The 72,089-nt window shown below is 33.4% G+C and overlaps 7 protein-coding genes across 8 annotated transcripts; 5 read left to right on the plus strand and 2 right to left on the minus strand.

The window, feature by feature from the left end:
• Window positions 1–5,433: 5,433 nt before the first annotated feature.
• On the plus strand, window positions 5,434–6,791 carry LOC133034365 (uncharacterized). Its single transcript, XM_061109435.1, has 2 exons — window positions 5,434–5,867; window positions 6,330–6,791. Exons 1-2 carry the CDS (start codon window positions 5,841–5,843, stop codon window positions 6,789–6,791), a joined length of 489 nt encoding a protein of 162 aa, XP_060965418.1. The 5' UTR covers window positions 5,434–5,840.
• A 117-nt stretch (window positions 6,792–6,908) lies between these two features.
• LOC115696384 (uncharacterized) lies at window positions 6,909–8,556 on the plus strand. Its single transcript, XM_061108877.1, has 3 exons — window positions 6,909–7,504; window positions 7,622–8,192; window positions 8,326–8,556. Exons 1-3 carry the CDS (start codon window positions 6,931–6,933, stop codon window positions 8,549–8,551), a joined length of 1,371 nt encoding a protein of 456 aa, XP_060964860.1. The 5' UTR covers window positions 6,909–6,930; the 3' UTR covers window positions 8,552–8,556.
• Window positions 8,557–8,629: 73 nt separating this feature from the next.
• On the plus strand, window positions 8,630–9,061 carry LOC133034366 (uncharacterized). Its single transcript, XM_061109436.1, has one exon. It carries the CDS (start codon window positions 8,630–8,632, stop codon window positions 9,059–9,061), a length of 432 nt encoding a protein of 143 aa, XP_060965419.1.
• A 58-nt stretch (window positions 9,062–9,119) lies between these two features.
• LOC133033853 (uncharacterized) lies at window positions 9,120–11,299 on the minus strand. Its single transcript, XM_061108878.1, has 3 exons — window positions 10,712–11,299; window positions 10,484–10,616; window positions 9,120–10,340 (listed from the first exon to the last, which is right to left on the minus strand). Exons 1-3 carry the CDS (start codon window positions 11,008–11,010, stop codon window positions 9,846–9,848), a joined length of 927 nt encoding a protein of 308 aa, XP_060964861.1. The 5' UTR covers window positions 11,011–11,299; the 3' UTR covers window positions 9,120–9,845.
• A 53-nt stretch (window positions 11,300–11,352) lies between these two features.
• On the minus strand, window positions 11,353–12,659 carry LOC115718173 (uncharacterized). Its single transcript, XM_061110609.1, has 3 exons — window positions 12,500–12,659; window positions 12,054–12,392; window positions 11,353–11,974 (listed from the first exon to the last, which is right to left on the minus strand). The coding sequence occupies exons 1-3, from the start codon at window positions 12,620–12,622 to the stop codon at window positions 11,786–11,788; spliced, it is 651 nt and encodes a 216-aa protein (XP_060966592.1). The 5' UTR covers window positions 12,623–12,659; the 3' UTR covers window positions 11,353–11,785.
• Window positions 12,660–42,581: 29,922 nt separating this feature from the next.
• Window positions 42,582–44,000, plus strand: LOC115720929 (uncharacterized). Its single transcript, XM_030650140.2, has one exon. It carries the CDS (start codon window positions 42,673–42,675, stop codon window positions 43,522–43,524), a length of 852 nt encoding a protein of 283 aa, XP_030506000.2. The 5' UTR covers window positions 42,582–42,672; the 3' UTR covers window positions 43,525–44,000.
• A 10,876-nt stretch (window positions 44,001–54,876) lies between these two features.
• LOC115720704 (LOB domain-containing protein 13) lies at window positions 54,877–56,577 on the plus strand. Of its 2 annotated transcripts, none has more exons than XM_061108879.1 (3): window positions 54,877–55,234; window positions 55,348–55,696; window positions 55,764–56,577. In XM_061108879.1, exons 1-3 carry the CDS (start codon window positions 55,227–55,229, stop codon window positions 56,436–56,438), a joined length of 1,032 nt encoding a protein of 343 aa, XP_060964862.1. In that variant the 5' UTR covers window positions 54,877–55,226; the 3' UTR covers window positions 56,439–56,577. The 2 variants fall into 2 exon arrangements, with proteins under 2 accessions (XP_060964862.1, XP_030505733.2); XM_030649873.2 differs by having other exon boundaries at window positions 54,879–55,234; window positions 55,345–55,696.
• Window positions 56,578–72,089: the final 15,512 nt, after the last annotated feature.

Consider the following 72,089-nt stretch of genomic DNA (forward strand, 5'->3'; position numbering starts at 1 on the left):
CCGATTCCTCATTTAATCAAAAGCATAATATTAAACATGAGCGCCACCGCGCTTAACTCTATGTGCTAACTACTGTCTTACCTGGTGTTCTAAATATATAGAGATTCCAAATCCCAAGGTGCTCCTGAACAAGTGCCAATAATTCTAGTCATAATCTTTGGGATTTTACAAATAGGGTTAATCCCAAAATTCACTTTCACATAATCATATAATTGGCATTTCAATCACAAATAAGCATATAGAACTCGAAACGAGCTTTCCAACGATATTCGAAACGTCCCAAACGGAGTTCAGATTCAAAAATTATAAACAAAATAAGTTAAACACCCAATCTGCCCAGAAAACACCAGGCTGGCCACGACACTCACAAGCCATGCTGTGACATCTGGGTAACAAACCCAGAAATTCCAACCTAGCGGGCCGCGACATGCAAAACCTATGCCGCGACTAGGGGTGCACACGGGTCAGATTTTTGGGTTTTCGGATGGTCGGGTTCGGGTTTTCGGATTTCGGATATTAAAAATATGCAACCGATCGAACCCGATTTTCGAGCGGTCGGGTTCGGCGGTTCTCGGGTCGGGTATGCCGGGTTTGCTGTAGTAGGATTCTGATTAACACCCGAATCAATACTTGCATAAAAGAATTGTGCAATGTACAATTTAATTTATTTCTGGAGCACTGTAAAAGAAAATAAAGCAAATAGTTCTCTGCATATTTTACTGTGATATAAAAAGTACAACTAATAATATTTTTTTATTCTTATTTTGATGAAACTAAAATAAAAAAAATAAAAAGTAAAACAAAATAGCTTTGTTTGTATTTGAATAGGATTATATTTTTTTTGGGAGAGAGAGAGAGAGAGAGAGAGAGAGAGAGAGAGAGAGAGAGAGAGAGAGAGAGAGAGAGAGAGAGAGAGAGAGAGAGAGAGAGAGAGAGAGAGAGAGAGAGAGAGAGAGAGAGAGAGAGAGAGAGAGAGAGTGATAGTCATGGCATTGGCAAGTGATATGAACAGGTAGATGGGATATAAATGCCCACGTGGTATGATATTTATTAGGTGAGAAAACTGAAAAGACAGCCACATCTCTCACACTTTTCAATTTTAAAATAAATAAAAAGTATATGTCTTTTGACTTTCCTACAGCTAGCACGAAAATTTGTGCTTAATTTTTGGGTTTCGGATTTACACCCAAAATTATATTTGTCTTACTTTAAAATCCGAACCCGACACCCGTGTGGAGCACTTTTGGGTTAGATCCGACCCGACCATACGGGTTTTTAATTTTTTGGTTTTTTTTGGCAGCGGGTCGAGGCGGGTGGGCGGATTTTCGAGTTTGCGGGTCTAAATGTTCAGCCCTAGCCGCGACATTTGGGTTAAAAACCTAGAAATACCAATTCCAACCTACTCGAAATTATACCCAAAAACATCATACCAGTCACATCAAAGCATGCTCAAAACCAATTCATATTTCACCAACAACAACCATCAACAACAATGAATCAAAGCATAGTACCAAGCTCTACACATCACTAAAATATGCAATTTAACCAAGCTTTGAATTCAACACTCCAAGGCTCCAATCCTTCAAATTAAACTAAAAAATTCATGCTCAAAACTCAAATATTCTAAACTAAAACTTCAAGCTCAGAAATTAAAGTGAAACCTAAAATTACACATTCTAAAATCATCCAAAACTTGCCATCAACAATTAAGAAGCACACCTTACAATCCTACCCACACAATCATACATAGAGCCACACAAGTCATCCAATTCTCATACACATGCATTCAAAAACTTAAACAACAACAACAAGAACATGTTTTTCAAGCTTAATTATCAGAACTTAAACTCAACAAAAGAAATATTAGAAGCTTACCACAAATTCCAAAAGCTTCAAGCCACAAATTACACAAATTCAAGCTTTGATTTCAAGATTATAGAAAATGAAAAGCAAGTAGAGAGGGAGAGTAAAGGGGGGGGGGGTCGGTTAGGGCTGAAAGAAACCAGAAATGAAGTTCTAATTTCCTCAATTTTGTAAAAAATCATTTTGTTGCAAATATGTTTAAGTGGTTAAATAACAAAAATGCCCCTAGGGCCAATAAACCACATATGCCTACTATAAGGGAAAAATTATCATAAATCACACAAACAATAATTTTAAGATTATTCATTTAGCAAATAAATGCCAACATAAAATCTCAAAAATATATTTCGGGCCCCGAACCCGGTTCGGCCCAAAACACCCGATGTGACTATATCGCGCCGACTTGTCAGAAAATACCTGCAGATAGATAGAATAAACATACTATATAATAATATAGTCCATAAGCACGATATATCATTTAAATTACGATTTTACCCTTCTCGAGTCAAAATTACGAAAATGCCCCTGATAGAGTAACAGGGTCGTAAAATGCAATTTATCAGTATAATTCCATATATAATAATATAATTTTGCATTAATACATAATCAATCTAGTTAGGGTTTCTAATCCAGTTTCTTAATCTTAGGGTATTACAATATAACTCATATATTAATATAAAATGTAATCTCTTATGCTAAACATCAAAAATTGTAAAGTTATTGGAATTGTGATTACATCTTGTACATTTATTAAGAGGGATAGATTCACTTGAACTAGATTGGGTAGACACCACAAAAGTGTTGACAGGAGGCTGATGAACACTAGACTGAGAGCATTGTGGTTGAGGCTGGGTAGATGGATGAAGTTGGAGATCATCAGAATCAAACAAATACATGCCATTCTTGTGCTTTCCCATAAGAAGAATAGCATGTGTCACCTGATCTTTCACAAGACAATGATTAGGATGGAACTGAAAATAAACACCACTATCTTCAGAAAACTTAGAGACACTGACAAGATTTTTTGTAATAGCAGGGATAAATTTTTGAGAAGTAAGGGATGAGATTGACAAGAATTTTGAGTATTGAAAGTATGACCAGCATGCTTAATGGACAGACCTCTACCATCACCAACATACATGCGTTCAGGTCCAGTATAATCACTGTTGTTCATGACATTATGAGCATCTAGTGTGGAATGATTGGTTGCTCTTGAGTCAAGGACCAATTGTTGTCTAGACCTTGATTGGTGGGTGTAAGATTCGCTTGAGCAGGTGATCCTGCTGCTGATGAACTTGAGCCTTGACTAGTGGAGTGTGAAAAACTTTTTGTCGAATTTGTAGTAATAGTCTTGAGCAATATGACCAATTCTGAAGCGAATTTGGCACTGTGGTTTGTTGACTGGTGGATTGAACCTTCCTCCTCTTGAAAGGTTGGATCCTCCTCTTGGAAAATTAACCATTAAAAGTACGATCATTAGTAGAGAAAGAGATATTCGAAAAGATGTTTGGACTGTTACCTTGTGTATGTGTGCTCCTATTAAGGTTTCCACTGAAATTTCCTCTTCAAGGATGAAACTGATTGTAGTTGCCTTGCTGAGACTGTTTGAAGTTTTTATTGTTCGTGTAGTTTGCCTCAGGATGAAGCTCAGTTTCACTTGTCATCATATTAGCACTGAGATCCAGCTCAGTATTAGTTTTCTCAATTCAAGATTCAGATGTAAGTAAAAGGGCTTCGATTTCTATAACAGAGTAGCCTTCGATTCTGCCATTAGCAGAAACGACAAATGTGTCATACTCACTGGGCAAACCTTTGAAGATAGCTCCAATGTGATCACGATCTGACATAACTTCACCAATAGACGCCAGTAGATCTACATGTTGTTTAATTCGAAGCAAGTACTATTTGAGTCCAAGATTACCTCTCTTGAGATTTTGAAGCTTTGTTCTGAACTCGAGAATATTGGCATTAACTTGAAGCGTGAAGTACTTTTCCAAGGTGCGCCATATGTGACCAGCTGATTCACATCCAACAATTCGAGTCAGTAAGCTTTCTGACATTGAAGAGAGGAGCCAGAACACGAGTAACTGGTCTTGAACATCCTAGTCGACATAGGTTGGATTCAGAATATTCGAAGCTTGATCTGCATCTGAGAGAAATTTAAGAGGAGGAGCAGCACTGAAAGGGAGAAGTCTGTTACCTCTGATTGCAGCCATAACTTATTGCTTCCAAAGCAAGATGTTATAATCATTTACCTTAACAGAAAGATTGTGATTGAAGAAGACAGTGGGCGATTCACTTGCTTCCTTGCCCCTGTTGCTAATAGAACCAGGACCAGCTACAATATGATGATTGCCTTGATCACTTGTAGCAATATTTTCCATTAGTGGAGGAAAGTGCTCTGATACCATGTTGAAGTTTTTCTTGAGATGATGAAAGAAATGAAAGAAAAACAAAGAAAAAGATAGAAGAAACTGAGAAAGAAAGAATTAGAAAAGACGTGATTGATTACTAAAACTGAGCTCAAGGAGCTTAATTATATACAAGGCAATCAAGAGAGTGAGTTAGTTAGTTATTGTAACAAACTAACAGCTCACTCAAGCTCATAATAGAAAAATAACAACTTGAACAACAACCACTTAAAGACAGCTAAGCTAACTAACTAAACTGAATAAAGCTAACTAACTTTAACTGTCTTAACAGTATGGCTTCAGCATTTTTTTTGCACACGATGCAATTAAATTTCTGCTGAAAAGAAGCTCCAGTCAATTATCTGCACATGCTACAAATCATATAAATCGAAATATGTCAATAATAAAATTAAGTCAACATTATGATAATATATCTAAAGTGAGTATAAGAGCAATTATTTTAAAAGAACAACTATTTAAAAGAAAATATAGTTGAAAGAGGAAATATTATAATTAAATTAAAGGGTAAACATCGGCATAAGTATCCAAAGTTTTATGTTTGTAAGCGGCATAAACCCAATGTTTATTTTTAGCGACATAAGTACCCAATGTTTGTAAAACTGTAATTTTCTTCCAATTTTGTCAGTACAGACTTTGTTTTGAATTTATTAAAAGAACATTTGGAAGTAACTGATACTATATATTTCTATCTAGACCCGATGATCAAAAATTTAGGCTTTATATGTGCCCTGTGTAAGACAATATCAGAGTTTGTACCGACAAAATTTTACAGTTTTACAAACATTCGGTATTTATGCCGCTAAAAATAAATATTGGCCGCTTACAAATATAAAACTTTGGGTACTTATGCCACTATGTACCTTAAATTAAAATATTGAGCCATTAAAAAAAGAAGAAACCTATGTTGGTAGATGAGAAACCTAAATTTTTTTAAATAAGAAGAACATAAAGCTATATATATATAATATATTTACGAGAATAGAAAATATTTAAGCATTGTCGTCTGATGAAATGAGAACTTGTGCAAAGTTTTCAATGTGTGGTTGTTTTTATAAGAGTCATATTACTTGCAAGTTAAGACACTAATCAAGAAAAAGAAACTTAAAAAAATAAGAGATTTTTTCTATTATAAACTAAAAATGTAATAAATTTACATTTATGACCCTAAAAAAAGGAAATAAACAAAAATAGAAACTAGAAAGTTGTTAATTACAAAAATGCCGGCCAAGCAAAACGGAAACTCCATCTTCTTCGTGACCCAGCCGCAAGCTTGTTCGTGACCCAGCGATCCAACCCCAACAACCCAATCTCAACCATCTTTCTTCCAAAACCAGCAAAATCAAAATCTAAAAAAATGTAGAACTCATAGGAAACAAGCTGAATCCCGAAAATCCAAAATCAAAAACGGAAAGGAAAAAAAAAAAACCAGGAAACCTCCATTGATGTACAAAAAAAACTCAAAAACAACAATCATTGAACAAAGAAATCGCGATCAGAGGAGAAGAACCGAGTAGAAGGAGAGCTGGAAATCAAAGAAACTCACCCATGATTGAATCAGAAGGAGAATTGAAGGTAAACAAATTTTTTCGTGAACGTAAAGACATCTTTTAGTGTAGATTAATAGAAATTTGATATTAATTGATGAAAACTGGATTAAATTGAAATAATAATGAAATATTGATGAAGCTGAGAAAAAAACAACAACGGTTTGCATGAAAATAAACATTAACGCATATAAATAGTTGCTACAGTGTTTTATTCTGAAAACTGTTGTTTACAAGTTGTTTTACAGTGGAATAATAGTTGTTTGGGATCTACAAACTAGAAAATATGAATCTATTGTTATTAATTACTGATTGCTTTTAAAATAGTTGTTTGATAGTTGATTTAACCTATATAAATAGTCGGCCAGATGAAAGTGTTAGATGCATAAGTTATTGCTGGAAAGAGTTGTTTATTGGTTGTTTTGACAGATTAAAATAGTTGTTTGCAACTACAAAAACTGAACCAAGTAAATAATTTACATTATTTCAGGATACGGAACCATTACAAATATTGGTGCAGAGCAATGGGCATTGGGATGACCACAAAAACTATGTTGATTATGAATCAAGTGGAGAATTAATTTCGACCAAGTGCACTTTTGAGGAACTAATGAGAATAATGATGGAAGAACTCCAATGCAACCCTGAATCAACACAACTACAACTGAAATATCAACTGAAGGAAGGAGGCCAACCACTACAAATCAAGGATGACAAAAGTCTGTTGTTCTACATAAAGCTATTAACGAAGGAGGTTGATTTCACAAGGTACCCATTGTGTGTGAACAAAACCAGTAACACGGCACCACCTAACCAAACAATGGTGTGGAACAATATGATCATGGAATCGTATGACAACAACGCAAAGACAGAAGACTTGCGGCAACACGGAAACAACACGGCAACAACTTCCAAGCAACAACTATCTCAAGAGACGATGGGATCTCGGTGAAGTTGATACATTTTTCCTAGAAACAGGAACGAGTGTCATCGAATCAACCATACAACAACCAGAAAATAACGAGAGAAAAACTACAAGAAGAGATGAAGATTTCGACTTCACCGACTATGCAAAGCTTGTGGCTGCAGAAATGGTACAACAACTCGAAAACAACCAGGAAGAAGAAGAGGAAGTGGACAACACAGAAATGATTATCATCAATGACAAACGACATGAAACAATAGAGAAGGGGCAAATTTACAAGGACAAAGAAACATTGATAAGTACACTATGCTACTTTGCAATCAAGAAGACATTTCAATACAAAGTAGTGAAATCTTGCACAAAAGAATACAACATAGTGTGTTTGGACACAAACTGCAAATGGAGTTTAAAGGCTACAAAAAATGGAAACACAGAAACATTCATAATAAGGAGCTACGAAGAAGAACACACATGTGCAGTTACAATAAGATTTGGAGATCAACGACAAGCTACATCAAAGTTGATAGCAGATTTTGTAAAACCAAAATTCTTGAACCTGAAAACAAAGTGCAGCCCGGCAGACATAAAGACAGAAATGAAAGACAAATACGGAATAAAGATGAATTACATGAAAGCATGGCGTAGTAAAGAGCGAGCACAAACCCAGCTACATGGAAATGCTAAAGAGTCGTACAATCTCTTGCCAAGATACCTGTACATGCTACAGAAAACAAATCCAGGTAAAAAAAATTTAAAAATTTTACTTTGAAAATATTTGTGAAAAAAAACGTTGTTTTTGCGTTGTTATTTCGTTGCGTACATGTAGTTTGACAAAATCCTGTTTGATTAAAATTCAGGAACATTAATAGACATAGAGAAAGAGGATGATGACAGTTTCAAATATGCATTTGTTGCATTGAATGCTGCTATAAAAGGTTGGCCAAACTGCAAACCAATCATCGTGGTGGACGGTACATTCCTAAAGGCCGCGTATGGAGGCACGTTGCTCACTGCCAACACACAAGATGCAGAATCGAAAATTTTTCCACTAGCATACTGCATAGTTGATTCTGAGAACGATAAATCGTGGGAGTGGTTCTTAAAAAAAATAAAAGAAGCATTCGGGGTTCAAGAATATCAATGCCTAATATCAGACAGACATGAAAGCATCATCAAAGCAACTAGGAAAATGTTCCCTGAAATAACACATGGCTACTGCATCTTCCACCTCTTGTCGAACCTCAAAACAAAATTCAAAAAAAATGCAAAGCATTTCAGAGTGTCATTCTTTGCAGCTGCAAAAGCTTACACAGAAATGGAGTTTGAATTCCATATGAGGGAGCTAGACAACTTGGATAAGCGCATAAGACCGTACCTGGAAAAAATTGGCCATGAAAAATGGTCAAGGTATCATTCAGAAAACAACAGGTGAAAACAAATAAAAAGGATAAAATTAATGACATATTCAGATATTTAAAGCGTTGTATTTGCGTTGTTTTTGCGTTGCGTTTGAGTTTTTTTTTCAAAAGTAGAACTATGATAGAAACTGTCCAAATTATAGGTACTCTACCATGACATCAAACATAGCTGAGGCACTGAACTCAGCAAATTTAGCAGCAAGGGAAACACCAGTCACAACATTAATGGAGTGCTTGAGGGCACAAATGCAAGAGTGGACATACAATAATAGAAAGGAGGCACAAAAATGCACACCAAGGCTGACACCATCATCTGAGAAAAAACTCATAGGGAACTATGTACAGTCATTGCGACTAACAGTAAGTTGAGATTATCGTTCGCATAAAGTAAAATGAAAAAAGTTGTTTTTGCATAGTTTTTTGGTTGTTTTAAAGTTGGTTTAAAACATGCAGGTGAAACCAGCAAACCAAAACCTGTTTGAGGTGATAGATGAAGACAGAACAAGAATAGTAAACTTGAAGGAGAAGACGTGCACATGCAATAGATTTCAAAAAGATGAAATGCCATGTAACCATGTAGTCGCCGTCATGAAGGACTTGAACATAAACACATACAACTACTGTGCACAATACTACACATCAAAAGCATGGCTGCAAACATATGAAGAAACAGTATACCCAGTTGGAAACGTAAGAGAATGGGAACTTCCAGAATTTTTTGAAGACATCATAGTGTTGCCTCCAAAGGAAAGAATCAAGTCTGGAAGGCCGAGGAAAAGAACAATGGCAGCAGCTTGGGAAACAAAGAAACAAAACAAGTGTGACAAGTGTGGACAAAAGGGACATAACAAAAAGACCTGCAGAAGAATTACAGCATAGAAGTAGAAACAACTACACATCAACCAAAAAACAACTATATTAAAACATTTAGAAAAACATACTGCATATTACGATTGGTTGTTACATATATTTTTTTATTGTGAATTTTTATGTGGAGAGATATTGATAATAGGGAATTGGTATTATTATCATTAATATACAAAAAAACATCAAATATTATAGTTAAATAATTAAATGAGTGGAAGAAGGTTGAAATTAATAAGAAGGAAAAAAAACTACATAAAGTGATTAAAATGCAATTTAGTTGTTTGTAAGATGGTTGTAATAAGGTTGTTAATAGTATGCTGTCATGAGTTAAACTAAATATAAAAATTAAAAATTCAAAAATATGAACAAATAAAAAACCAATTTCAATAAAAAAAAAACATTATAGAAACAACAACTTGTCTATGATTATGAACATAATCTGGTAATAGAAAAAACAAAAGCTAAATAAAAAAAGTACTATTTCCAACAACAACCAATAGATAACTAAGACAAATTCTTCTTTGGACCCTTTGGAGGAGCCTCATCTTCACTATCAATAAAATCCACTTTTTTCATGCGAGCATACTTATAGAACAACACAGCAAGCCTATCACGGTGTTTCTCAACATCAAATATGGGAGGAATCGGTTTCATATCAATGAAGTATTCGGCAAACGATGCAACGAAACAACCACAATCACTGGAAAACAACCAAAAAACAACAGCAGAAAAACTTAAAAAATGAAAATAACATACAAAATTAAAAAAACATTTGAAAATAAAAACTAAAAACAACTTACTTCGAGGTTTGTTGAGGCAAACCATCAACCTTAACAACTTCGAAAGGGTCTAAACAAACCGGTTTGTTTTCCTTTTTGAACTCATCAAACAAAGCAAAAAAGTGGGGCAACAACACCGCAAATGGCTGACAAGCTTTGATAGCAGCACTATCTTTCATAGCAGTCGACAAGGAGTTGTACATGTACATACGCCTTTCCTCAATATTCAATCGACCAAGAATCCAATGTGATTCAGTCTCCATATGGATGATAAACAAAACATGATCGCACAAATGCCAAGGGGAACCACATAACATTTTTCTACCTCTGATATAATCAGCAATGGCATGCTGGGCAGTTATCAAAGAAAGATTTTTTTTCTGTGCAATAAATTTTTCATACAAAGCATGAATGGTTTTGAAGAATAAGCAATCGGTGGTTGTGAACTTAACCTTTGGCTCCTTTGCATACTTTCCTTTTTTACGTAGATAGTAAAAAATGATGTCCAGATGCTAAACAATAAAAAATGAGAAATGTTCGAAAATCAGAAAATGAATTATATTTCAACAACTAAAAAACAACCAACAAACAACATGAAGAAAACTATAGACTGAAATTTTTGAAAAAAATCAAAAGAAAAAATAAATTAACTTACAGAATTAGTTAAACATTGGCCAGGATATGCAAGCTTGTGGAACCACATCTTGGTTGCAACATCTTCCACGCCAAAACGAAAAGGGGGAACAATCTTATCCTTACCCTTCAAGTAAACCTTGTCCTTGTCATGCCTAACATAAAAAAAAAATACAATTGAAACATAAATAGTAAAGTAAAAAACAAAAAATACAAAAACACAACAAAAATGCTGAAAATAAACACTTACGGATCTTTCTTCGATCGCCGTCCTTCACCAAGCCACAAGTCAAAATCATTCTCGTCTTTATGTTCTACATCTTCACCAATCTTATCATCGAGAGGACACAACCCAGCCACATACTTAACAACTCCATAACCAGAACCATCTTTAGAACTAGAAATGGAAGAGTCATACTCCATAAACGGAGACGTCAGCGCTATGGGTTTCTTAGATTTCCTCTTGTCAACAAGAGGAGTTTCTTCAACGGGAATCAGGTCATCTTCAAGTTCAATGTTAGAATCAACATTGAGACCTGTTGCACCCATCTAATATATTTTTTCCATAAAAATGAAAGAAAAAAGACAGTGTTAAACACAAAAAGTATGAAGAAACTAAAAAACAACCATAAAAAAAATATACCTCAAAACAAACAAGACGACGATCCGTAACCTCAACATTTTCAGAAACTGAAATCTGTTTACAAGAATCACCACCAATTCCATCTGAAGACATCTGTTTATATATGGTATTAAAAAGTAATTAGAGCATGGTTAAAAAATAACAACCTTTACACAACCAAAAAACAACACAAAAGCAACATTACCATAATTTCAACTGCTTTTACACCTGACCGAACAAATAGCCTCAACATCTATTTGAGTAGGCCCGTCATTGAAATCAACGAAATTCTTGATACAGAAAATAAAGGAAAAAGAAAATGGAAAAAAAAGTGAAGTTATTTTTTGTGAAAGACTTCAACAACTAAAAAAAAACTACATAACAACTTAAAAACAAAATAAAAACAACAAGTAAAATAAGAAGACCAACAATAAATTGCGAACAACATAATCTATAAACACAGCCATATAAATAACATAATAAATACAAATAAATAGTTTGAAAAATAGTTGCAAATTTTTTTCAAAAAAAAAAAAATAAATAAAACATAAGAAGAGACATAACAAGAACATAGAATTACAAGACCACTACCTAAAACGGACTTACAACAAAATAAACCACACAAAGTAACTAAAACCTAGTTACATTGTCTACTTATCTACCTTCTCCTCACTATCAGTGCATTCATCATCACTGCCCTTATCATTTTTTTTTTGACTCAGAATCTTCATCAGCTTGACCATCCTTCTCTTCACCTTCACTACCCTCACCTTCTTCATCACCCATAACATTCTCTTCTTCATTGTCATCAGTTTCTTCAGATTCATCTAAATCAAAATCTTCTTCATTACCACTTCCACCATCATCATTGGAAGAGTCACTGCCTTTGTCCTATATTGAAATTACAATTTAAATTAGTATAAAACAACTTAAAAAAAACTGAAAAACAACTATTGAAAAACTAACATACCTTGGCATAGGAATCGGCAAAAACAGTAGAAAACTGTGTCTGCATTGAAGCCATCTGAGCACCAAAAGAAACAAACTGTGCAGACACAAACTCTTTCAACTCAACCAAATCAGATGAAATCTTCTGTTGGGAAGTATGCAACAAATCGATCTTCACCTCCAACCCATCAAATTTCTCAGAAAAAGCATCAAGCTTGACAGAAATGTCACTCTGAGCAACAGACGGCTCTTCAGGAACAGGAAGACTCTTGTAAGAGTTGTAGTCAGTGTCAAACTTGAAACTGCTCAGTTTCAAAGCTTTGAACTCACCAGCCGTGAGCCTCATATTTGATAGTTGCAGCTGATCAAAAAACAACAAAATGAAAATTTCAATAATGAAGATTATTAATAATGAAAAACAACATAAAAACAACTACTGAAAAACCAAATTACAACAAACAAATATACCTTATCTTTGGAAACATCAAAAATAGTAGTCTTCAAAACTTTGAAAGTAGGCTGACTATTGCATGTCCATTGAGTGATCCTTGGAATACGAGAGTTTTCCTTTTGGCAGTACTTACCTTTCATGTACTTACAACACTCATAGAACCAAATTTGAAGAACATGAGGACAACCAATCAAAGTGTAAAAAACACTCGGCCTCTTTCCCGAACTCCTTGCCTTCCTAACACCCTCAACTTAACTGTCAAGCTTACCCTTCAATGAGGAAATAGTCAATTCAAAAGAACTCCGGCCCCAAGCAAATTCATTGTACCTCCCACTATCTACAACATCTAAAATAGACTTAGGTACATTTTTATGCTTAGTGCCACTAAGCAAGAACCATTCCACAAAATACAAAACTGCCAACTTCACAGCATCCTCATCAGAATCACCCCACCTCTTGGTGGTAAAACATTCCCTAATAGATTCCTTAGTGATAGAGGACGAAGTTGGCCAATATTTTTCACAAAGACTATTAACGTCTTGCTTAAAATCTAAAACACTACAGTCACCTTCACAGTCTAACCCAGTAATCAAAGCAAACTCCTCAATGCTAAACCAAAGCCTAACACCGCGTATCATTACCCACAACTCAGCATCATTAAGTGGCTGAACCTCCCGGAGCAACAACCCATGAAACACTTGCGGTTGAACTTTAAAATCAGGAAGGTTAAGGAAATGTCCAAAACAGGTTTTGGAAAACATTTCAAGCTGTACATCTGAAAGACAAGACTTAATGTTCTCTATCACCTGGAAAGTAGCAGTCGAAAAGGCTTTCGCAATGAAGAGATTCTTCTGGTCATAAATATAATCCCATTCCTGTATCAATTGAAACAAAATAAATCAGGACAAAAACAAAAAAGCTAAAACAGAAACAGAAAACAAATAATAAAAATAATTTTTTTTTAAAAAAAAGGACACCTTAGGGGGATTTTTCTTTGGTAAGTCAAATCCTTCAACCTTCTCTGAGGTCCTAGCATGGACCTGCAAAAAAAAAAAAAGAAATACAAAGTAAAACATAAGCAACAAATCTTAGATACAAGAACAATGAAGATATAAAAATGTAGTAACCAAAATACAACCAATAAAAAACCTAAAAACAACGTTTATGAAACCCTTACAGTATGATAAATGTAAGAGATAAACAACTTTCAAAAAATACAGTAACAACACTGTCACAACTTATAAAAAAAAAACAAATACTAACAATAAACAGATAAAACAACTAAACTATTAACAACACTGTACAAGCTCGTTGTTATGAAATTTCGAAAATGGTAGTCGATAATAATAGTGTGACAAACAACCGAGAAAAAACTCACAATAAATATATACAAAACTAAAGAATAAACAACACTGAAAGATCTTGTTGCGATTGAAATTAGTAAAATGCTTCTCAATACTAATAGTGTGTAAAACAACCGAAAACAAATTCACAATAAACATATAAACAACCAATGGGGAAAAGCAATTCAAAACTGTAACACAATACGAATTGAACTGGGTAATTTTTAAACAACCAAACAACAACTGAATAAAAACAACAAAACAACATCAACCACAATACATGACAGAAATACATAAAGAACAACAAAAAAACATAAAAATATCCTAATAAACACCTAAATCAGTGACCTAAAAAGCTGATGTAAAAATTAACTCAATAAAATGAAACCAAGCAATTTAAAATTACCTTCGATTTAACTTTAGGCTTTTGGTCCTCAGCATGCACTTCATCCTCAAAATCAGAATCTGAGGAAACCTAGAACAAAAAATGGGAAAAACTTTAAATCATCAAATGTAACACCACAAAAAGAACAACCAGAAAAAAACTAAAGAAAAATTTAAAAACAACAAAGAGAAACTTACATCGCGTGCAGACTTGGAAATTTTTGCTCTCTTAGGCTTAGGAGCATCGGCCTTAACTGGAAGGGCTCTTTTCTTAGTGCCCGATGTCTCTGGAACATCACCCACTAAATTTTTAGCAATTTTTTTAACCCCATCTTAGCTTCGACTTTGGAAGTAACAGTTGGAGGCTTCTTCGATTTTTTAGAATGTTTCTTCGCCGGAGATGGTGATTTCGAACCACTTCTAGTGGTTGCCATTTATATAGAAAAAAAATAGTGGAGGATGACAATGTAGGTTGAGGAAAACGTGGGTGAGGGCTTGGAGAAGGTGATCGTGGGAAGAAGAAATGGGTTAGGGCTTGAGAATGGTGATCGTGGGAAGCTACGGTTTGAAGAGTGGAAGAATCAGAGAAATGAAAAATTCAAAAAAAATAAATAAAAAAGGAGTTATGAGGTGGCGTGCGTGTACGTGTGTAAGGAAGGAAGGGAGAAGGTAATTTTGTAATTATGAAACTTTTTGAAAAGTAAAATTGAAAAATGTAAAAGTTAAAAAAGTTTAAAAAACCGTGTATTGACAAAAATGTAAAAAAGATGTCAATTTTGACATGAGGTGTAAAAATCTCAAAAAATAATGCATTGACACTTGGATATAGGTGGAGGTTCCACTATTATTGTTACACGTGACACTTACACATAGCATTTTTCAATCTAATATTTTTTGTATGTAAGTAAATGACATCAAATAAAGTGTTACATGTATCCCTTTAACATTAATTTTTTATTTATTTATTTTTTTTAAAACAAGTAGGTAAAAAGGAGGATATTGAGACTTATATAATTTATTTATTTATATATATATATACTAGCAAAAAACTACGTGCGAGGCACGTATACTAAATTTATGCTAGTTTTTTTCTATGTTATTTGAAAGTGATACAATTAAAAATTAAAGAAAAAATATTATTAATTATTAGGTGAGATTATTATTATGTGTATCTAAATATTATATTTTATAATGTTGTCAATTAAAAGTGAATACCGAATGCAATATATTAGTGTTTAAGAAAGTTTGATGATTTAAATATGTTTTTAAGTTAATCCAAAAATAAATTAAAAATTGAATGTTCCAATACTTAAAGAAACATTACTTAAATGGGTATAAGATAAAAAGAAAATTAAAAATCAATCTCTAAATTATTGATAATTGAAGATAGCATTTGTCTAAAAATTGTAGATAAGAAAACTAATGATAGTCATTGGTGGATTTCAATCTTCATTTGCTTCGATAGAGACAATAGTGTATTTTTTGTATTTTGCACTTTTCATTCTAGCCGGGTCCGTATATATCTGGATTATCCATTTTTTCATTGATAAATTGAATATGGTAGTGTCAACAAAAAGTAAAAACCGTGTGTTAACAAAAAGTGATAGTATTCTATAACAAAACACTATTAAATTATTTTAAAATACTATATTTTATTAAAAGAAAACTCTATGCGATTAAAATTTCATATTTATCTTTACTCGAAAAGATAAAAAAAAAATAGATAAAAAAAAGAAAAAAAAATGAAAAAGTTTCTATTATTATCTCCACTGCCTTTCTAGATGTAAATAATGGTCTCTTCTTTCTTCCACATTCTTCTTTATTTTTTGTATATTGTGTTTGCAACATAAATGTAAATTATTACGTCACTTTAAAAAACTTTGCTCCTGGAAACTAATGCATATGCCGAGCACTTAGAATCATTTATTAGCTGTAAACTTTGTTGGGTTTTTTTCGCCATTGATGCTTGGTTTTGTGAACTTTGATAAAAGTCACGCTTATTTTTTTATTATTATTACTTATATATTTTGTTATTAAGTTGTGAAGAAGAAAAAAGAGAAGTGCGGATTGGAATATTATGTGTGATCCCATGTGAATGTCCAAATTGTAATAGGAAAAGGAATACAATAAATGATTAAAGAAAACCTAATCGTAGATGTACAACAGAAAAAACCCAATCGTATTTTTTTGGATTTAATATGATTTATTTTATTACATATAAATGAAAAGTGACCCATGAATTTCTCATAAACCATTTTATTTTTAATAATAAACTATTTTATTTTTAATATAAATAAAAAGTAAATACCGAATGCAGTATATTAGTGTAACGTCCCCGCTTCAAGCCTCTATTGGGTCCTTACACCCACGGAATGAATGACTCTTATACACGAGTACGCCACTCTGGCTGCTTCCTGGATTGATGACTGGCCCTACAGACCAACACGAGTGTTTCCAGCGTGCTTTGTCCTCACTCGCACGCTTCTTGGGAAAACTTCCCAGGAGGTCACCCATCCTTAAATTACTCCAGGCCAAGCACGCTTAACTGTGGAGTTCTTTCGTGATGGGCTACCGAAAACAAGATGCACCTTGTTGATATAGGTAGTACCAATCAATCCATTTAAGCCCTCTTAAATTGTGTAGTCCCATACCTACATAGTCTCAGAATCATCCCACTTGACCTTCCCTAGGCGGTGTGGGATTGCACAGCTTACCCAGTGTTTCCCCTTACGGATCACGGGACTACTAACTGTCACAATCACCCCCCTTACGGGGTCTGACGTCCTCGTTGACCACACTTCCGGCTGGGTCAAGGCTCTGATACCATTTGTAACGTCCCCGCTTCAAGCCTCCATTGGGTCCTTACACCCACGGAATGAATGACTCTTATACACGAGTACGCCACTCTGGCTGCTTCCTGGATTGATGACTGGCCCTACAGACCAACACGAGTGTTTCCAGCGTGCTTTGTCCTCACTCGCACGCTTCCTGGGAAAACTTCCCAGGAGGTCACCCATCCTGAAATTGCTCCAAGCCAAGCACGCTTAACTGTGGAGTTCTTTCGTGATGGGCTACCGAAAAACAAGATGCACCTTGTTTATATAGGTAGTACCAATCAATCCATTTAAGCCCTCTTCAACTGTGTAGTCCCATACCTACACAGTCTCAGAATCATCCCACTTGACCTTCCCCAGGCGGTGTGGGATTGTACAGCTTACCCGGTGTTTCCCCTTACGGATCACAGGAATACTGACTGTCACAATCACCCCCCCTTACCGGGTCCGACGTCCTCGTCGACCACACTTCCGGCTGGGTCAAGGCTCTGATACCATTTGTAACGTCCCCGCTTCAAGCCTCTATTGGGCCCTTACACCCACGGACTAAATGGCTCTTATACACGAGTACGTCACTCTGGCTGCTTCCTGGATTGATGACTGACCCTACAGACCAACACGAGTGTTTCCAGCGTGCTTTGTCCTCACTCACACGCATCCTGGGAAAACTTCCCAGGAGGTCACCCATCCTAAAATTGCTCCAGGTCAAGCACACTTAACTGTGGAGTTCTTTCGTGATGGGCTACCGAAAACAAGATGCACCTTGTTGATATAGGTAGTACCAATCAATCCATTTAAGCCCTCTTCAACTGTGTAGTCCCATACCTACATAGTCTCAGAATCATCCCACTTGACCTTCCCCAGGCGGTGTGGGATTGCACATCTTACCCGGTGTTTCCCCTTACGGATCACGGGACTACTAACTGTCACAATCACCCCCCCTTACGGGGTCCGACATCCTCGTTGACCACACTTCCGGCTGGGTCAAGGCTCTGATACCATTTGTAACGTCCCCGCTTCAAGCCTCCATTGGGTCCTTACACCCACGGAATGAATGACTCTTATACAAGAGTACGCCACTCTGGCTGCTTCCTGGATTGATGACTGGCCCTACAGACCAACACGAGTGTTTCCAGCGTGCTTTGTCCTCACTCGCACGCTTCCTGGGAAAACTTCCCAGGAGGTCACCCATCCTTAAATTACTCCAGGCCAAGCACGCTTAACTGTGGAGTTCTTTCGTGGTGGGCTACCGAAAACAAGATGCACCTTGTTGATATAGGTAGTACCAATCAATCCATTTAAGCCCTCTTCAACTGTGTAGTCCCATACCTACACAGTCTCAGAATCATCCCACTTGACCTTCCCCAGGCGGTGTGGGATTGCACAGCTTACCCGGTGTTTCCCCTTACAGATCACGGGACTACTAACTGTCACAATTAGTGTTTAAAAAAGCTCGATAATTTAAATATGTTCTTAAGTTAATCCAAAAATAAACTAAAAATTGATGTTCAAATACTTAAGGAAACACAATGTGTGTAAGATAAAAAGAAAATTAAAAATTAATCTCTAAATTGTTGATAATTGAAGATAACATTTTCTTCGACAAAGACAATAGTATAATTTTTTATTTTACACTTTTCATTCTTACCGAGTCTACATATAACTGGATTGTCCATTTTTTTGTGTATAAATCGAATATGGTAGTGTCGACAAAGCGGCGGTGTTCCTGCAAATAGTTATTTATTTTCATTTAAGATGATTAGATATGGTGTGCATAATTAATTTACTTAAAAAAATTTACTTATGAAAGACAAGTAAAGTTATTTTATTTCTTTAAAACTACACCTCTGCACTATAATCCATTAATTGGACACCAGTACACGAAAATATTTTTTCCTGTGAAAAAAAAAATAATTAGAAAATTAATTTTCTTTTTTCTTAAGATAAAACGAAATTAGGGTAAGTAATTTTTTTTGTTTTGATATTATTTTTATAATATTTTTTAAGATCATCAAAAAAAATTTTAAAAAATATCAGTGTATATTTTTGTAAAGGATAATCTTATGATTTTTTTGACTCATGTGGACCCAACGCGCATGGATGATTCAATTTTTTTTTTGTTATTTCATATTAGAGAGAGTGAAAAAAAGCTATATATTATTTCAAAAACAAAAAGCTATATATTATATTTATTAACTATCCTTTCGAAAATAGAAAAGAAAAAGAAGGACTGTATATGAATATATTGCATAGTAAAACACATTAAGCTAATTAAACGTATTCTTCATAAGATCAAATTTTGAACATAATCCAAATTTAGAATATAACAACATGTTTTTTGATGTGAAGGTTAAAATAACAAATGTCATAGTTTAGTCTCCGTATAACACAACAACGATGTGAGCTCATTAATTTTGATAGAAACAATGCACATTTGAAAAGATTCAATAAGGAGACAAAAATCCCAAAATGTTAGAAAATGAAAAATTAATCTTAAAAATTGGGGGATAATTTACGAATAAAAAGAAGACCCAATTGGATCAGAACCTAAAATTGGGGGACGATTATTTTGAATTTCTCACAGCGAATTTGCGTCAGATCCTCCATTTTTCGCAGGTTCACTCATCCATTTAGACGGCAATAAGAATTTGCTTGCTCTGTTCATTGAATAGTGGGAGTGGACTGCGATTGAAAAAAATATATAAATGAAGATAAATAGAGGAAACCTAAACGGTTTGGTAAAAAAAAATTCCATATATAATTCGTTCTTTTCCTGATCTCTCAACAATATTGTATATGCGGTTTAATGTTCAATTTATTTTATATATATAATTTTAATTTCTAGAGTTATAGTTGTGATTATATATAGAGTTGAAATATGCTAAATATCAGTTCAAATATTAATAGGATTTATTTTATTATTATTTTATAAATAATATTTTATTATTTTATTAAATAAAAATAAAAAGTCACCCATGAATTTCTCATAAACCAAGAATTTCAGTTATATAGGCACACTTTATATAGAATAGATATATATATATATACTAGGTGATTGTTACGTGCCAAGCCACGTAGTGTTAGTTTTATTTAATATTTTAGTTTTTTTTATTTTAATTAAAATAGTATAATTATTTGAACGATTTGTTTTATAGAAATAAAATATGTGTCAGTATATTTAGTAAGTAAAACATAGTTATGTTATAATAATGTATGTTATTAATAGTAAAATGTACATTAATCTTCCAATTGAAAAAAGTTCTATTATCTCATTTCGTATCTAATAATAGCTACACAACTATATATTTATAGACTTTCACATTCTTTACAAATTACTAATAAGCACCAATAATATTTTCATATTCTAATATTTTTTTACCTTCTCCTCTTGGTGGTAAAATTAAAAATAAAACTAAAAATAAGCACAAACATATAAGGTAAATATTAATTACAGCCCATTTCATCTTCTTTTTATTTTTTTTAAGCCCAAGCCCAAAAATCTCTAAGCCAACACAATTAATCTTCTTCTTCCCCAATAGCAATGAATTGCCCCTTCTGTAATTATTTATATTATTTTTTTTTGAATTATAAATTCTCTTACATATACAGTCTCACATATATATGTATATTTATCTATACATTTTATCTTTTCCAGGTAATTACAGAAGAGACAACTCATATACAGTCTCACATTTATATTATTTTTTCTAGACATTTTATCTATATTTTTCTTTTTAAAAAAATAAATAAAAAAATTATTAATATTCTCTCAAGATAGGTTTGTTAGAGAGAGATGTGGGTAAGATGATTTTTTAATTTAAAAAGAGATTATTAATATTTAAAAGATTGTTTAATTTTTTAGGTTTAATTATTGAGTTTATTTGTTAACGGGAGATCAAACGTAATCGTTAAATTTAACAGAATATTTTAAGTATATTCTATTAAACCAAGAAATGCCGTTAGATAGACACTTTTAATATATAAAGAATCTTTATATTAAAAGTGTCTATTTAACGACATTTCTTGGTTTAACAGAATATACTTTAAAAATAAAAGAATATTCTGTTAAATTTAACGATGTGAGTAGGTTTAAACCCAAAAAATTAAACAATCTTTTTTTAAACGTTTAAACCCAATAATTAAACAAAAAAAAATATTAATATTAATATTGTTACACGATTAGCTTAAGGCTTACACGATTTTTTTTTTAAACCCAAAAAATTAAACAATCTTTTTTTAAACGTTTAAACCCAATAATTAAACCCAAAATATTAATATTAATATTGTTACACGATTAGATTAAGGCTTACATGATTTTTTTTTAAACCCAAAAAATTAAACAATCTTTTTTTTTTTAAATTAAAAAAAACTACACCGATACCCACCCTAAATAATAATTATCAATATAAAATTTAAACTCTATAAAAAAAAATCGTTTATAACCGTTAACTTTCAAAAATATATAAATAATTAAACCTAAAAAATTAAACAAAATATTAATATTAATATTGTTACATTTAACAGATTAGGCTTACACGATTTTTTTTTTGTTTTTAAACCCAAAAAATTAAACAATCTTTATTTAAACATTTAAACCCAATAATTAAACCTAAAAAATTAAACAATCTATTTTTTTTTTTAAAATTAAAAAAAACTACACCGATACCCACCTTAAATAACAATCATCAATATAAAATTTAAACTCTATATAAAAAAAATTATTTATAACATAAAATATTTGAATAACAATGTGTATATTATAGGTTTATATACACAATTATGACATTTTTAACAATTAGTTTTATAAAACATATCGTTTATAATATAATTTATAATTAGTCACTAAATTCTTAAACAAAAACCACAAGAACTTAAAAAAAAAACTAATATTTACGTGGCTTGCCACGTAACTCGAATCTAGTATATATTTATATAAATTCACTTTAGTTGTTGTACATATAAAGTTATAAATCAAAATCAAAATTTAACGGCAAATGCATGTCACTTTTAGTAGTATATATTTTTTGTTAGACTTAATAAAGTGTTATTTTTTTTTAAAAAAAGTTCTTGGAAAAAAGGAAAATGATTGAGAGAAAGAAAATAGAGAATGGGATAAACAAATTAAGAAACAAAAAAAAGTAGATATCCAGAAATAAGCCTGTCAATCTTTGATTAAGGTAGGTTTGAAAATGTACAAAATAAAAATATATTATAACGACGTAGCAGCAACTAAAATTAACGAATTACTAAAATATATACTTATTATTTTGTCTATTACTTTGTTCTTTTGCTCAACTAAACAACCACAATGGGATTATATACCATATATTAATCATGCTATATGCATATGGTATTATTAATTAATATTCATGAAGACTTAAAATTAATATTACACTCATTGGTTTGGTAACAACATTAACTAATCAATTACAAATATAAAAGTTTAATATGTTTGACCATATTATATTTATAGCATATGCATAGTATTAATTACTCATCAATATATTTTGCTTGGCGTTTAATTACAAAAACTAATACAAGAAATCAATCATGATCAATATTAGGTTTAGCTGAGTGATCATTACCACCTACCTTTGCACTTTCAAGGCATGAAATGAAGGAAAATTAATCATCAAATTCACACTAGCTAGTAAGAACAATTGAAAAAATAATATTGAAAATAATGGAATACAGAAATCAAAAGTTAACATATATACTAATTTCTTTCTCTTCTTCTGGTCATGGATTGGATATACTAGGTAGGCTCATAGTCATATATATTATCATAGATATTATATATATATATATTTATATATATAGCTTCATATGCATGAGGCACATGCATCAAGCAGGAGAAGCATGTTCATGCCCAGAATAAGCTCCAATTAATATGACCATCTGCTCTACCGTAAATTAAGCACTTAATTTATTCAAAATAAAATATGATCATGATACACACAAATACATATATAGAAGACAAAGAATGTAGTAAAAACATGAGTAGTTTTGGTTTCTATTAATTAGTAAAAAGGATTATTCATCTTATTTTTGTAAATTTGTTTTTTAATCAAATATATAAACTGAAAAAACATCTTTAATATTAGGTTTTCAATACAATTTACTAAAACATCTTTTTATTTTTTATTCTCTCTCTTAATTTTTTTTTCTTTGAAATCCACGATCTCTACACTCAAATCAGTCATTTTCCTTATAAACATCATTTTTTAATTACAACTGTTAATTTTTAATTAAGAATAGTCGGGACACAGATACTTAAGCTCATGCATGCAGTGGCCAAACCAATAAAAGACAAGGTAGAGCTCTTGTTTATGTTCATTTTTTTTTTCTTTTCTTAATGTATACAAAAAAATTAAAATAAAAGTTAATTATATGAAACAAAATATGTGTCCGAACTGTGAGCATTGGATTGCACCTGTGTTAAATAAGATTAAAGTTAATGTTGATGAGGCTTTATTTGAACAAGAGGGTCGGTTTGGATTGGGCTGTGTAGCTCGGGATCATCATGGAACCTTGGTAGAAGCTTTCAAAAAGAGTAAGGTTGGGTATGTCCAACCTGAAATTGCTGAGATCATAGGCATCAAATTAGAAGCGTTGAGTTAGATTGCGACTCATCCTTGGAATAGTGTGGTGTTAGAAACAGACAGTCTGGTATGTGTCCAAGCAGTCCAAAGTAAAGTTTTTATGACCTATCAGTTTAGTCTTATTGTTCAAGATATTAGGAATTTACTTTTGGCTTTATCTTTTCACTACAAGAAATGTCACTTTTGCCAACACATTTTTGTGCTGGCAAAAGTTGGTATTGCGCTGGTAAAATAGAATTTACTTGTGATATGTTGGCAAAAGGGGGTTGGCAAATCAATGTTGGTATTAGAACTTTTGCCAGCATAAAAAGCGCTGGCAAAACTGACTTTTCCTAACGCGTAAATGCATTGGTAAAAGTTAGATTTTAGCCACTGCAAATGTACGCTGGTAAAACTTTGACCTCTTTGCCAGTGCAGTTTACCAGCGCAGTAGCGAACTGTGCTAGTAAAAGTGACATTTCTTGTAGTGTTTGTTAAGTTATGTTTTGTTAAACGATCTGCAAACAAGTTGACTCATTGCTTGACAAGAGACTCTTGTTTCTCTACAGATTGTATGCTTCAGTTGAAGGATTGTTCTTCTGAAGTGCGCGTTCTATTGTTTTGTTTTGAGCGAGTTTATTATTTATAATAAATCTTCTGATTAATTCAAAAAAAATAATTTATTCCGCCCCCATTAATTGAATGAAATCTTAAGTCCGTCAATGCATGTATGTGTTGCACTTATACTTGGCGTTTAACTTTTATTACAAACAATAATAGTTAGGTTTTCAATTAGTTTTATGCTTCAAAGATTAAAGATTAGGTATTGAATACAATAATTACATAAACTCATGTACTATCAAAAATGCTACGTTTAATTATTTTTTTTTAATTACAATATAAATTTTTTGTGATTATATACTACTTTTAATTAGTCACAATAAAAATTACTTATCACTATAAAAGGTAGTATTTGAATACAAGTTGTCACTAATTTAGTTGTAGTCACAAGTGTTATGGCTAAAAAATACATTTAGTGACAACAAATTATAATTTTTGTGACTAATACTTTTAGTTACAAAATTTTTAATTTAGTCATAATTTTTGTGATAACATAAGAATAATGATTTATATTTAGTCACATTTTTTTTTTTTTAAATTTTAGCTATTGATGCTAAAAGTATATCTCTAATTAAAATTTTTACAGTTGCAACAAAAATTAAATTTAAATATTTATACCATGCATCAAAATTAAAATTAGATACATAAGTGCAACAATTACATAATTAAATTTAGATGTTTATGGTTCTAATATCCTCAAATATATTTAAACAGACAAACAAAAAAAATCTTAAAATTTTTGATTTCTTATTAATCAATCACCTTATTTTAGATAATTAATGTTTTTAATTAGTTCGCTTTATTAGGAAGAGAAAAAATTGTTAGAAAAATTGTTGTTTAAAATTATGAAGATCTTGACGAAAATTTATGTTGATAAATATATATTTATAAAAATTTGTATTTTATATAACAAAATATATATTGGCAAATTTTATTATAGATTTATTATTACTTTTTTCATATAGTAAATAATTTGAGATATTGGATTAAAACATTGGTTGTAAAAAGAAGATTTCTGCTTGTTTGAAAGGAAAATAAAAATTTCTATTAATAGACAAATCAAACATAATCCATTCCATGAAGATATTGCTTATTGAGTAGAATAGTAATAAAAAATAGACTAATTAAGTTGTTTACAATAATTCAAAAGAAAACCCTAAAAACTCCTTCATTTAAATAAAGACCCATAAGCCCTACTGTTGTGAAGTAGCAAAACTAACCATCCCAATTACAAACCTAATGAAAGATCGATCCATAAAACATGAGTCAGGATAATAATAATCTAGAAGTCTCCCAAATTTGACCACTGAGCAAAGAAACATCTCAAAATAAAGACTATTACTCCCATTAATACAATGTGATGCTATAAAATTACCATTATTGAATCATAAAACAATAAAAAAGACAACCATTGATCAAAATTAAAATGTGAAAGTAGAAAAAAGGAATAATAGGAGAACCAAACACCAAACCAGGACACAACAATCATTAAGGTCGACTCTACCACCACGTGCAGTAGCACCCCAGACCTATGGGTATTCTTCTGTTGGAATTTATTTCACCAGGATCTTAGATCTACTCACAAGTATGTTGTTTAACACCCAAAATATGAACTTTCTAAAACGATAAATAAACACATATAAAGTTAAGAAAACCTTACATTGGTTGCAGCGGAATAATGTCTCCTTCCACTCAGATCTCTAACCCTCGTATCCTTTCTGTCGCAGAGTATTATCAAGATCTGAGCCCGAATGTCCTTCTCTTTGTGTGTGATCCTTCACAGTCTTCCAATCTATGATTGAGGTACCACTTGCTGTGTGTGGGCACTACTCTATCACTGAGGGTTTCGAAATTATGAAGAGGAAAAGAGAGAGGTATAGGGTCGCCTATAGAGAGAGAAGTGGAAGGCTCAGTTTTTCTGAAAAAGTAATTTTCTGAGAGAAGGCCTGAAAACTTGTTGAAAAGAACTTGTTATTTGACTGAGCCATCACTTTCTATTTATAGGCAACTACTAGGTTTAGGTTAGTAATTATTTGGCATTAAAATAATGAAAATATCAATTTAAAAAACCTGCTTAAGTGGCCAGCCAAGGTGTTTATTGGGCCTCACTTGCTTTTTGCAGTTTTCACAATTTTTATTTCTATTTTTTCAAAAACGCAAATTTTCTAATTCTAAACTTTTAAATGCCAAAACTAATTATTTAATTACTAAAATAGATTATTAAATAATATTGTCATTTAATTTAATTATTAATTAGACATATAAAGTCTATTAATTAATAAATAAACCTAGAATCTCTTTTCTTTACAATTTCACCCCTGCTTAGTGAAAATTCACAAATTAGACATAGTCTAACTTTAGAATTATAATTGATTAATCACAAATCAATTATTGAGTCTTACAGGCAGTATAGTCTCAACTAGAATGGAGACCATGGATCTATATGCTGAGCTTCCAATAAGTGAACCGAATTTACTAAGTAAATCCCTACTTATTAATTCCTCGTTGAATCCACTCTTAGAACTTAGAATTGCACTCTCAGACTTATATAGAGCATATTATATGTTCCACGATATAGATATGCTATCTCATTTAACCATTGTTATAATCTTATTGTGATCAAAGATCCTCTATATAGATGATTTACATCGAGATGGGATAATTTTACCGTTCTCACCCCTCAACGTATTTTGCCCCTTAAAACACTTAGCTACCTGTAAATGATGTTTAGTGATCTAAAAATTAGTCACTTAAACAAGAGCTCATCCATTTACTTCTATTTAGCTAAGCTCGAAGGGAATCATCACTTGACTTCTATACACCAGTAGAAGCTATAGATTCCATATTTATGTTCAGCACTCCCACTCAATCATACTATCATGTTCCCAAAATATACGTATCACCCTGACCCAAAAGTAGGCTTAACTAATAAATCAAAGAACATGAATAGCACTCCTGAGTTGAGCCTAAGCATATCAGGATTTAGATTCTTTTAATATTAAGATCAACTACTGATATTGACTTGGAAAGATATGACGGTAAGTTTATAATATCTTAACTAAGTTCAATATCGGTCCAGTCCAATGTATACTCCATACATTCGAAACTAGTATACTGTACAAATGTCCTAGAAAGAACATAACACTTACTCCAAGTGTAAGTACACATCATCGCTGATTATCACATCAATATAAATCCAAAACACTGATGAAACAGGGACTTAGTCTTTTGATTCATATAATCACAATCACATTCCACTGTGTTGACGATACTATAATTGTGAATAAACATATGATCTGGACTTAACAGATTTTGTGTGTAAATGTAATAAACATATTAAACCATTAGCATGTAAAATTCATGCAAACATAAATCACTTCAAATTTCTTATATTGAAAACTAATCAGATTGTAAAGGGTTTTATTTAGGGCACAAAACCCAACACCTTCACACGACACCCACCTCGCATCAAAACCTGACGAAGGCAACGCCAACAACCACAATGCAAACTCAAACTGCTGATGACATATGGTGCCAATCCTCCATCAACGATCTCCTACATATGCACAACCAACATTATTTCCCCCAACTTCGACCACTTCCATGTTTATAGAAAGGTTAACAAACCATGGTCGGAGAGGAGATAAGTAAATCCTATCGACAACATACTAGATAATATAGTTAAGAAACCTAAGGATTTTCTTAATATATATTTAATACTTCTGCTTTTAATTAGTGTGTTTTCTTTTTCAATCACTTATCCACAGAAGTTTTTTACGCTAAAAAGTGGCTAACACCAACGTACTTTTTGAATGTGCCAAATGAGCTATAGGAGCTCTTCTTTTATAGGGAATGAGGTCGTATTAAAATAATAATAAAATATTTAAAAAAATGTGAAAATGTAGATGATGATCTAATGGTGAAATTTACCCTAGAGGTCGGTCGTCAATTTTTGGAGCCTAAAACACGTATATGGGACCTATTTCGGGTAAGTTATAGTTGGAATTCGTAACTCTCTTGAGGATAAAGTTTGGACTTAATATCTTTAGAATTCGATTAAAGTATGAGACATGACTTGATAGAGCATTAAAATATCTTCAAAATACAAGTTTAATTGCATTAATAATATCATTATTGAGTGAGTACGTGATTATTTTACTGAAAGCTACTCTGATATCAGTGCCTAGGTTGATATCCACTGCCCAGGTTGATGTCAACCTAGATTTTGAGTGAGTAGGAAAACATGCTGGGATGTATTTTTTGATGCTTAAGTGATATTTTGACATCACTCAGTTAATTTCTTTATTCTGGTGAAGTCGTTCACCAGTTCTCAGAGATGTTTCTGTTTCACGAAATTGGGAGACTCGACACTACCCAATTTGCAACTAAGTCACTTTACCAAAAAGTGAAAAATATGAAGTCGTAAATTTTACTTATCTAAGTTCATAGCTCTTGTTTAATATGAAAAACAAGATGAATGTTTGAGACGAAATCGAAATTAGATAAGCAAAACTCAACGCACCAGGTCATACATCAACCTGGGCTTTGGGTGCTCTTTTTAGAGCTTCCAAGATGTCATTTTGATACTTACAAGGTTCTTGAAATTGAGGACAAGGTCTCCTACCCCGTTTCTGACCATGCCGGAGAGAATTCTTGGAGCAAAATTTTTATTTGAGTGATCAAAGCCGGTGCACTAGGTTGATTGTCAACCTGGGTGCTAGGCCCCTATTCTGGCCTCCAAGTTGGTCTATTTCTCACCCGAAAGCACTTATTTCCTTGTTTTCAATGAAGACAAAGAAAATTCTTGGGATAATTCTTTAGTTTGATGCTTGGAAGTGCCCCAAGTTTACAATATGTCAACTTGGGTGCTAGGTGCTTGAGGCACCTGGTCTCGAAAATGAAAGTGCTCCAAATTTGATTCTAATACCTCAAATATGTTCATGACATGTCTAATTCATGTCCTAGTACAAAGTTTCACCCATTTTCACTAAGACGCTCCTGAAAACTAAAACTCTAGTTGGAATGTTAACCTGGGCACTCAGTGAAACCCTAGGCACCTGGGTTGACTTATGGGGTGTTGTTTCGTGTATTTTCAGCTCTCTAGCCTTGGAATTGGATTTTTCATGTCTTCATTACTCAGAATACTAAAGGATGATGACTTGTAAACAAATTTTCAGGATCTAAATACCCTTTTTAGTGCCTCAAAGTCAATCTAGGCATAGGGCTAGGGCCCTTTCCAAGTTGACTACTCTGACTTGAGTTCCTTCACTCCAGGAATGTTTTCCTTCTTGCCACGTGTAAAAAATTGATGTTCACATTACCAAGGCTACTTTTGGTGTAAACATTTGTCCCCCAAGTTAACTTTACACTTGTGTGAGATTAACTTGATGACGTGAACTAAGCCCGTTTCTCTTAAAATTACAAGGTGGAGATTAATTTTGACAATCTTAGGCAATTGTTTTCTGATTCTCTTGAGTAATTTCATTTGATTTGGGGAACTTCTGAAATTTGTCAACATTAGAATGTAAACACTTTGATCTTTGGTTGTTTTCTTAGCATTGACTCTCTTATCGTATTGTGTGTTTATGTGGATGTAGTCTGTATTTTCTCTTAGGTTGTAGCCTTGAAGTTCTTTAGCGTTCCCTTGGATGTGCTTACAGTAGAGGTGTTCTTGTTCATCTCATTAGTTTTCCAGCAAAGGAGGCCTTCTTTATCTCCTTAGCTTTACAGCGGAGGAGGCCTTCATCATCTCCTCAGCTACACAGCAGAGGAAGCCTTTATCATCTCCAAAGCTTCATAGTGGAGGAGGCCTTTGTTGGAAGTTATTTTACCAGGAACTTAGATCTACTCACAAGTATGTTGATTTAACAACCTAAATATGAACTTCTAAAACGATATGAAATTAAACACATAAGAGTATCAGAAATCTTACAGTGATTGCAGCGGAATATATATGTCTCCTCCCACTCAGATCTCTAACCCTTGATTCCTTTCTGTAGCAGAGTATAATCAAGATCTGAGCCCGAAAGTCCTTCTTTGTTGTCTCTGAAATCTACACAGCCTTCCTCACTATGATTGAGGTATTAGTTGATGTGTGTGGGCACTACTCTAGCACTCATACATTTCGAAACAGTAAAGGTATAGAGAGAGAGAGGGTGGCGGCTCAGAGAGAATTTTCTGAGAGAAAATTCTTTCAGAATAATGCTGTGAAAAGCTTGTACAGTTGTGTTAAACTCTGAAGCCTTTGCCTTCTATTTATAGAAGACCACCAAGGGCTATGATTGACATTTTGAACTGAGAAAATCAAGGGGAAAAGGAAGGTAAAGGGGCCGACCTAGGCAATGTGGAAACAAGGCTTGCCTCTTTTCCAACTTTCCTTTTCCTACACTTGATAGTTTCCCTTTTTGTGAAATGTTGCCAATTCCATTGTTCAACCATATTAATGATAAATCTAATTACTTAATAATTAAAAATAATTATCAAATAATATATTATCATTTATTTTATTAATAATGAAACTAATTAAAGTTTCCTAATTAATAAATATGCCCTTCAAAATCTCTATTTACTGTTTTGCCCTTAATGAGTGCTAAATTCTCAAACTGACAAGTCTATCTTGAGAATTTTTAATTGATTAATTAAAATCAATTAAATGAGTCCTACAAGTAATATCATCTCAACTAGTGAGGGGACCATGGGTCTATATATCCGAGCTTCCAATAAGCAGATCTTGAATTTACCACTTAAATTCACTGACTTATTAATTCTTCGTTGAATCCACACATAGAACTCAGAATTGCACTCTCAGTATATAGAATGCTCTATATGTTCCACCATATAGACACATTATTAGTTATCCATTGTTATAATCCTAATGTGATCAATGATCCTCTATATGGATGATCTACACTGTAAAGGGACTTAGATTACCGTAACACCCTACAATGTATTTTATCCTTAAAACACTTAACCCTGTATAAATGATATTTCAACTAAGTGAAATGAGTACTCAATCATTTATCTCGTTTGGTTAAGCTCGAAGGAAATCACCCTTTGCTTACTATTCGCCAGATAGAAGCTATAGACTCCATATTTATGTTAGCGCTCCCACTCAATCGTACTACCGTGTTCCCAAAATGTATGTATTGCCCAGACTAAAGTTTTAGGCTTAACTAACAAATCAAAGAACACGAATAACACTCTTGAAATTAAGCCTAACCATATCAGGATTTAGATCATGTGATCTAGGATCAACTTCTGATATTGAATTGAATAGATGTTTACGGTAAGTTTCAAAATCTAATTCAAAGTTCAATATCGGTCCATTCCAATGCATACTCCATGCATCCAACCTGAGCTTTACTTTAACCTATGTTCTGGAAAGAACATAACATTTCTCCAAATGTAAGTAAACTCTGTTGTAGATTGTCATATCAGTGAAACCCAGTGTTCTGATAAATCTAGGAATACTTTATTCACGTAGTCATGTTTATTTTCCACTGTGTTGACAACACAATAAACATGTTCAAGTATGTGAAAGGGGTTTGGATGAATTTATAAATCAAATAGACAAGCAATTGATTAAGTGAACCAAAACATACACAAGTGAATGAAAAATTACTTCTGTTACTTTATTGATATAGAATAATCTGGATTACATTGAAACAGAGTTTTGTATAGGGCATAAAACCCAACAGCCTTCATCATCTCTGCTTTACAACAGAGGAGGTCATCTTGGAGACCGCCAATGAAGTTTTGAAGAAGTGGCTGGTCGTTCTTTGGTCAATTGACGATGTCACCAACTCCTGAATTAATATACTTAATAAGATGCGGGTGATGTCTTCCCCATCTTGGGTGTACCTTGGAGTGATTGTAGGCGCGGTCTCCATTTTTTCCTTGGTCATAACCATAGAAGTCTTTGTCATTCATTTAGTTGTATTCATAATGGAAGAGGCCTTTTTTGTCCCCTCGACTGTTCTCGACAGTTAAGGAGGTCTTCTTCATCCCTTCAGCTATTAACACAACGGAGGAGGTCTTTCTCATCTCCTTGGATGTTAGCATAGTGGAAGAGGTCTTCTTAGAGAATGTTAACGATCTATTGTAACATTCATATGCTACTCATTGGTTGCCAATGAGACAGTCAATACTAGCTACTTTTGAGAACTTGACAGGCAGGTGGTAGATAGATGAGATGACTTGGAGGTCGTAAAGCGTTGACCTTCCAAGGAGACTTGGTGTTCATCACTATGAAGGTAGTCATAGTAGTGTTCTTTCACGGGGTTGTTTCAACTGTTAGTGGTAATCTAATTTCACCACAAGAAGCAATGTCGGCTCTGCTGAAACAATACATTAGTTGCTTGCATGACCCTATATTCTTACAAACACAAACATATTCTTTCCAGGTTGTGTTTGGATAGGATATTCTATGATGATTCATCATCAATCATCACATTTTCTATCATCATGCTGGTGACTCAAAGCTTGCTAATGAGTAGGTCATTCTTTCATTGATCGAAGATGTAATCAGTGCCTGCCACTGTTAGGAACCAGACAGATTGCCTGTTATCATAAGAAACTAGATATGCAGGTGGAATGTTGAAATAATGGCTCAGAGGTTGCCTTAGTCTTGATTTTGTTGCCCCCATCACTGATGTTATTTGTCGAAGCATTTTGTTATTAGCGGGATAGACCACTGTCGAGGTATAGTGGGTTATGAATTTTACGCTTGATGTTCAAGCATCAATTCACTTTATCTCATAAGTGAGATGAATCATTGTAGAAGAGTAGTGTAGAAAAACTTACTAAATCTTTTATATAAGGGCGAAATCACAGGTTGGTGAAGAATCTTTGCTTGATGATTTCAATTGATAGAACCTTATTGAAGAAAAAACTCTAAGAGAGAAAAAAGAAAAAAATAAAGATTACACTAAACTCTTGCTAAGTATAGCGACCCATACTTAGGAGCAGTTTAGCAACTTATTGAATACCACAAATGGGGTAACATCCCACTCCCAGAGGGTTCCTTATAATCAATAAGAAAATTTCTACTGGATGAAGTGTCCTACTTCCAGAGAGCTTTCTATAATTGACAATGCTGTTCTTTCTTTTTTTATTTTTGTGGTATGTGGAGGAGCACTTGCACTAGAACTTTATATTTATAAACTTGGTCATTATATTCTTATGTAACCTCAAGTATTTATATATCAAATCACAATAGTGCTTTACTCTTGTGTGCAAATAGTTTGTATGTGTCGTTGATCAACTTAATAAACTTACCAGCACTCGCACTAACACTTAAGGATTAAGAAGATCAGTTACTAAGGATAACATCAAAATTTCATTAAACCACACTAACTCAGGTGTGTGAAATCTTTTAAATGCTCCTATAACTCCTGGCTCCTGTATACCAAGGTAATACCTGGCTCCTGTATACCAAGGTATGTGACATACATGACTCTCGTGCACCATGATTTTTTGTGAATACTCATGTCACATACATAGCTCTCATATTTTATGTCTTATTTGATCCCTCAGTGATCGAAGAAATACCTTCATTGGTCACTTGCTATACCAAATCTCGTTGGACTTTCTTGATCATGGGTCTTAGCGATTTGTTACATGTGTGAGCACTCGTCCACTCATCCAAAGATTCATGGGTTGTCAGTGTTTATTTACTAAAGAAATAACCAAAGTTACCTCAAGACCAACTCTACAAGCTTTGTTCAGCGCTTGAGAGTGTAGCCAGGTCAGTGAGTTGCAATTGATTAATAATAATGAAGTACCAGCAAGTTTTACTCAATGCTTTTATTCATTAGATATTAAATTCAATTACATCATCATTGTAGCTATATTAAATAAAAGAGAAATAAAATTCACAAATTTGCATTTTTATCAAAGAAGCTAAGTTGAAACCCACTATACTGATGCTTTGCTGGACTAGCAATGTAGGGTCCATAACATGGCGATGGACCTCTTGACCTATAGATGAATTCGCTACATATTTTAGTTTCGAGAGGCCATCGATTCACTTGCACAAGGTAAAGTGAATCTCATTGTGAAATGAACTATCTAGGGAACATTTACTTTATTGGTGATCTTAGATGCTCCATGTTCTGGTATCTTGGTATCAGCACCAGATTCAAGTGGCAGTCATAGCAGGATCCAACCTGTTTGTTTTGGGATCTAACCTGTTTGTCTAGGGAATAGTTACTTTATGATTTATCTTAGATGCTCCATGTTCCGGTACCTTGGTATTAGCACCAGATTCAAGTGGCAGTCATAGCAGGATCTTAGATGTGACAATATAAGGTCCCTCCCTCTCTCACTGGGAGTCTTTAGTGTTACTTTCTTAGTCAATATCTTCAGAAGACTCACAGGACACATCTTCACTGCTACTTCTCTGCTCCTGATGATTGTTGGAAATAAATGGAGAATTTTCGTCACTGGCTCCTGTCTTGAGCTGTCTTAGGAAGTTACAGAGGACTTGTCGTCATTATCTCCCTACTCGAGTTCTCTTTGGGAAACAAAAAAGGAGTATGTTTCAGTGGAAGCATTTACTGTTGATTCTTCTTTAATGTCCTGGTCAATGACTATTAAAGACTCCGGAAATAGATAAGTAGTGTAATTGGTTGATTCTGGTTGAGCAAACTCCTCTGACCTTCTCGATGGCTTCTTTGAGCTTTATGAAACCGTCAGCTCTGTCTAAAAACTCTTGAATGGTGTGTACTGATTTGAGTTTTAAGTCTTTCCACAATGGACTTATAATAGTTAGTCCAACCGTCATTGTAATGACCTTGACATCTTCACTGAGTATCTTTGTCTTTATTGTCGCCTCTAAGAATCGTTATAAGTAATCTTTAGAGGCTCTTCTTCTTCCTGTAATGCTGACTAAATCATTGGGCTCAATCGGTCTGTACCTTGATGGAGAGAATTGATTATAGAATTCTTCTTTAAGTGTTTCCCAAGAATTGATAGATCCAAGAGAAAGCTTAAGATACCACTGTTGTGCTGTTTCTAGTAGCATGGCTAGAAAGATTCGACACTGAGAATCATCTCCAATGCTTTGTAGGTCAGTTTGTACTTCAAAGTTGTGTATGAAGCAGAGATCGTCTCCTTTACCAATGTATGGGTGCCACACTGGACTTTTTAATTTTGAGGGGATCTCCAAAGCCTTGATTTGATCTGAGAGAGGTGAACATCGCTCATGGTCTAGCTCAAACTTTATTTTCTTTGGAGCTATGATACTCTTCACCAAGATGGCAAGAGTATCAAATTCGGTCTTGCAAACATCAAGTGTGGTGATGTGCATATCAACTGGTCGTTTCTCATTGATATCGCTTCGTAGGTTCTTTTTTCTTCTGAGTTGATCAAAGACATTGATCGATCTGAACCTTATGGTTGTTGCTTGGTCGTGTGGCCTTGTTGGCAACTGTGGGGATTTATCCTGCATGAAGGTAGAGTCATCTCTCAAGCATTCGTTCGTGGTACTATACTGACTACTTCCTTTGAAATAGTCTTCCTCAAAGTGACATGAGTGGAGGAAATTGAACAGATTACTCAAGTTCAAAATGTCACCATGCACCCATGGAAAGTATTTGTATAACTGACCATTAGGACCACAGGCGAAGTACCTACACCAAGCACCCCGTTCATCACAGAAATATTTATGCATGTGGAGCATTTTGCTGGTCTTCACCCTCCAAATCTCATAGTCTTTACTTTCATGGTAGAGCTTCCGAGTCCCACTCCCAGGGTTGACTGCAGGTCCCTTTCCCTTTGTAGGGTCACGGGGTGGCCTAGAGTCATTAGACCTAGAAGAGAATCCCATGAAGGAGATTGGTTTCCCGCATTGTTCAAATTTTGTTGAGCAGAATTGCAATTGGTCCTATCAGCTGCATGTCATGGACTTGTAGATCTGCATTCTTGAGTCTAAGTCCTTACAAACACTTGATCGAAGCTTGCTTCCCTAACAGGTGACCACTCCACATTAGGGGGAGAACCCATATATCCATATTTTGAGTCTGAGTCCTTTTGCACGCTTGCTCACAGTTCACTTCCCTATAAGGAATCTTAGTACCTACTGCTCGCTGAGTAGGGCCACGATTACTAGGAGTGGTAATACTGCTTTGCGTGTTCATGGATGATTACTGCTTGCTTGAAATTATGAATTCCTTTCAGAACGAAGCTCCTAGAAAAAAAAACCATAATCAAGAAATCGAGTTGTTGCTCTCAATGAAAGTACCAAAATATTGATGCTAAAATGTAGCTAACACTAGCTCGCTGGATTGGCGAGAGATGAATAATGAGTTTAAGTAAATAATTTAGAGAGACACACAAAGTTTATAGTAGTTTGCTCCCCATGTCACGATGGCAATGGAGCTATGTCTACTTTGAATTCTTATTTCTCACGAGATTTACAAGAAAATTGACTAAGTTTGAAAGCTCTAATTTATAGAGAGAGAAACTAGAGAAAGATGCTCTGACCTTATTGGTACTTTTCTAAATGTGCCAAATGAGCTATATGAGCTCTCCTTTTATAGGGAAAGATGTCCTATTAAAATAATAATAAAATATTCAAAAAATTTGACAAAATACATTTAGGCTATTGTAATGACCGCTTTAGTAATTTGGATTAGTAAAGGCAATTAGCACTAATTGCTGTTATTTTATAATTATTTATGAATTTATTTAATTATGGACCCCAATATTTAGAAATAAATATTAGAGTTATAATTTCTCAATTCCGGAGATTTTATTAAACTCTAGGGGTATTATTTGACTTATATGTGATATATGTTTTTTTTGTAATTTTTGCTCGGCGACAACGGAAAATGCGATGGATGGCTAGTTTGATCACATGGGTAAGTTTAGAACCTTATTTCTTAGTGGGAAATATTTTTGTGAAAATAAAATATCGGGATTGAGCGAGGTTATGGATTTTGACCATTTTACCCGTAGCTTTTGGAATGCCCTAGTTTTACGAGTAAGGGAATTTTGGTCATTTGGTTAAGTAGTGTGTTAGGTGGCTGCCCAACTTGGTGACACCTTGCAACCTTTTTCTCAGCCAAAGATAAATTAATTAATTAATTTTAATTAGTTAGAAAGAAAGAGGGAAATTAAAGGAAAAATACCAAAATTTGAGAGAAAGCTTTCTCTCTCTCTCTCTCTCTCTCTCTCTCTCTCTCTCTCTCTCTCTCTCTCTCTCTCTCTCTCTCTCTCTCTCTCTCTCTCTCTCTTCGCAACCAGCAAGATCAAGGGAAGGAACTGCTGATTTGTGGTGTTTTCAGCAAGGAAACCTTGGGAGATTCAAGTTAAGGTAAGCCCTAGTGGAATCCTTCTCTAGTTTGTAAGTTTTTGCTTAGTTTGAGTTTATGATTTTAGGAATTAGTGGCTGTTAGATTTAGATAGGTTTAGGGTTCAAATTTTAGGGTTCTTTTGAGTTGATTTTAACTCCTACCAGCTGGTTTTAGTGTTTGTTATAGGTTTTGTGCAAGTTTAAGCTTTGAGTTCAAAGCTTTGGTCTCTAATGGCAAGTTGAGTTTTAATGGTTTGTTCTATGATTTTCTGGCTGGAATATATTGTGTATACCCTGATTAGGTACTCTGGAAGGTTTGGTTACATTTGGTGGAGAATTGAGCAAAGAATGAAAAGCTTTGGGGAAACTGGTGCAAACCGGCTAGCCGATTTTGGCAGGGTTCCTCGGGCCTTTTATTTTCTCAATTTTCGTCTTTGCGGTGCCTTGGTTGGGTGTTTCCCCATTTCCAGAGTTAGAATAACCTATAGAAAGTATAACAGAACCTAGGGTTTTGGTTTTGGGTTTCTCGGGATTAGGGTTTTAATCATGTAACTTACCTAGTTTTAAAATGTGATTAGGGCATCCATCTAGCACAACATTTCCGTTCAGGTCGGCCAGCACACTTGAATTCGGAAATAAGGTAAGAACTGAATATAATGTGTGATATAATTATCTGAATGTATGTATATGTTATGTGTATATGCATGCTTAAGTTGTTAAATGCACTACCAACACTTGTACGGTTATGGTACAGAGTGCGTTGGTATAGTAAATATTATTTGTGAGTACAGTACAGTGATACCAACACAAGTTCGGGAAAGTACTAAGGTGTGTGGTATATCACTCAGTGGTACTCAGGGTACGAAACAAACCCTACCAACACTCGTACAGTGAGGTACGTAGTATATGTGGTATAGTAGCTGTACCCTAGTATTGAACGTTCATGCTCATCTGTTAAGCCTTGTAAATAGGTGTATGGGCGCCTAATTACAGGTCAAAAATTATATGATACGTTATATTCATTTCTTACTTGTCGACTCACAGTTTTGCTTCCATGTGTAGGTAAAGGAAAGGTGAAAGCTGAACAAGAGTGAACCAGATCAGCTCGGATGGGATTGTACGTGTCAAGCAGCGTGACCTGGAGTGTTCGGTCTCGGAACATCTGGGGATTGTATTTTGGTAGTCGCTGTGCGACCTGTAATATATGTATTTTGGAATGTTAACTTTTAAAAGTTTGAAAACGGGATCCCGGCACTTGTAAATATTTTAATATATTATAAAGTTTAATAATTAATATAAAATTTTTAATTTGACATGTTTTTCAAGAAAATTCTTTGATTAGCAAAGATTGCACTGTAATTGAAAAAGCACTGTAGCGTGCCTTAGCATTAGGGCGTTACACTATTTTTGACCATTAATGATGATCTAACGGTGAAATTGACTCTGGAGGTTAGTCGTCAATTTTTTGGAGCTTGAATGTCTTTTGTGGGACCCGTTTCAGGTAAGTTGTAGTTAGAATTTGTAACTCTTTGGATGATGAAATTTGGACTTGATCTCTTCAAAATTCCAATTGGAGTTTGAGACATGACTTGATAGAGCAATGAGATAGATTCGAAATGCAAGTTAAATCGCGTCAATCAGATTATTATTGAGTGAGTGATGGTCATTTTATTGAAGTCTACTCTGATACCAATGCCTAGGTTGACATCCATCACTCAAGTTGGCATATGATGCCAACTTGGATGCTAGGTGAGTAGAAAAATACGCTGGGGATGTATTTTTGGATGCTTAAGTGATATTTTAACATCACTTAGTCAATTTCTTTGTTCTGGTAAAGTCGTTCACCAGTTCTCAAAGATGTTTATGTTTCGTAAAATTAGAAGACTCGAAACTACCTGATTTGTGACTAAGTCACTTTGCTAAAAAAGTAAAATATGAAGTTGTGAAGTTAACTTGTCTAAGTTCATAGCTCTCGTTTACTATGAAAAATTAGACAAACGCTCAAGACGAAATGAGAATCAAATAAGCAGAACCCACGACCAGGTCATACGTCAACCATGGCGCTATGTGCTCTTTCTAGAGCTTCTAGTATGTCGTTTTAATACGTCTAAGGCTCTTAAAATTAAGGAAGAGGTCTCTTACCCTATATTTGACCATGTCAGAGACAATGCTCATTGCAGAATTTGCAATATTTAAGTGATTGAAGCCAGTGCGCCAGATTGATTGTTAACCTAGGCGTTGGCCCTTATTCTGACCTCCAGGTTGGTCTATTTCTCCCCTAAAAGCACTTGTTTTCTCATTTTGTATGAAGACAAAGAAAATGTTCGGGATAGTTCTTTAGTTTGATGCTTGGAAGTGTCCCAAATTGATAATGTGTCAACCTGGGCACTGTGTGCCTGGGGCACTTGGTGCTCAAAAATGAGTGTTCCGAATCTAATTCTGATGCCTCAAATATGTTCGTGACATGTCTAATTCATGTCCTAGTACAAAGTTTGACCCATTTTCACTAAGACAGTTCTGAAAAACTAAAACTCTAGGTGAAACTCTAGATGCTCGGGTTGACTTTTGGGGTGTTGTTTCATGTATTTTCAGCTCCCGAGCCTTGGACTTAAGATTCTTCATGTCTTCATTACTCAAAGTACTAAAATATGGTGACTTAAAACAACTTTGTTGAATCTAAATACCTATTCCGAAGCCTCAAAGTCTACCTAGGCACATGCCTAAGGATTATTTCCCAAATTGTCTGCTATGACTCGAGTTTCTTCACTCCAAGAATATTTTTCTTCTTATCATGTTTCAAATATTGATATATATATATATATATATATCATCAGAGTTACTTTTGATGTATATAGAAGTATTATTACATCTTTTTTGGTAAAGTCTTATTTTATCATTATTATTAGAGTGTGAGACACAATGTATACTAATTATTGTCAATCTAGAAAGGTATCTTCTTTTGGATTGAATTATTGTTCACTTTTTATATTATTAATTTCTTTTTAATAAAACAACGATCATCAATAGATGTTATTTTATATTGCTAGCTAGCTTTAAAAAATACCCTTTAGTAGTAATAACAATATAAATTTTTCATGACTAAATAATACTTTTAATTACTATAAACACTACAAGAAATGTCACTATCAGTACAATTCACTATTGCGCTGGTAAAGGTAAAAGTAACTTTTACCAGCGCATTTCGAAAACTGCGCTAGCAAAAAGGTTAAAGTTTTACCAGCATACATTTGCAGTGGTTAAAATCTAACTTTTACCAGCGCATTTACGCGCTGAGAAAAGTCATCTTTACCAGCACTTTTCGTTTTATGCTGGTAAAAATTCTAATACTAACATTGATTCGCCAACCCCCTTTTGCCAACACATCACAAGAAAATTCTATTTTACCAACGCAATACTAATTTTTGTCAGCACAAAAATGTGGTAGTAAAAGTGACATTTCTTGTAGTGAAATAATTACTAAATGTTACTAGAAAGTAAATTTTATATATAAATTGTTACTAATTTAATTTTAATTGTAATTAACAAATTATAATTATTGCTTTAAATAATAATTTAGCAATGAATTTTTTTAATGATAATGATAATATTTTTTTAGTTATAATTTTTTTTTTTACTTTTAGTTACAAATTTTATTGTAACTATAAGTAAATGTTTTTGTAGCAGCTATATTTCTATAGAGCTTCTATTGAAGGCCCTATATATTAATTAGTTTGTAAAATTATTTTTTGGAGTAAATCTAGCTGATTCATAAAAAAACAATATTTTTGTAGGGTAGGATATATGTTTGTGAATGTGGAAGAAAATTGTAAAAAGAGCACCATCATACTTATGTTATATTTATATAATAACTAAAAATCCGTTGTGACTAGCTATTAAATATTTATTAATGTTGCTAAATGTATTTTTATTACAACAACTTAATCAAACATGTAAATAAGTTTTTTTTTTTTTAATTTTTTTTTTCTGAATCAGTATATAAAACCTTTTTAGTTTTCTTATTATATGTAAGAATATTTGCTGCAAAAGTATATAAATTATTATATTTGTAGCAATCAATAACAAGTTAATTAACGTCATTCTTACTGTTCTACTATAGTCCTACGTAGCATGCTTATAATTTCACGCACATATATCTATCTAAACTTATAGGAATGCAAAAATAATGAAAGACGATCAGCTTTGTACAACATATTTCAGTCTCCAACTATAACGTACTCTCTTTTCTATTATTATATCTATATATGTACTAGTCTTTCTTTTTGTTTTTATTTTAAGAAAAGTGATCGAAATTCATACATAGTAGGTCCTAATTAATTAAAAGCTGTATATAGTAGTTTTAATATATAATGAACCATGAGGTGGTGTTGGCCGGTGATGCATCTTGCCCACATGCATGACTGATTCCTTTGATAATACATAAATATATATAAATATTTATATATAGTTTATGATAACATGCACTTATAGTTTGTGTTGACAAAAAAATGTTAGGTTATCAACCAATTCCGGCATTCTCATATTTTAAAGCCTCCAAATACTATTTAATTTGGGATTTGAACCAGAAATTGATGAGGACATCAAAGCATCGCATGATCTCAACTTATGATCTCTAGCTAGCTAGCTAAGGCCAGATTCACATTAATAATTCAAATTACAATTACATATATGTTTAGTTTTCTAACTTAATTTCTTGATGCTTCACTTCACAGAAATATTAGAAAAAGCTGCTTTATTTGATTATTATATTATTACATAATATCAACAGTAATTATATTCAAATGAAATTAATTGTGGTGAAGGGTTTGGTAATTGTCACAATCTCATTTTCCCATTTGATATAAGTTGACCGTGCATGTTGATTCATTATTAATTAAAATCCTCCAATAACAATAAATCTCATTCCATTTTCCTCTCTCATAAAAAATATATTAATTGTTAAATCAACAAAGTAATTAATTTTATAAAGTACCCAAACTAAGTCATACACAGCATGTTAGAAAGAATATATATATAGATTTATAACATGTATACTACATTGAAACTAGCAATTAAAAGCTCTCTCTCTCTCTCCTCGCCTTATAATTATTATTATAGAATCAATAATTACTAAAAATGCTCACAAGTAGTACTACTACTAGTACCCCAGACCTTACTCATAACTCACTCAAAATTTTCACTCATCCCAAAGATCAATACAAACTACTCTTCTCTAATTATAATAAGCATCTAATGATGAAGAGGGACTTATCCATATCCACTACTACTAAATCATCATCATCATCATCATCATCAATGGATCAAGATCAAAACTACCATGGTGGATCTTCAGCTTCAATCCCATTCATGTGGGAATCTCAACCAGGAACACCAAAAGTTAAGCTCAGAGAAAACCCTTTACCTCCTCTTACTCCTCCACCTTCCTATTGTTACACTACTACAAAAAAATCTTCATCATCAAATGTTAAAACTAGAAAAAAGACCTCATCATCAAAACCAAATCTTATACGCACTATTTTCCCAAAACATGATACCTCTACTACTAAAAATACCACTAGACCACGTAATAATAATAATAATAATAATAATATTTTCCCTTCTTCTCCTAATAATTATTCTCTTTCATCACCATCTTCTTCCTCATCACTCTCCTCTTCTCCAAGGTCATTCTCCTACTACTCTTCTTCATCGGTACCGTCTTCTCCGGCTTGTACTAAACACCGCGGTGGTGGACGGCGGTGGAGAATGATGTCATCTAGTCCGAGGCGGCTTTCGGTAGATTCTAGGGTTAATAATTGCCATGATCATGAAGAGAATTATGAGGAGTATGGTGGCCATGATCATGATGATGAGTCTTCACCTGTTTCCATTCTCTGCTTTAATGGCCGTAGTAGTGGGGCCAATAATGTACGGTCCAGATCAAGTTGTTACTCATCCTTCATAAAGGTACTGCTTAATCACAAATAATAATTGGTTAATAATGATAATCATCACTACAGTTTGATTAAAAAAAATAGCTAGCTTGATTCTCTATATTAATTTTGGGGAATATTGAGCTAGTACTCTTATTATTAATTAGTTGTAACATTTTTCGTTTTATTGTAACCAATTGGAAAAAAATATATGATCAATGATATGATGATCTCAATTAGAGCTTAATTATAATGATACTATAATACAAGTTTGGGGATTATTAGTGATTATGTTATGTATACGTATGATCATGCTGTAATTTTGAAATTTTTGTTGTCAATTTTTTTAATTCATGATGATATATGTACGTGACCATTTTCGGTGAAATTTTTGATCGTTACGTCAGAAGATTATTGAAATAATCAAATTTTATCTTTGTGATCAAGAAATGTTGCACGGTTCTACATTGAGAGTGAAATAAATAAACAATAATTTATTAGTTTGATACATTCAAATTTATGATTACTTTATTTGTATATATATGTGAGTGTGTGTGGTAGTCGGTTTATTATTTGTCTTCTTCTTTTTTAGTTATAAGATAATATTATAAATTGTTGGAATTGAATATGCCATTATTCATGCCTCATTATCAATTCATATTATATTATAAGTCAAACTAGTGCAAAAGCTTACTATTATTACTTCAAATAATCGAAAAGGTATTTCAAATTTTGGACTCATTCAAATCTATTAATTAATTAATAATGTGTCTCTTTTGCTTGTTTTTACGTATAAATACGCGTGATCTAAAGTATACTACAACACTACTTTTCGTTTCAAAAAAAGAATATATATAGAACACTTTGTGATTTTTTAAATAAGAGAAAAAAAATAAAGAGGCAAATATGAAAACTTTGCAATTTGTCTAGGGAATGCAGTCATCATTATCTCAACATCATTTGAATCCCAACAAATTTTAATTTATAGCTTGTAATTTTCTAATTATTAAGTAATCGTTCAAGTCAAGTCCATAACCAGAAAACAGATCTAGATCGATTGAGAATTGCATAAATATATGTATAAGATTTCTCATATTATATATTTAATATGCATGGAAATGATAAATTAGCGATTATTATTATTAGTAGTCGTAGTAGTTAATTCGTTATTATAAATTTAAATTGTTAGAGTGAATTTGTCTTTGATTTTGATCTCAAATTAATATATTAAACAAACATACATTTTCTGACTTGCTTTAATTGAGACATGTGAATTCGAAAAAGTGGATAAAATAAGGGCCAAACAGAGAGTTGGAAAGCTTCTTATGCCCTTTGAAAGTTTGGTAGCTAATATATTTTAAAAGAGAGAGAGAACATTAAACCTTCCACAGAATCATCACACATGGCGGTTTTTGTACATTCAAATTTATTTCTTTTGTCTTTTTTGAATTTTTTGAGTGTAACTTAGTGTATTACAAATCAATGCCCTCTCCTTTTATCATATCCCTAGCCTTGGCTTACATTCAAATTTTTGTTGTTAATATTATATGTTTCTTTATCAATATAATTTATTAAAAAAAATTAATATTTTTCTACAACAAATCTTACATATAGCAAGAGATGTTATCAGCAATCAGCATACAAAAGGGTGAAAACGCATGATATAATAAAAACATCATTAGCTAGACAATATACCCAAATAGTGGACTGCAATTCAAACTTACATTCCATTATGTCTTACCGACATAAACTATATATATCCATCATTATTTTATAGTTATATTTTTAATGTAATTATAATAGTTATTTTACTATTAATAACATGGTTACTAATTAATAAATATTACTATTTAAAAAAATTAATTAATTACATTTAATAATTTTTTTAATAATTAATATTTATAAATAATTTTATTTTTATATTTAAGTTTCTATTATAATTTTTTTTATATATTAAACCATTTGATTATAATATTTGTAATACAATTTCTTTTTTTTTTTTTTGTTCTTTTTTACATTTTTTTTTAACAAAAAATAGACTTCTACCCTTTTTAAAATAAATTAGTAAACAACCCGCGCTTCGCATGGAAAATGTGACTTAGATAAAACAAAGAATCGTATAGGCTTTTTTTTTTCTGAAAATAATATTAATTCATATAATATTAAAACTAAATAAAATTAATATTTAAAAGAGAGATAATCTAGTCGAAAGTTAGGTCCACCACAGTCAAATATAAAGTACCAAGTGTGTATGATTTGTAAATAAAGAGTACTAAACATAAGGTACCAAATATGTATTTACAGTTTGTAAATAAATAAATTAAAAAATATTAATACAATAAAAAAAATAAATTTAATTAATTAAAAAATATAAAATATAAATATTAAAACAATAAAAAATCTCTTCATTTGAGAAAAATTAAAAAAAGAATAAGATTAAAATTTTTTCGCTTAAAACAAATAACAAATTCAATATTTATATTTATATTATATGTGATAAAGTGAAACTAATAAATGGATCCATTCTTTCCCGATCTTAGTGATCTAGTAGTGTTGTGGGTATGGATATTGGATAATCTTTATTGGCGGCTAACAATTTGAATTGAGAGAGCACTTAAAGAAATGAAAGAAAAAAAATAATAGTCTACATATTTATTTTTTGTATTTTATTTACTGTAAAGGTAAATAACCATTAAAAAATTTTATGGAGATGATAAATGATACCAATCGGTGAGGAAAAAACAGACGAAATTGACATGTGGGTGTGTAAAATTATAAAAGATAAAAATGCATTGACTCTAGCTAAAATTAATAAAGTTATAAATGAAAAAGTAAAATGAAATATAAATACATCAGCTTATAAAAAATAAGTGTGTACAGTCCACTGGAGCATTCTCTATTAGTTTATAATTATTTTTTCAATTTTTCCAGGTGGGATCCCTTCCTACTAGAAAGGGAGGACTCAAGTATATGCCATAGTCGATGTTGACTACTTCACCAAATAGGTAGAAGCGGAGCCCGTGAATACAGTCCCCTCCAAGAAAGCCCTAGATTTTTTCATCAAAAATATAGTATGTCGCTTCAGACTTCCACACAAGATTGTCTCAGATAATGGAAAGTTATTTGATAGTGATCACTTCACCTACTTCTGTAACCAGCACAGAATTGTGAAAAGTTTCTCAGCCGTGGCTAGACCACAGAAAAATGGACAAGTTGAAGCTGTGAACAAGATCCTAAAGACTACGTTGAAGAAGAAACTCCAAGCTTGCAAAGCCTATTGGCCGAAGGAGCTTTTGCGACTTCTTTGGGCATATAGAACGAAGGAGAGAACTTCAACAGGGCATACACCATATTTGATGACTTCCGAGTGTGAAACGGTCATCTCAGTAGAATCTGTAGACCCTTCTCATAGACGAGACACTTATGACCCAACTCGAAACCATTCTTTACTCCAAGAATCATAGGATCTAATTGAATAGCTCTAAGACAGTCACAATTCTAACTCAAGATGTATCAGGACAAGATTACCAAGAATTTTAATTCTAAACTCAAAAGTCGTACATTTGACGTTAGAGATCTTGTCTTAAGAAGAGTCTTCTTAGCTTCATAAGAACCTAGAGTAGGGTCTTAGGACCCAATTGGGAAAGAACCTATGTGATACAATACAAAGTAGGAGAAGGAACATTTCAACTCAAGAAAATTGATGGGTCAAAAATCCCTCGTGCTTGGAATGCATATTATCTACATCGCTATTACCAATAGGCTAGGGGGATCTGGGTCTAACATTCCTTTACAGTTTTATGTAGTTCTTTGAAAATTTTCTCTCAATGTAAACCTTCGATATAATGAAATGAAAACAGAAGAGATTTGCACAATAATTAACATGTTTGTTTCCCACATAAACTATGTTTTAAACAAGTGATCACAAATTTGGAGATGTCCCAACTTTCTAGATCACTTGGGGGTAGCATACCTAGCTATGTGCCCTCAAAAATATACAAGTTTCTTACTTATTGCCTTTTTGTTTGATCTTTATGTTTACATGTAATTTGTACTTGTACTTGTATTTTACTCCAAAAAGCTGTCAAACTACTGGTCGAAAATATTGGTTGGGCCTCAATACGTCTTCAACACTTCTTCTTGGAAAGAGGAATTGCTTAAAGTCTATTGAATGCCCAGTGTAGTTTTCACCTTTAGTCTTGAGAGCGAAGCAAATGCTTGAATATAGTACGTCTTCAACCTTCTTTCCTGAAAAAGGAGAACTACTTGAAGTCTGTTGCATGTCTGACTTGGTTCTCGCAAAAGGCACAACCAATGTGCTTTCAACGTGATCCTTAAAAAGGGAACATTGTTTAAATGCTATTACAGTTGTCTTGGTCTGTTGACTACATCGACAAGTTTCCTACAAAGAGTGAGAAAAAAGAAGCACGCCTGGAAACCCTCCGTGGTCCAGCAGCTCTCTTATAACAAATTTGGGAAAAGTCTGTCTAATGTTGAGCTAGTTATGTTACTCTAGATGAAGGAAGGATGGTTCTAAGCATTAAAACAAACCCAGCATCGTCTCCCTAAAAGGATCCTGGCTAGGACTTTGATACACTCTTGGCCTCTCTTCCCTCACTAATGTAAATAACATGGATTTTCTACAATATCTCGCCCGAGGCAATTAACAGGGAAAAACGTGGACAGAAGGTAAGCTTTGCGACTTCTATAGCGATTAGGGAACAAAGCTTACAATTTCTTCATTAAAGTTTGATTCGCCAAGAGCTTTTAAATGGTTACGATGAGAATACTTTGACAAAACTTAACACCCAAAGAATGTGCGGTTTTGCATACTTCAAAAAGTTTGATAAAATAATACAAAGTCAGAAAGACCAAAAGGTATCAAGTTTGGTCGTTGGAGCCAAAAAGCTTCACAAAATCCTAAAAGCAATCTACTGAGTGGCACAAGCAATCAAACAAGAGCAAAAAACATAAGCAAATAATAAGCAAGGAAATAAAGTAAGCATGCATAAGAAAAACGGTTGTCTTAAAAGATATTACTGACGACCCTACAGTTAGGGCATTGTTAAAACTATTTTTGCAAAACTAAAAGTAAAGCAATTAAAATAGAAAAAAAGAGAGTTGTTCGATAAAAGTCAATCCTTAGTTGAGGTTGGAAGACCTGGAGGCCTACCCTTTGGAAGCCTTTAAGAGTCTTGGATCATAGCCCCAGAGGAAACTGTTGGGTTTTGTGCCCTAAATAAAATTCATTTCAATATAATCAGATTTACTTATTAATAGAGATCAGAAATAACATTTTATGTTGCATGGTTCACATGATTTATTTCATGATTATATATATAATGTATGAATTCTATTTAAGTCCAGAACATATAAATTTGTTAATGATTATAGTGTTGTCAGCACAGTGGAATATAATCTTAATTATATGTTCGAAAGTTTATTCCCTGATTTGTCAATTCACTGGATTTAGACTACATGATAATCAGCGATAGGTATTCTTACACCTTGGATAAGTGTTATGTCCTTTCCAGGGAATCGGCAAAGTTTACCAGTATCGGATGTATGGAGTATACATCGGAAGGAACAGATATTGAACTTTGATTATATATATTAAAATTTACCGTAATATCTATTCAATTCAATATCACCCGTTGATCCTAGATCAAATGATCTTAATCCTGATATGGTTAGGTTCGATCTCAAGAGTACTATACATATTCTTTGATTTGTTAGTTAAGCCTACTTTTGGGTCAGGGTGATACGTACATTTTGGAAACATGATAGTATAATTGAGTGGGAGCGCCAACATAAATATGGAATCTATAACTTCTATAGGAATTTAGAAGTGAACAATGATATCCTTCGAGCTTGGCTAAACAGAGATAAATGGTAGAGATCTCATTTCACTTCGCTGAAATATCATTTATACAGAGCTAAGTGTTTTAAGGATAAAATACATTGAAGGTGTAACGGTACCTTAGTGCCTATTCAATGTAGATCATCTATTAGAGGGTCATTGATCAAATTAGGATTATAACAATGGATAACTAATGACGTATCTATATCGTGGAACATATAGAACGTTCTATATGACTGAGAGTGCAATTCCAAGTTCTAAGTGTGGATTCAATAAGGAATTAATAAGTTAGGGAATTTACCTGGTAAATTCGGTTCGACTTATTGGAAGCTCGGAAATATAGGCCCATGGTCCCCATACTAGTTGAGACCATACTACTTGTAAGACTCAGTTAATTGATTTTAATTAATCAATTATAATTCTAAAGTTAGACTATGTCTAGTTTATGAATTTTCACTAAGCAAGGGCGAAATTGTAAAGAAAAGAGATTCTAGGTTTATTTATTAATTAAGAGACTTTATCTGTCTAAATTAATAAATATATTAAATGGCAATATTATTTAATAATTAATCTTTAGTTATTAAATAATTAGAATTGGCATTCAAATGGTTAAATTAGAAAATTGGCATTTTTGAGAAAATGGGAATGAAAAATAACAAGATGGGAAAGTTGCAAAGTGAGGCCCAATTTCCTTATATGGCCGCCCACTATGCAAAGCCTTTACCATTTATTTTTCTATTATTTTAATGCCAAACAATTCTAACGTAAACCTAGAAAGCATTCTATAAATAGAAAGTATTGGCTTCAGGAAACTCATGACTTTGCATATTGTTCCCTTCAGAAAAATCCATGCGCCACCCTCTCTCTCTTTTCCTCTCTTCAATTTCGAAATTCCTTGAGTGATAGAGTAGTGCCCACACACATCAAGTGGTATCTCAATCATAGTGTGTAAGACTGTAGGAGAATCCAAACAACAAGAAGGAGAATCAACATCAAAGGAAGGAGAGAAAGAGATCCAGATTCAGATCTTGATTATGCTCTGCTACAGAAAGGAATCAAGGGCTAGAGATCTAAATAGACGGAGTCATTATATTCTGCTGCACCCAGTGTAAGGTTTACTAAACTTTATATGTATTTATTTTATTGTTTTAGAATTCATATTAAGATTTTAGTGAAACATACTTGGTAGTAAATCTAGATCCTGGTAAAATATTTCCAACAGAAACTACCATCCTAGTTAATTTCTCAGGTTCCAAATCTCTAAGTACCGTTGGATGGTTGATAAGTGGTTGCCTTTGTATCCTCTCTAAGGTTTCTTTGCGATGATAACTGATTATGCAAATACATTACATAAACAGAGTTTACAAGCCATAGTTCACCTCCAACAACTCATTCTCTTTCTTTAGGTCCTCGAGATCTCTCTTCAAAGCTTCATTCTCATCCAACACACTCTTGATTCTCTCTTCCGCGTAGCTTTTTCAACCTCAACAGTGGTTCGAGATTTGGCTTCCTTAATCTCAGCAAACAGGGCCATGTTTTCAGTGTGCAGTTGTTGGCCCTTAACGTTAGCCTGCTCATGCTCCATGATTAAGGTGCCTACTTCTTTAATGGCCCTCTCTGCCAATAATGAAGTATATAAAACAATATACAACAACGGGAACAAGGGTGAAAGAGTGAAATCTTACCTATATCTCCAAGGACAGCCCTGATGCACTGTTGGCTACTTGGTCTAAGAGTTCTCCAACAAAGGGTGATGTTTCTTTCCCCACCTTGGGTGCTAGCCGCTTCTCCAAGGCCTCAATGTCTACCATTGGCCCAACTAGGATAGTGGCGATCAAATAGGCCTTCAAAATCTCAGCCCTCTTAACGACCGAAAGCCTGTTAGCTCTCTTTCACAGAGTTCTCCTTTCCTCCTCATTCTCCAAGGCATTTGCAGCCTCCTGTGCTCTCTGCAAAGTAGCGGCTTAAGTGGAACAATCTTCATGGGGAATTTAAAGCCTACAGAAGGAATCTCGGGTAGGAAAGTAAACTGCTGAGTCCATGATTGATGTTGTTGTTGGTATTGCTGGTTGTAGTGTTGCTGGGGTTGTTAGATGATGACGGCCGATTGGGTGGAGCTAGGACATTGGCTCACTGAGAATTATCCCCCCCTTTGGGCCACATAGTTTGAAGTATGCTATTTTTTCTTTTCCTTTTTTCCTCTAAGACCTCCTCCACTAGCGAAGCCTGTCGGGTCTATTTCTCTTGATGAGCCCAACATTCTCGCTTTAGGCAGTACCTATAAACACAACCAACACAGGATCAGTAAATCAATCCAAAGCTACAATGTCATTTACTCATTTTTTATTTTTTATTTTAAATTTACCATAAAATTATTTCTCAATTTAAAAAAAATGGACATGAACAGTTTTGTGATGTAGAGGTATAAGATTAAACAGGGGTATCAATTGCTATTCTCTGAATATGATAAATTGCCTTGGTGTAATCTAGTTTGGGATAGACTCATTATTCTTAAACATAGATTTATATTTTGGTTGGTGTTTTGGAAAAGGCTAAACTCAAAAGAGAGAGTTAGCAAATCTTATATTTCATGTAATTTTACATATAATAAGTCCATGAAAAATATATTGAGCTGAAACTTTTTTTTAAAAGAAATATATTGAGCTTGACCGGCACAACATGGTGAATTATATATTTCAACATATAAGGTATATTTTTTAAGCTGATTAGTATAGGTGTCGATTGGTGTAACACTTTTATTTTCTAATTTTTTAATCACAAAATGAAAGTAAAATTTTTATTTTTGAAAAATAAAAATGCATTCTGTAACCATTTTTTTTTTTTAATTTTAAAAATAGAAAACAAAAGTGTGTTATGCAAAGTTCACTTTTATTTTCATTTTTTGATTTTATTTAAGTCAGGTCTAGGTCCGGGGTTAGATTCGGTTCGGGACAGAGGTCGGGTTCAACGCCAAGGCCGTGGGGGGGATTCGGGTCTGGGTCTGGTCAGAGTCCAAAATATTCATTAAAAAAAACTGTTTAAAAAAATATTGAAAGTGACTGTTTTTTTTATTTCAAAATTTTGATTCTCAATTAAAAAATTAAAAAGTGAAAAATAATTTTATAGAACATGTTTTTGAAAAATATTTTTACTTTTCCAGTTTTAAAAACAGAAAACTGATTAAAAAAGTGTTACCAAATGCCACTATAATGAATTAATATTTAGACATGACTTATTTTCTTAAAAGAAAGATAAGGATATCCATGGATCTTTAATATACATATACATTGAAAGACTTGTGTGAAATTAAAATTTAAACATATATATTTTATATATAAATGTGATTGGGAATATACTCATTTAGTACCTTATGTTTTTATATATGAAAAACATATTTGGTACCCTATGTTTTCAATAATACTTAATTGGTACCTCATATTTTTAAATTGTACATATTTGATACCTTAAAATAAAACTTAATCAATACAATTTTATTAATTTAAGCAAACAATTCTCAATTATATGTAATCAAATAAATAAATTAGAATTTAGAATTCATAAAATTTTAGACTATTGATAGTATTGATTAAATTTTATCAAAAAATTTGAATTTAGGGTACCAAATAAGTATAATTTTAAAATACAAGGTACCAAATAAGTATTGTTAAAAATGCAGGGTACCAAACTTGTATTTAGATAAAACACAAGGTACTAAATGTGTAGACACCCAATGTGATTATATATATATGTAATTTTTATATTTATATATAATTAAATTAATTTTTTTTATATAAAATATCTACATAATTTTTATTTTTAAATATTTATAATAATATTATTAAATTAATAGAAAATATTTTGTTAAATAATTAAAATATTCTGTTAAAGTTAACGTAGAAAATTAAAAGACCTCGTTAAATCAAAAATTATATATATTACATAACTACATTTTATATATAGATAGAATAGATGTTAAAATGTATAAAATGTAGACCTCCTTTTATTGCACATGCACTTGTCTTCAAATTTGAATTATATATTTCTTCCTAAACATATAAAATGTAGAGCTCCAACTTGTTAGATATTTATATATATAATATTGGATAATAGATCTCTTTGCCGGCTAGCTCTAGAAATAATAGTGAAATTAAGTTAATTATCCTATATGCTAAAAACTGACTAATAATAAAGGTTCTTTTGGTATTGTAATATATTTTTTTAGAATTAAATTAAATTAAATTATATTATATTATATATGTTATATTTTTATATAATATTATATTAAATTTTAATTTGTATTAAAATATTATTTATTTATTAAATGCTTATAAAAATTTATACATAATTTTATAAAAATCTTCCCTAAAATATAATCTAACATAATACTATATATGCAATATAATATTGTTTAGTAGCATATATACATGTACTAAACAAATCCTAAAATCAATAAAGCTTAATTTTATTTAGCTTCTGATATACGATCATTTTGACCATACTAAGTTGGGAACTAGACAAACTAATTAATATTTTAGAGGTATTTCTTACACCATATTGTATTATACTGTATTGCTCTGTTAAATTATACAATATTTGGTGCTCAATAGTATAGTATTGTAATCATATTAATTAGTATAGTATATTTTAAATTATATGGACATAGAATCCCAACCTTGACCCAGACCCCACACTCGCAACCTGACCCAAATCTCAGACCTAGACCCATAACCCGACCCTAATCCCAAGACTACTGACTTAGAACCTGACCCCGACCCGCACCACAGTATCGACCCAAGTCTTGGCACAGACCCTATCTTGGACCCTGACCCCAATCCTAGTCCCGAACTAGATTGACTTTGGTCTGGACCCAGACCCTAGACCCTGACTCGAACCTAAATTTCAAACCCAACAATGACTTTGGACCAACCTTAATTACTTGGATCCTAGATCCCAAACTCGAACTCAAACTCAAAAACCTGACCTGGTGCCAAACCCGGGCCTAAACCTCGACTTGGTCCATGACGAGGTCTCTAACCCAAAACCCAATTTCAGCTCGTCCTGAGCTGGACCTAGACTCTATCCTCGACCTTGACTCCAACCTAGACTTAGGATCCCCACTCGGACTTGGACTGAACCTCGACCTGGACCCTCGACCCTGACTCCCAGCCAAACCCAGGCCCGTCTTGAACTTTACCATACATAATATAATTTAAGTACGTTCTTATATATTATAATATTATATAATAATTCATGTTATATTATAATAAAATTTATGATTATTACAATACAAAATTAACCCAATCTTAATACGCTACTTATTTAATACAATACAAACGAACCCTAACCCTTAGTAAGAGATACATACTATAACTATTATATATTAAGACAGAATAATAAGATTAATAAACTATTCATTTATTAATTTTTGTTGCTTGTAATATATGTAACTTGATCATCTCTGCGTATAAACCACGTAGTGCACACGTACCACTCCGGTCTTATGACCAAACTAATTAATAAAATGCCATGATATAAATATACATAAACACACAGTACTATATATTAGTTTATAAGTAGGGGAAAATTAATGCTATATCACCGACTATTAATCCATATATATCATCCATCATAAAACAAAACAAATCTGATTATTGAGCCTTTTTCTTTCTCATACATCTACTTAACAAATTTAATTTGTTTTGTTTTGTTTGTTTCTATAGTAAAGGACTCGTTGACCTAACTATATTTTTTTTTTGGCTCCATTAAATTAAGCACTCCTTTCTCTATTCTCAATCTTTTTTTTCTTCCCTCTCATATATATATCTCTTCCCAGTTCCAGACACAATTCTAGATCTTCTTCTTATTCCAATACATAGTATAAATACATATATGCTTGGATGTCCAGGTAATTAACTACATATATATTCATTTAAAATTATATACCTTTTTGTTTTGGATTCTTATTCTAAAGCTTGATACAATCTCTATTTTTCTTTAATTGTTAATTATATATAGTAGCAGGGATGAATTGGATGAAATAGGAAAGAGGATCAGAAGTAGTAATAGTACTACTACTATTGATTCAGTAGTACTATTACCACCACCAAATAATATTAATAACAACATTAATATTAATATTTCTGATCATCATCATAATCAAATTATGGGAAGAAGATTAGTACAATCTTTTGGTCCAGCAGCTGCTGGGACCTTAAACACCATAACACCTTGTGCTGCTTGTAAGCTTTTGAGAAGAAGATGTGCCGAGGAATGCCCTTTTTCTCCCTACTTTTCACCTCAAGAGCCTCAAAAATTTGCCGCTGTCCACAAAGTTTTTGGTGCAAGCAACGTCTCCAAGATGCTTATGGTAATTAATTTAATTAATTTCATAATGATTTTTATGTGGTCTAATAAGTATATATGTATGTATGTAGGAATTGGCAGAAAGCCAGAGAGCTGATGCGGCTAATAGTTTGGTATATGAAGCAAACCTTAGGCTGAGAGATCCAGTGTACGGTTGTATGGGGCTAATCTCAGCCTTGCAACAGCAAATCCAAACTCTACAAGCTGAGCTTAATGCTGTAAGGACTGAGATATTGAGATATAAATTTAGAGAAGCCACTACTACTAATACTCATACTACTACTACAAATAATAATAATACTAGTACTAGTACAACTACTAATGCTAATACTAATACTACTATTACTACTACTTCTACTCATCAAGCTGCTTTATTAGCCAATTTAATGTCTCCACATCATCATCATCAACATCAACATCAAAATAATATTATTCATCATGGTGGTGGTGTGGTCTCCATAGCTTCATTACCCTCTCAATTAGCTAATAATAATAGTAATATTAATTCTCATCATCATCTTCATCATCATGATCAATCTACAATTTTGCCTGTTCCTGATCATCATCATCATCATCATCATCCGGCTAGGCTGCCTCCGCCACCGTCTCCACCGCCACCTCCTCCGCCTTCTATTGTTGTTTCGGCATCTTCTACTACTTCTTCAACTTCTTCTCTATATACCTCTACTAATACCACAGGTTATAGCTCCATTTCCAGTGACAATAATGTTACCTATTTTGATTAAATTATTATTGTTATTATTATTTTGAATATGAGATTAATGGTGGTAGCATTAATTGGCAATATTATTATTATTACTTTTTCTTTTTGAATTTTTTTAATCGATTTATCTCTATATATTGTGTTTGGTAATTTATTTCTTTTTTGTTGTTATACAGTTTTATTATCATTTTTTACTTTTTTTTTTCTTCATCAAACTTAAATATTATATACAAATAGGCTAATTATAATAATTCTCAGTGAGAAAGGTTTTCTCAAAATCGATCTTAGGCCACAAGATACCCAATAATCTTCTGATCGATGGTATATATATAAGAAAATTTAGTTTATTAATTTGCAAAGAGTGAATTATCCAACTCAAATTTAGCTTCGATAAGAGATCAAAAGCAAATGTATTCTGTTTTTGTTTTCATACAAATAATATTATATTGTTGTTGACACGTAAACACGTGCGGGGAATATGGCTTTGTTTGAATTTGAGGTCTTGTTCATGCATGTTAGTTTGTGCTAGCTAGCTATAGTTAAGATTTGAAATAAATAAATAAACATTATACATGTATATAAATATATATATTAATGTATTTGGAAGGGGACAAAATGCATGGTTGAATCTTATTTTAATACCGTAAATTATTTATAATTTATAACAGACAAGTGCAACAAACTATTTAAATTTTATTTTAACATTATAAATTATTTATAATTTCTTAAAAGTGTCTACATTAATTAACTATAATATATACACGGTCATATAAAAAAATTAAATTATACCTTTATATACCGTAAACAAAAAAAAAAAAAAATACCCTACTAAGACAAAAATAATACTCCTATACCTTAAATTTTTCCAAAATATTAATTATATAACACTAATATAAAAATATAGATGTATAATTGTATTCTAGATGATCACCATTAGTTTTCATGACATATTATATAAATCAGTTGATATATATATATAATTTAATTATTTCAGTTATATGAATAAATTTATCAATATAATATGAATCTAACTCTATATGTACAATTCAAAATCTAGAAAAATTATACCCAGAGAAAATTATAATTAGGATGGCTCTTTTTCTTTTTATATAATTTTTTAACATCTTAATATATAGCTGAGTTGATCATATTTTTTTAAATATTTTTGCTCTATATTTGAAATGGGTAAGACTTTGATTTTTTACTACATATCTCACTTGTTTCTTACAAAAATTAGGTAATATCATATAAATTTTAACTGGTCAATCATTTTGAAGTATATGTGATATTTATGCTATATAGTTACATGATTGTTTTTTGTTTTTGTTGGACATCGTATGCAAGTTTTATTTGTCCAGCAAAATTTATATTTATTTAATTTTCGGCAACTATAATGAAGCTCAAATTATATATTTGAAATCTATGAATTTGAAAAAGGTCAGTCTATACTAATATGTCTGTTCTGATTATATATGTGTCTATCTAATAAATTACATCAAAGGCATGTTTAACAAACACAATAATATTTCTAAGAGAACTCTTAAATGGTATTAGTGGTGCCTAACACCTTTTTATGTGTCAGTATCGCTGTTGGTCCAACTAAGTATCGGGTCCACATAGTTTAATATAATAGTTTTTGAGGAGTATCCAATCGCAACATAACATATCCAAAAAGTACTAGACACTACTAGAAGAGAAAGCTGCAAAAGTGCAGCTGTATATTTGTGAAAAACTCAGCTCAAAGAATGATGCTGAGGGGTCCATTGATATTTATAGATAGACAGTAGTACAAGAAGAAAAGGTTAGAGGGACACTTGTCACCTCATTACAAACGTTTGGGACCACACCAGAAAACCAAGAATAACAGAAAAGAGAGAGAGTGATTGGGACACTACATTTGACACTAATTACATCATTAGCTAACTAATCATTTCTTAACACCACCCCTCAAGCGAGAGGGTGATTGTGTCACTCCGAGCTTGTCAACAAGAAATTGGAACCTTGAATGAGAGAGTCCTTTGGTAAGGCAGTCAGCGATTTGGTCTGAAGAAGGCACATATCTGATGTCGAGGAGCTTTTGAAGCACCTTGTCTCTAACATAGTGAATGTCTAACTCAATATGTTTTGTCCTTGCATGATAAACGGGATTTGCAGCCAAGGCACTCGCACTCATGTTGTCACACCACACAACTGAGACAGAATTCAGAGGAAATTTCATTTCTTTGAGTAGGGACTCAAGCCAAGTTATCTCAGCTGTGACATGAGCTAAGGCTCTGTATTCTGATTCAGTACTCGAACGAGACACTACAGACTGTTTCTTTGATGACCATGACACCAGTGTTTCCCCAAAGTAGACACAATAACCTCCAATTGATTTTCTGTCATCAGGGCAGCAAGCCCAATCAGCATCAGAGAATCCTGTCAAGCTTAAGTTGTCACTATGCTGAATATGAATACCACGATGTTGTGTCCCTTTCAAGTATCTCAGTATTCTCTTGGCACCACTGTAGTGAACTGTGGTAGGACTCTTGAGAAACTTACTTAATTTGTTAACAGAGAAGGCTATGTCAGGACGAGTATGAACCAGATATTGGAGAGCTCCAATAATACTTCTGTAGTGTGAAGGATTCTCAAGAGGAATTCCATCATGTATGGACATTGGTTTCCCTGCAGTCATAGGTGTAGGACATGGCTTGATGTTCTTCATTTTCAGTTTGTCAAGGAGTTCAGCAATGTATTTCCCTTGTGTCAAGTACATCCCTGTTGAGTCTCTATGAACTTCAATTCCCAGGAAGTAGTTCAGTTGCCCCAGATCCTTAAGAGAGAACACTTTGTTGAGTTTCGTAACAAAGGACTGAATTTCAGTGGCATTATTTCCAGTGATGATTATATCATCAACGTAAATGAGTGTCATGATAACAAAGTTGGGATTTTGTAACATAAACAGAGAACTGTCTGCCTTGGATTGCATGAAACCCCAGCTTGTCAAAGTTTGTTTGAATCGATTAAACCAAGCTCGAGGAGCTTGCTTCAGGCCGTATAATGATTTTTCCAACTTGCACACGTGGTCTGGTCTGTTCTTGTCAACAAAACCCTCTGGTTGTGTCATGTACACTGCCTCTTCAAGCTTTCCATTTAGGAAAGCATTATTAATGTCAAGTTGTCTAACTTCCCAACCTTTAGATACTGCAATTGTTAGCACAACCCTGACTGTTGGAGCCTTTATAACTGGACTAAAGGTTTCTCCAAAGTCCAAACCTGGTCTTTGGTGAAAGCCCTTGGCTACTAATCTTGCTTTGAGTCTTTGAAGGCTCCCATCTGCATTATACTTCTTTTTGTACACCCACTTGTTTCCAACAACATTATAATCTGGTGAGGGTGGAACCAGAACATAAGTTTTATTTCTGAGTATGGCCAGGTGTTCAGTGGACATTGCTTTGTTCCAGCCTTTATGTTTCAAAGCCTCAGCAACAGAGCTTGGTTCATCATCATTTTCTTCCCATTTTGTTTTGCTAAGATACACCTTAGGCTTGTAAACTCCAGCCTTTGAACGAGTAACCATAGGATGAGTTGATGTTGGTTCAATTGTTGGTCTGTTGTCTTCTGGTGTAGGTTGTTGTTGCTGTAAAGAACAACCTGGTGACTCAGTGGCAGGTGAATCATTTGAGTCAAAGTTCAGGTCCACAAATAAATGACCAGTCAGATCCATCTGAGGTTGTGAGAATTGACCATGAGACTGATCTGATGGTGATGTTGCAGGTGAAACTTCATTTGGTTCTGTATCAACTGACTGGGTGCTGTTTGACTCTCTTTGGGGCACACTGGGAGTGTTTTGTTCTTGATAAGTTGGTAAAGGAAACCAGGAGTTGGGTGTAGACACACTGACAGTTTGTTCAAGTTGGTGTGTGTTGAGAAAACCAGACTTGAATGGAAACTCTTTCTCATTAAATACAACATTTCTGGATATGTATAATCTTCCAGTGGAACTCAGGCATTTATAGCCTTTGTGGGATTCACTGTATCCTAGATTTACACATCTAGTTGAGTGAAATTGGAACTTATGGTTCTGGTAGGGTCTCAGGCAAGGGTAACAGGTTGTGCCAAAGGTCTTTAGGAAGGTATAGTCTGGTTTTCTAGAGTACAGGACTTCACATGGTGTTTTTCCCTCTAAGACAGGTGTAGGCAGTCTGTTTATAAGATAAACAGCTGTCTGAAATGCATCAACCCAATACTTGAGGGGCATTGAGGCTTGAGCTAAGAGAGTCAATCCCATCTCCACAATGTGTCTGTGCTTTCTCTCAGCACGACCATTCTGTGCTGAGGTGTGAGGACAGGGATGATCAAAGGCTATTCCACATTCTTTGACAAGTGTGGAAAAGGCTTGATACTCTCCACCCCAGTCAGTCCTAAGACCTTTGATTTTAGTGTCAAATTGATTTTCAACTAAGGTTTTAAATTGAGTGAAAGCATTAAGAGCATCAGCTTTGGATTTCAGTGGATAAATCCAAGTGTATCTGCTGAAATCATCAATAAAATGAATGTAGAATCTCAGATTTGTATTTGACATAATAGGGGCAGGACCCCATATGTCAGTATGAATCAATTCAAGTGGAGATTTAGCTCTAGAATCAGATAATTTAAAGGGTAAGGAATGAGATTTGCCAAACTGGCATGCTTCACAAAAATTCTGATGTTCATTCATTGAAATTTTTACATGTGCATTGTTCAACACTTGATTTAAAACCTTAGAAGAAGGATGGCCTAGTCTCCTATGCCATAGATCCTTTTCAGAAATACATAGATCAGAAGAGATAGGTTCAACAGTAGTAGTATTGACACTAGACACTAAATTAACACTCTTAGAACTAGACTGAGATGAAGTAGCTGAGACACTGTAGGCTCTAGGAATGACAGAAGTGTTTGGTAATTGAAGTTGATACAGTCCATCTTTAAGTTTCCCCTGCAGCACCACCTGTTTTGTTTCCATATCCTTCACAAAACAAGAGTCAGAGAAGAATTCAACAAAGACTTTATTATCAGAGGTAAGTTTCGAAACACTAATCAAGTTTTTTGTAATCTCAGGGACATGCAACAGATCTTTGAGAATTAAAGTACTCCCATTATGAGATTTCAAGCTTCCTGTACCAATATGTGAAATAACAAGCTGTGTTCCATCACCAACAACAAGTTTTTCCTTACCTCCATAGCTGGATTTGTTGCTTAGATTGTCAGAGTCGGTAGTTATGTGGCTACTTGCTCCACTATCAGCATACGAACCTTCGTGATCAACAGTCTCTGGTGTAGCAACAAAGGCAGATGGATCCTTCTTTTCTTGATTTGTTCCTGACCCTGTAGCAGATCCAGGGGTTGTTCCCATGAAATTCTCATCATATCTGTTGTAGCAATATGCTGCAGAATGCCCATATCGCCCACAGACTTGACATGTTGGTTTGCTATTTCTTCCTCCTCTGCCTCTGCCTCCTCTACCATTGTTGCCTCCTCTTGAATTGAAACCTCTGCCACCAGAATTAGATGAGTAGTTGCCTCTGCCTCTACCTCCATTGTTGTTGTTGTGATTCTGGTTTTGTTTGTGAGCAACATTAGCAGATGGCATTGAGTTGTTTCCTGAGTTTTGACCTGTTTTGTTGCCAGGAATTAGACCACCAAGTCTTTCGAGTTTGCTGTCAAAACTCAGAAGAGTCTCTTGAAGTTCTTGCCAGGTGATTGGTGATATGTTGTTCTTTGCTTCAAGAAGAGCAACAATAGTGATGTACTCCACATCCAGACCACTGAGCACATTGGAAACAAGATGTGGCTCAGGATATGGATCTCCAGCTAATGCAAGTTGATCAGACCAGGATCGTTTCTGTCTGAGATATTCAGACATTGGTGTAGATCCTTTTCGAGTTGTTTGAAGGAATGTCCTCAGATCATCCATCTTTGCTCTAGAATGAGCACCATATAGGTTTTCAAGAGAAACCCAAAGAGATCTAGCAGTAGTACAACCCATAACCTCAGTGGCTATGGCTTCTGTCATAGATCCATAGAGCCACCCCATGAGCAATTGGTCACAGACAACCCAATGCTCATATTCTGGGTTCATTTTCAGACCAAAACCAGGTAAGCCATCACCAGTTGCAACACCTGCAGGGATTAACTCTGGTGGAGCTTGTCTCACACCATTTATAAAACCATCTAGTCTATGACCACGTATTATAGTAGATACCATAGTTTTCCACAGTACATAATTGTTTCTATCAAGTTTTAAGGCAAAGGGTGAAGACAGAGTATTACCAAAGGGAGAACTCGAGAATCCACCAGATCCAATGCCAAAACCTGATGGGGAGCTGGTTTGTGCTTGATTCTGGTGTGGTGTTGTTCCCTTAACACCGACAGCACCTTCTTCTTGTTGTACTGCTCCTGTAGCCTGCTGAGCAGTGGAGTGATGGCTGGACTCATTGGACATTTTGCGTGAGCACAGTGGCTCTGATACCAAGAAGAGAAAGCTGCAAAAGTGCAGCTGTATATTTGTGAAAAACTCAGCTCAAAGAATGATGCTGAGGGGTCCATTGATATTTATAGATAGACAGTAGTACAAGAAGAAAAGGTTAGAGGGACACTTGTCACCTCATTACAAACGTTTGGGACCACACCAGAAAACCAAGAATAACAGAAAAGAGAGAGAGTGATTGGGACACTACATTTGACACTAATTACATCATTAGCTAACTAATCATTTCTTAACACTACTGGTGCTTAATAACAATTTCCTTCTAATAACTATATATATCTTAATCTTAAAGATTATTAATTAGTTTAGAAACAACCACACAATGAACTTACATTACTCTTGAATTTTTTGTCATGGTTATAACAAAACAAAAATCCATTAATTAATTAATAAGGATGGCGAAATAATTTTCTAATATTTGATTTAATACGATTTCATGTGAGTGACGTCCAATTGTAATTGCCAGAGTTGGATACATATATTGGAATTTGGAAGCATTATGAGGTTTTCTTACCGTGTGGAGTTCTATTAATATTAGTATACCTAATCTGTTGATACAGTAATTTGACTTAATAGTGCGAGGTCTCTTGTTGATACTGCCAGATTTCTTTTGATGAATAGAGTACTGGAAATTTGTCCCATTGACAGAATCTATATTTTCCCCTTAAAAATTAAAACTATTTTAGTTATAATATTAGAAGTTGAAAAAAAAAAAATGCATTTGGGGACATAATATCGTTATTAGGCATGTATAATTGTTTTAATTTAATAAGTGCAAAACGTCTCTAAAAAAATATTAGATTGGTCTAATAAATAAATTAAGGTATAATATAATCAATGTAGTTTTTGTTAATGGAATTAATTTCGTTGCATCATCATCACATCTAGCTAGGTTAGATTGCTTGGATTACTCGCATCTAATTAAGCACTTGTCCTTTTTCAATGTCCATCAAAATCTGATCTTTTAAAAATATATTAATTGACTTAATTAAATGTTTCCAAAACTGTGTTCTTCCCAAAGCCACATCTTTGACATATTTATATATATAATATATATATATATATATATATATATATGTATGTATTATCAACCAACAAGAGGGCAGAGTAATTAAGTAACTAGTTTTTATGATATATAAAATAATATCCAAATTAATTAAGAGGAATTCTAGTTCAATGAGAACTTTATAATCCATTTTATATATTTTTTTCACGTTTATTCATTCATAGTGTAAATATATAGAATATATAGTTTTGACTGCTGCAGCATTTAATTTGCATTTAAAAATTTCTTGGTTTTGTCCATAAATATATTATAAATTTATAATATAAGTCAACAAGCAAATTATTTAAACCTTTAATCATGAACAGGTTCCTAGATATATCTAGTAATATTATTTGATTCTGTTTACAGCTACCTTTCACACACATTAAAATTTTATTTTTCGATCCTTCTCACAAAGTATTCAACTAATTATAAATTGATATATTCACATGGACTAGCTCTAGATTTGCATTTTGAATAGTACTGAGGAGCTTATTATAATTACCCATTAATAACTTGTACATGAAACAATATCTGGTTGCAGATGTTGAGCTCAATCACCATGGAGAATTCATACATCTCGATTGAAAATATATAATAAAGATAAAATAAAAATTTTCTAAATAAATTTCAAAAAATATGTGCAAGTACATTGTTTTTACTTAGTATATATACATATGTCAGATATAATAAGGAGAAGAAATTATATTGTATTCCCTAAAATGTAATATGAACCGTAAATGTTTATATAAACCCACAAAGGGCGACACACATAACACATGTTGTAACGTCCTATCCCATAAGGACATCACGTGTGTATTTTTATAAACTAGTTTGTAATAATAAACTAACGGCTTAAATAAATATGTGAGTTAATTAATGAAATTCCGTATTTTAATATTCTCAGTTTGATTATTTAATTAAGTGATTAATTAAATGCGGAACAATGAAACTGGTACTGAAAACAGTTTTTCCGTAATTACAGAATACAACTCCGTAACTCCAGAGAAACCCAGAAAAACAAACAGTGCATAAAAGTAAAAACACACAAGATTTTTGTACGTGGTTTCAACAATCCTTTCAGATTGTTACTAGTCCACGGGGCCACGCCCAGAGATAAGATTCATTAGATCGGTATCAAAAATACAAAGTAATTGACTTATGCATAAATAGACTCCCTCTTATTGTATGCCGCAAGCTTGATGTATTCCACCTACTAACCGAATCTTGATAAAACTCCAAGAGCTTGAACTCCCTTCGATCACCTTGAAGAGTGCTTGAATCCTCCCGATTCAAGGCTTAAAGGCTATCTCCCGAAAGCCTATACAACCATCTCCCGAAGGTTGTGTGCTTGTATCATCCCGATGCAAGACTTCAAAAGCAATCTCCCGAAAGCTTGTAAATACCATTTTCCCGAAGGTGCACTGATGTTCTTCTTCGTTGTAGACTTGAATACAGACTCAAGACAATACAAACAACAAATAAACAGAGTAAGAGTAGAACAACTCTTCTCTACAAAACAAAGACACTCTTTTCTTATGATATGAAAGTGAATAAAAGAGTTAACATAACAAAGACACTCTTTCCTTAAGATATGAATATAATTCTAAGTGTATGAAAGAGATACAAAACCTAGCTACTATAAGATGTATTTATAATGAATATACATCTCATAGACAGCTTACATTCGGTCTGAACAAGACCTCAACCCACTAGAAACTTCCCTAAAATAATTCTTCAATCAGTCCAGGAATTTCCGTTTCTGTACCTACAGAATCGTGGGCAGTAACTATACAACTTTTCTTTTATAGAAAAGGAAAGTTTAGCTCCGATTTTCTCTTCAAGAAACCTGATCTTAGAAAATGGGAAACTCAACACAAGATCAGAATAACAGCTGGTTAGCAAAGAATCAATGTGTAATCAAAACTTACCATATTTACCTCAATTTCCATAAATAGGAAAGCTAGTCAAATTTCCTTCCAAGTTTAGATTTACACAAATAGGGAAACCATATCAATATATGCCAGCCGAAATATACATTAAATAATAAAATATTTTTGTCAATTAAATATGCCAAAAATGGAATTAACAATCTCCCCCTTTGGCACTTTGATTGACAAAATATTTTATTATGAGAAAACCTGCATCAAGTGTTATAAACCAAAGCAAATAGCTTTTTAAAGATACAAGAGTATAGAAAATACTCCCCCTGCATGAAAGCTCTCTAACACATAAAACATATAACTTTTTTTGGACGGAAAAGCTTGCAAACCGAAGAACACAACTTTTTAAACGGAAAAGTGTTAAACCACAAACAAGCAACTCCCCCTAAAACCAAGGGTCCAGAGTTGTAACAAAGAGTTCAATGAATCCAAAAAATAATACTACTCCCCCTTTTTGTCTATCAAGGAGCCAAAGATAACAAAAACAAACATGGACAAAGTCATAAGTTCAAATAAACATTAATAAAAGGCAAAAGAGAAAAGATTGAACCACTTATTCATCATCATTGGGTCGGAAGTATTTCATGATGCTGTCCATCTTCCTAAGAAGCAGGGCCTGACTAGTCTCCATTCTTCCCAAACGCAAATTGAATTCTGCCATTTCTGTAGAAGCAGAAGTTGAAGCAGATGCAGCAGCAGGATCATTTGTAAGACCAGGGGAAGCAGACTGAGCCTTTCTTTGAGCAGCTTTTCCTTGAGAAGGCTTCTCAGGAATTTTGAAAGTGGGTCCAACAGTAGGCATCTCAATTGATTCATTCTCAAGAATCAATTCCTCTTGATCAGATAAAATTTTATAGATTAAGTGAGGAAAAATGAGATTGAGCCTAGGTTTCTTACCCTTTCGAAGAGAAACAATTTGCTCCCAAATCATGTCAGCCAAATCAATTTTAGCACCAATTGAAACTTTATACAAAAAGAAAGCAAGTTCATTTGAAACATTTACCGGATTGGAGCAAGGAAACCAATTGGATAGGGCAAACCTCATGAGAGTAGCATGTTGATAGGTGAGTTGAGACATATGCATGGTGTCGGAGAGTTCAATTTTATTATCACCAGAGAAATAACCGAACACCTTTTGACGATCAAACTCCACATCAGTTGGCTCAATTCCCATAGGCAAATTGAGAGCCTCAGCAACATCCTTCACAGTAAAGGAATACCAGTGTCCTCTGACAAAAACTTTGCCAAACATGAAAGAGTCCTCATCGAGAAACTCATCAGTGATGTTAGTATAAAATTCCTTCACAATTCTATCCACATACCCATCAAAACCGATCAAGGTATCTACTCATTGTCTTTCTTTCAACATGTTATACACTCCAAAAGGCTTATGAGCAATAACATTAAAATTTTTCTCCACAGTAAAATTTCTATTCTCATAGAATTTCATATCTCTAGCATGATCATTATAACAAAAATAATGAGAGTAGGGCTTGAAGTTATCAAGAGAAATATCAGAGGGCCTCTTTCTTTTCTGTGGAAGAACAGGATTTGGAGAGACAATGGGCCTTTTTCCTTTGTCCTTCTTTGGAACAGCAGGAGGGACTGGAACAGGTTCTGTAGTGACAGGCTCAGTTTCTGGTTCTTCACTCTCGGATCCAGAATCATCAACAGCAGGATGATCTTTGGGCAAAAATTCTTCACTTGAATCGGACAAGCCCTCTGAATCATGATCCTCCTCACTTTCTTCTGGTTCAGAATCCGAGGAAGAGACCGAAGGGGGATTCTCCTTGAGATTTTTGCCCTTTGAAGATGAAGAAACCACCTTTTTCCCTTTGGATGCAATTTTAGGTTTAACCACTTCAGGCTTTTTAGGAGTGGAAACCTTGGACCTTGTTCGAGAACTCACCGTGGGCAAGGTCACCAAAGCTTGGTCGACATTAGGAACACCATTCGAAGAAGAGGATTTCGACAATGTGTGATCGGATGAATGGGATTCATCATGATCACCCAACCCAGGTGTTGGAGAAGCAATAGGAGAGGCACCAATAAGTGGAGAGGAGAAATTTGCCACTGATTTTCGAGCTTGGGTCTTCGATTTCTTGGCAGACTTCGTCGGAGCAGAAGACGAACCAGAAGCTCCGGTTCTTTGGTGCAGCGGCGCAGTGTGGTGACCGGAGAAGCAGAGGCAGAGCCACGAGAGGGCTTCTTGGACGGTTGGGCATTCTTAGTTTTGGCCATTTTTCTTTGAAAACCCTAGAACACAAGCACTCTTACACTTTGAAAAAAAAGTTAGACCTTTGAGAGAAAAAAATGAAAAGAGAAGAGAGTGGTGATCGTGGGTGAATGGGTGGCTGAACATATATAGCATTTCAATTTTAATTACCCAATAAGAAAGAAAATGGAAAAAGGAAAGTAACTTACTTACCTTAATCACCACGTGGGGAGAGGAAAAAGGAAACCAAAAAAGGTTTTTCAAAATTTGGTCAATGTTTCCTTAAATGGAAAAAAGGAAACCAAAAATCCCCACAAAATCTAAGAATTTAAAAACCCTTACCAAACCGAAATTGCCACCAAAAAGAAGAAACCAAAAATAATTAAATAGTTAAGAACAAGTTTCCTAAAATAAGACCAAATCTCCACAAATAAAGGAAACACAAAATAGAGTATATAATTAACACATGTTTCCATAAAATGAAAAAATAAAAGAAAAAATTTACAAGGATTCGAAAAGAAAAAAATATGCCCCCCTTTTTCTTTTATTTTTTCAAAAAATGCCCCCCAAAGAAAAATTGCAAATAATGAACAAGAGAACACACAAAGACACAAAAAGCACTAATCACCACTTAAGAGCAAAAAATTGTGTCTAAGAACATAATGAAACATAACAAAAAATAACAAGAATTTTTAACAAAGCTCACTTGACAACTCGATCACGAACCTTTTTTTTTTTTTTTAATTTTTGATAAAATAACCTTGATATTTTTGCAACTAGAATTCACAATGTCCATTTGTCTTTGTCCCTGATGAAAAAATCAAACTCATAAGAATAATCAGAAATTATTTTATCAAACTAATGAAGTAATAGAATGAGGTCATACCGGTTCACAGGAAAAATTGACTCCGTCACTAAGAATATTAAAGCACATCAAACAGTATGTAACAGCTTTATAACACCATTTTCGAGAAGAAACAATTTTTACCACAAACTGTGTCAAGCATTAGTGTGTGAAAGTGTAAGCAGGGAACATTGCCCAAGTTGTCAAAAAGACTTTTTCTGATAAAATGTACCCATAGGAGACGTTGTCACACTACCTCAATGGTAGCCCTTTTCAATGGTAGTGTATCTTCTACATAACTCCTAATTACATAGTTCCAACTTACTCAGAGATGGCTTTCACACATTGAGATAGGTAGCTCTATTCATCCAATGGAGCTTGAACACACAGTTTTTGAACAACATTATTCGAAAATGGTAGCTTACATAACACTGTTTGATGAACCTGAATATTCCTGTGAAGAGTGAACAATTTTCCTGACAAACCTGTATGACATCATAATATTACAACATTAGCAATAAAATAATGACTGAAATTCTTATAAGGTTGAAATTTTCTTCTAGGACAAAGACAAGACATTATGAACTCTAAGACAACTCAAATATCAAGGGTTATGGAAAAATAAAAGCATTAAACAGTACAAACCCCTAAGGATTTCCTTAGAGAAATAAATCGGATCGAGTCAAGAGCTTTAGTAAAAATATCTACAATTTGTTTTCTAGTTTCAACATATTCTAAGACAAGAATTTTACTTTCCACAAGCTCTCTAATAAAGTGATGACGAATGTCTATGTGCTTTGTGCGAGAGTGTTGAACAGGATTCTTAGAAATATTTATAGCACTAGTGTTATCACAAAAGATGGTTAAAGTTTTCAAATCAAACCCATAATCTACCATCATTTGTTTCATCCATAACAATTGGGTACAACAACTACCCGCAGCAATATACTCAGCCTCAGTTGTGGACAGAGAGATTGAGTTTTGCTTCTTGTTGTGCCATGAAACAAGATTGTTTCCAAGATAGAAACATCCATCACTAGTACTTTTTCTATCATCTGTATTACCTGCCCAATCAGCATCACTAAAGCAAACAAGGTTAGAGTTAGTGTCTTTAGAAAACCAAATCCCAAAATCAATAGTGCTATTTACATAGCGAATAATTCTTTTCACAGCAGAAAGATGGGATTCCATGGGATTTGCCTGATATCGTGCACAAACACCAACACTATAACAAATGTCAGGACGACTAGCAGTAAGATAAAGCAAACTACCTATCATACTTCGATACAAAGTTTGATCTACCTTTACTCCTTGTTCATCTTTGCTTAATTTCAAAGTTGTGCTCATGGGAGTGTTGGTATGTTTGGCTTTCTCAAGACCAAATTTTCACCAAGTTCTTTGCATACTTGCTTTGAGTGACAAACGTTCCCTCATCTGATTGCTTCACTTGAAGACCGAGAAAATAAGTGAGTTCACCTACCATACTCATTTCAAACTCCTTTTGCATTTGGGAAATAAAAACCTGGACTTTAGAGTTAGAAGTAGATCCAAAAACAAGATCATCAACATATGAAAAAATAATATCAAATTGAATGTGTGTGATGAACTGTGTTTTAATAACATTTCCTTTTCTATAACCATGAGAGTGTAAAAACTCAGATAGACGCTCATACCAAGCACGGGGTGCTTGTTTCAAGCCATACAAAGCCTTGTCTAAAACATGATCAAGAAGGTGGGAATCCTTAATCACTCCATTTTGTTGTGAGATTTTATGTAACACTCGTACTTTTATAAAAATATTAATTTTATTTACAAGCGTTAAACGCGAAAAAATCGTAATGTCGCATTTTTATTTAATACTTGAAAATGTTCACAACTGGCCAGTTTTCGTAAAAAAAACATAATAATTAATAACTAAAATAATTGCGACATAAGTTTAATAACATAAATAAATAAACAGAGCGCCCTAGACCGCCCGCAGTTATATGGCCCTCAGCGAGTTCACACACACAAGCATCCAAAGTTCCACTCGCCACCGGCTTTCTAAACTTTCAGTTACCTTGGTCTGCACATGGTAATTTGATAAGGGTGAGCTACTAAACTCAGTAAGGAAATGTGTGTCAGGTAGTCACATAAATAAAAACAAAACTTAATTAAAATGCACATGCACATATTTAGGCAGATAGCAAAACATAAACTTAATCATATCACTAGTCACTAATAATTAGGTCCTAAGCTAAATCACATAATAATGATTACGCCCGAGTCCAATTTTGGCAAATAAACTCGAGCTATTGGACTAAATGGCGGAGGGCTGGGTTCAGTAAAATCGTACCCACTACTAAATGGCCCCCTATCTACCATATAGACCCAACAGTCAAGTATTTAACCATTATCTTTTCGGTCAAATCATGTCACATAAATTATAATCTACCTAATTTAAATAATGCCAAACTACTATACATTATTTAAATAACATAACAATAAAATAATGTGAATCTTATAAACACACTATTTACATACATACTTAAATAACATGAATCTTATAAACATATTATTTAAATATATACATTAGCAATGGCCATGCTCTAATACTGTAAACATACATAAATAACATGAATCTTATAAACATATTATTTAAATATATATTATACAGTACAATAAATAACAAACAATAAAGAGTTAGGCAGAAGACCTTAGTTAACTTCCCTTTTACTATTCCCACTCTTCCTATGAATGTTATTACATACAGAAAACTTATGTTTTTTTTTTCTACTTAATTTCCTTACCTCGGATGTGGAGTGTTAACCTTGATTGCAATGAGAGAAATCTTTGAGAAATAATAATTGTTTTATGCCAAACCTAAATTTCACACTTATCAATTAGAACACATTATAGGGGTATAGATATACATATATATATATATATATATATATGTGTGAAACCTTAAATTGAATCTAGAAACCCAAAATTATAAAATGGTATACCTTAGCTTTAAAGACAATCTAGCTGTAGCTATGTAATTTACTCGAGCTTGGCCTTGAGTAATTAAACATGAAGATGTCTAAAAGAGAATGGAAATATAAATATAATGGTTGTTGTGATGGCAGTAAGG

Source organism: Cannabis sativa, chromosome 2 (assembly GCF_029168945.1).
Source record: "Cannabis sativa cultivar Pink pepper isolate KNU-18-1 chromosome 2, ASM2916894v1, whole genome shotgun sequence".
NCBI classification, from domain to species: Eukaryota; Viridiplantae; Streptophyta; class Magnoliopsida; order Rosales; family Cannabaceae; genus Cannabis; species Cannabis sativa.

Bases quoted from the DNA above. Each gene is read 5' to 3' on its own strand.
- LOC115696384 (XM_061108877.1), top strand. From the start codon at position 6,931: ATGGTACAACAACTCGAAAACAACCAGGAAGAAGAAGAGGAAGTGGAC. The intron at 7,505-7,621 runs GTAAAAAAAATT...ATTAAAATTCAG, and splicing joins GCTACAGAAAACAAATCCAG to GAACATTAATAGACATAGAG. The intron at 8,193-8,325 runs GTGAAAACAAAT...TCCAAATTATAG, and splicing joins TATCATTCAGAAAACAACAG to GTACTCTACCATGACATCAA.
- LOC115718173 (XM_061110609.1), bottom strand. From the start codon at position 12,622: ATGAAAGGTAAGTACTGCCAAAAGGAAAACTCTCGTATTCCAAGGATC. The intron at 12,393-12,499 runs GTATATTTGTTT...TTTTTTGATCAG, and splicing joins TTGATGTTTCCAAAGATAAG to CTGCAACTATCAAATATGAG. The intron at 11,975-12,053 runs GTATGTTAGTTT...ATTTCAATATAG, and splicing joins TTGCCGATTCCTATGCCAAG to GACAAAGGCAGTGACTCTTC.
- LOC133034365 (XM_061109435.1), top strand. From the start codon at position 5,841: ATGATTGAATCAGAAGGAGAATTGAAG. The intron at 5,868-6,329 runs GTAAACAAATTT...ACATTATTTCAG, and splicing joins AATCAGAAGGAGAATTGAAG to GATACGGAACCATTACAAAT.
- LOC115720704 (XM_030649873.2), top strand. The intron at 55,697-55,763 runs GTAATTAATTTA...GTATGTATGTAG, and splicing joins ACGTCTCCAAGATGCTTATG to GAATTGGCAGAAAGCCAGAG.
- LOC133034366 (XM_061109436.1), top strand. From the start codon at position 8,630: ATGCAGGTGAAACCAGCAAACCAAAACCTGTTTGAGGTGATAGATGAA.
- LOC115720929 (XM_030650140.2), top strand. From the start codon at position 42,673: ATGCTCACAAGTAGTACTACTACTAGTACCCCAGACCTTACTCATAAC.
- LOC133033853 (XM_061108878.1), bottom strand. From the start codon at position 11,010: ATGGGTGCAACAGGTCTCAATGTTGATTCTAACATTGAACTTGAAGAT. The intron at 10,617-10,711 runs GTAAGTGTTTAT...TTTTTATGTTAG, and splicing joins CGGCGATCGAAGAAAGATCC to GCATGACAAGGACAAGGTTT. The intron at 10,341-10,483 runs GTAAGTTAATTT...TTTATTGTTTAG, and splicing joins GCCAATGTTTAACTAATTCT to CATCTGGACATCATTTTTTA.